Below are 72,089 nucleotides of genomic sequence, written 5' to 3'. Positions count from 1 at the left end.
TTAACTAAAAATATAACTTTTATTACAATGAGATGATTTGTTTCGTCATTTTTACGGTTTGATCGTATCTGTAAACCATTTACGAGCCACCAGTTACGAGTCACAAACATAGCAAAAATGTCTTTTACCAATTATTTCCAGTCAATACAATATTTTCGGATAAATAACGTCATATTTGAGTAATATATGATGTCAGAACATAAGATCGACCATTGTCTTGAACGTAGTTTCCAAAATAGAAAAAAAACGCGTTTTTTTATTATGTTTTAATGTGATTTTCATATTTATATCTGGATTATATTTGATTTTTTTGTATTTAAACACATTATATGAAAATAAGATAAAGAAACATGAAAGATTTAATAATGTTGATTAAATAATTGCCTATTATATCTTGTGTCCCGTAAATGGTAATTTTGTCCCGTAACTGGTTAAGTTTTGATGCAATCAACTGTATATTGAACGTTTACAACAGATTTTTTCATGTTTACATGTACATGCAAGGGATATTTTATGATAATACAATACAATTTTTCAATTATCATGTTACAAATTGACGTATTTATAGCAATAATAAGAAAAATGTAAATTACATGCTATTTCTTTTACTGGTTTAATTAAAACTCGAATTTGAGTTAACTGTCACAGATGTACTCATACAAATTTGGATTTAAGTCACAAATATACAATTGATTCATTAAAAATATACGAACATAACAAATAGTTAAAACTTTATTTTTCGCTAAAAATATTGTGTCAATGTCGTACTTAAGGCGGATCGAGTGATATACGTTTTGTTCACTTACCTAAGAACGCTAGTTGGTATTTGATTATTAATTTTAAACTCAAAGCAGCAAACTCGTTTAGAAGAAAAAATAAAGATATAAATAAATATATAAATAAATACACACACACATATATATATATATATATATATATATATATATATATATATATATATATATATATATATATATATATATATATATATATATATATATATTGTATTATAAGAGAAAATTATATTACTTTATCCAATTGTGCTGAGGTGAGGTAAGTCATCATCATCAGCATCATCATCATCATCATTATCAACAACATCATAATAATCATCATCATCAATCCCTGAACCGGTTTGGCCGTTGTGGGGAAATATGGGACGACGATACGGAAATCCTCCTCCAGTCAGGTCTCTTGTGTGCTGCTTTTGTTTGAAAGTCGGGTCCCAACATGTGCTTTAAAGATATTCAGTCACAGCAAGAGGGGTTAAGCCACTTTATTTCGACAATTAAATAATTTTTAGAGATAAAACCGCCTTGCGTGAATAAATAATCGTGAGTTGTGTTATACTTTACTATACACATGCGCAAATATAGTGTATTATAAGAGAAAATTATATAAGTTTATCAAATTGTACTAAGGTGGGGTAAGTCATCATCATCATCATCATCATCTGTGAAAAGGGTTATCCACTCTTTTACATCTTCCATCCAGTTTTTCTTCTGACGGCCTCGACGTCGACCTCCCTCTAGAGTGTCCTGGAGAACAGTCTTGCACAAAGAGTCGTGCTTGGTTACGTGTCCGAGCCAAGCCAGCTTTCGTCGTTTGACGGTGGACTGTAGGGGCTATTGTGGACCAACCCGTGTTGCAGTAATGTTCCGGCGTACTCGTTAGTCTTGTGCTCCATAAGAGAGATAAGTACAGGATCTACAAGTACCTCATATTCTCCATCCTACTCTACGACTGCGAGACCTTGGCGCTTCACGCGGCCACAGAACGCAATATACAGGCATTTGAACACAAATTTCTCCGAAAACTGATTAGGATATTTGGGGTAGATGATAAAAATGCTTGATGAACACTTTTATTTTATTGTTTTGAACTGGTAATTTAGCTGACTTAGGTAATATTAACCCTTTCAGTGCGTGAACCGAATTTTAAAGGCCTTTGCAAACAGTTTGGATCCAGATGAGACGCCACAGAACGTGGCGTCTCATCAGGATCCAAACTGTTTGCTATTCTGATAGTATTCTTTGGAAAAAAATCGAAGAAAATGCTAATTTTAGAAATTCAGCAGACGACATTTTTACAGACGACAAATTTCCCAGCATGCAAAGGGTTAAGATCGTGTAGACTTAATCATTTGATTTCTAATAGAAAGTTTGAAGATTTGTACATGAAACATGGACGTTATTGTTTTATTCTACTGTTGTCGATCATACACCTCACGTTTGTCACTGTATGTGATATAATATTCCCTGTCCTTGGTTTGTGCAAGTCTCATATGCTATATTCTTTTTATATATATTTTAAATAAACCAGTGTTTAAAATGAATTACATTTGTTAAGGCTTTTGCAATAAAACAAATTGCAATACCCTTTATAACCGCTTATTTTGCCTCAATATCAGTAAGAAGGTTTTAAGCGAGCGCTTTTTTGGTATTTATATTCGCTACGAGAGCTGTAATTGTGTGACCCAGCTAAACAATTTCGTAGCTAGAAAGGTCGAGATATTAGCGAATATTAATACGAATTAACCCTTATCACTTTCAAAATATATTTTATATTCGATATTCTTACGTAATTCACCCAGTCCTCTAAGCCGAAATGATCCGTCAAACAAAATTGTGTCTTTGTGTCGTATGAACGAATCTGCACTTAAGCTAAATTTAGGTTCACATCGTACATGCATGATCAGTTGTCAAACGAAAGTACTGTTGATATTCAAATGCATTATTTTTCTCTTTTCGGGATATTGTTTTAGTATGTTGATGCTGCATTAACAAATATAAGTGTATATGAAGTGAAAACACAAAAAATAAACAACGGTTGCGATAGAAACCTATGAACTGCTAGATGCCCATAATATCACTTCAAACGAAATATGAAACGTGGAACGCATACATTTGCTAAATTAATAAATCATAAATGTGGAAGCTTATACTGTTACAAAAGTGTATAGTAACCTGAATGTGTCGGTCGATGTTTATATAGACGGACTCTAGGGTTTGAGACTTTAGCAATGACAGTTACTTAAATTCATATTCAAATTTTAAAAACTGTAATGCAAGAAGAACATCGATTGTGCATTGGTTATTTACGTAATGCTATTTTGCACAGCAAAAAGATTTCGAATCCGATTGAATGTTTAAAAAACCAAAATCATCCCTAACATCTTTTTGTTTCAAGTTTATTTAAACTTTCAAAGGGAACACAATCGGTTTCTTTCGAATCATTCTAACTCAAAGTGGTAAATAGCGATTTAAGTGTTGTACTATTAAAAAAGAGATAGTTTGCGTCTTTAGCATTTTAATGAAAAGGAAAACGTTAACTTGAAGAATTTTGTTGATTTTATAAACTAAATATACTCTCACTGGTTTTATAACTAATTACATTACAACAAATGCACATGTTTATACCATGTATGCCTAGTGGACTCTCCCATCCTTCTAAATTGGATCAATTTACTTCCAAAATTAGGGATGTCTAGTATATTTATTTTCATATGTAGAATATTTCTTACAGAAATTCCTTCAAGCAAACAGCGCAGACCCTGACGAGACGCCGCATAATGTGGCGTCTCATATGGGTCTACGCTGTTTGCCAAGGCCTTTTTTCTAGACGCTAGGCATAAACGGGTTTATTGACCAGATATCAAATATCTGACATTTTTTCTAGCAGTTAGACCAGGCGATCAGACTGTTTATTTACACGACTTCTACTGCTTTTACTTACACAAACAAACAACGTTAGACAACATTGTTATATTTCAAGAAAATAAAACGATACATATATTGGTCACTATCAACGTCGTTCATTTAACCGTTTGTAACGTCACAACAGTAAGGAAAACAACGATATTTAAGTAATATTGCAAACAATGAATGAAAGTCGCCCTACCTTTTTACTCGTACAACGCCGTTGCCAAAAATAAACTTATACTAAACCCATGAAATGGGCTGACACACGTTCGTATATTTAACGTTGATTTTAAGTTTAACTCAATCGTTTAAAGCGAGTTTCGCCATTTTAGCCTTGTAGGACATTGTCTCTTAATGGCTTGTGTAAATACAAAAATTACGACATAAACAACAATAAACAAAAGTAGATTATTTTATATTAATCTTAATTTGGACACATAATGCGATCAGGTCAAGTTTCGTGTATGATTCAAGAGCACAATAAGAAAACAGATTGAAAAGAGGTTATTACAATGATCGTCGACACGTTCAAGTATTGTGTGATACACTTCTGTTTGCCGTTTTGCTATGACTAATTCACTTATTCCGCATACCGGGGGTACTGATCTCGAAATAAAACATCGATGAGCGATTTTCCTCTGCTTTATGGTGGAAAACCTCTTTTCATTCATTTGTGTGTTTAGTTGTTTGTTATACGCGTGTGTTGTATCTTATCAATCAGGCAATACGTTTCTTGCAATTAACCCATTAATTCCCAGTGGACTCTCCCATCCTTCTAAGTTGGATCCACGTATTTCCAAAATAGTGATAGTACTATTTTCTAATCTTATTATCAATTTCGAAAAGCAATCATTGCATGAAATTAAAACCAAAGCAAGTCGCTTTAATGTCTTTGATACTATCATGATCATGGTGACACATTTACGTCATCAACCGACATAAATTGCTTGTTTTTGCGAACAGTTAAAATCAAGGGCTCTTTTTCACTCACATATATAAACGCTGTTAAAGTAAATCCTCAGTACGAACAAAGTGACACTAACAACTTGTCAACGATATAAGCCATCGACAAGAATGAAGGTAAGTTTTAGTGTAGTTTTTTTTGTTGAAGCTTCTTAACGCACATAGGCTAAGTATTTATTATCATTTTAATTGTAACCGTCACACATGTATGCAAAAGTATTTAAACAAATTAAATAATACTTATTTAACGGCGGCTTTTGTTACTAAAACACATAATAAATAATGAAGTTTTGTTATTGTGCATGTGTAATGATATGTTCCTGAGTATTATATTTTGGCGTCTTACCTAGCAGTCCTATGTTCGTGAGTATTAACGTTTGGCGTCTTACTAAGCAGTCCTATGTTCCTGAGTATTAACGTTTGGCGTCTTACTTAGCAGTCATATGTTCCTGGGTATTTACGTTTGGCGTCTTACTAAGCATTCCTATGTTCCTGAGTATTAACGTTTGGCGTCTTACTTAGCAGTCCTATGTTCCTGAGTATTAACGTTTGGCGTCTTACTTAGCCGTCCTATGTTCCTGAGTATTAACGTTTGGCGTCTTACTTAGCCGTCCTATGTTCCTGAGTATTAACGTTTGGCGTCTTACTAAGCAGTCATATGTTCCTGAGTATTAACGTTTGGCGTCTTACTAAGCATTCCTATGTTCCTGAGTATTAACGTTTGGCGTCTTACTTAGCAGTCCTATGTTCCTGAGTATTAACGTTTGGCGTCTTACTTAGCAGTCATATGTTCCTGGGTATTTACGTTTGGCGTCTTACTAAGCATTCCTATGTTCCTGGGTAATAACGTTTGGCGTCTTACAAAGCAGTCCTATGTTCCTGAGTATTAACGTTTGGCGTCTTACTTAGCAGTCCTATGTTCCTGAGTATTAACGTTTGGCGTCTTACTTAGCCGTCCTATGTTCCTGAGTATTAACGTTTGGCGTCTTACTTAGCAGTCCTATGTTCCTGAGTATTAACGTTTGGCGTCTTACCGAGCAGTCATATGTTCCTGAGTATTAACGTTTGGCGTCTTACTAAGCAGTCCTATGTTCCTGAGTATTAACGTTTGGCGTCTTACTAAGCAGTCATATGTTCCTGAGTATTAACGTTTGACGTCTTACTTAGCAGTCCTATGTTCCTGAGTATTTACGTTTGGCGTCTTACTAAGCAGTCATATATTCCGGAGTATTAACGTTTGGCGTCTTACTAAGCAGTCCTATGTTCCTGAGTAATAACGTTTGGCGTCTTACTTAGCAGTCCTATATTCCTGAGTATTAACGTTTGGCGTCTTACTTAGCAGTCCTATGTTCCTGAGTATTAACGTTTGGCGTCTTACTAAAGCATACCTATGTTCCTGAGTATTAACGTTTGGCGTCTTACTAAGCAGTCCTATGTTCCTGAGTATTAACGTTTGGCGTCTTACTTAGCAGTCCTATGTTCCTGAGTATTAACGTTTGGCGTCTTACTTAGCAGTCATATGTTCCTGGGTATTAACGTTTGGCGTCTTACTTAGCAGTCCTATGTTCGTGAGTATTAACGTTTGGCGTCTTACTAAGCAGTAATATATTCCTGAGTATTAACGTTTGACATCTTACCTAGCAGTCATATGTTCCTGAGTATTAACGTTTGACGTCTTACTTAGCAGTCCTATGTTCCTGAGTATTAACGTTTGGCGTCTTACCTAGCAGTCCTATGTTCCTGGGTAATAACGTTTGGCGTCTTACTAAGCAGTCCTATGTTCCTGGGTAATAACGTTTGGCGTCTTACTTAGCAGTCATATATTCCTGAGTATTAACGTTTGGCGTCTTACTAAGCAGTCCTATATTCCTGAGTATTAACGTTTGGCGTCTTACTTAGCAGTCATATGTTCCTGAGTATTAACGTTTGGCGTCTTACTTAGCAGTCCTATGTTCCTGAGTATTAACGTTTGGCGTCTTACTTAGCAGTCCTATATGCCTGAGTATTCACGTTTGGCGTCTTACTAAGCAGTCCTATGTTCCTGGGTATTCACGTTTGGCGTCTTACTTAGCAGTCCTATGTTCCTGGGTATTCACGTTTGGCGTCTTACTTAGCAGTCATATGTTCCGGAGTATTCACGTTTGGCGTCTTACTTAGCAGTCATATATTCCTGAGTATTAACGTTTGGCGTCTTACTTAGCAGTCCTATATGCCTGAGTATTCACGTTTGGCGTCTTACTAAGCAGTCATATGTTCCGGAGTATTCACGTTTGGCGTCTTACTAAGCAGTCCTATGTTCCGGAGTATTAACGTTTGGCGTCTTACTTAGCAGTCATATATTCCTGAGTATTAACGTTTGGCGTCTTACTTAGCAGTCCTATATGCCTGAGTATTCACGTTTGGCGTCTTACTAAGCAGTCATATGTTCCGGAGTATTCACGTTTGGCGTCTTACTAAGCAGTCCTATGTTCCGGAGTATTCACGTTTGGCGTCTTACTAAGCAGTCCTATGTTCCGGAGTATTAACGTTTGGCGTCTTACCTAGCAGTCATATGTTCCGGAGTATTTACGTTTGGCGTCTTACTAAGCAGTCATATATTCCTGAGTATTTACGTTTGGCGTCTTACTTAGCAGTCCTATGTTCCTGAGTATTAACGTTTGGCGTCTTACTTAGCAGTCTTATGTTCCTGAGTATTTACGTTTGGCGTCTTACTAAGCAGTCATATGTTCCTGAGTATTAACGTTTGGCGTCTTACTTAGCAGTCATATATTCCTGCGTATTAACGTTTGGCGTCTTACTAAGCAGTGCTATGTTCCTGAGTATTAACGTTTGGCGTCTTACTAAGCAGTCCTATGTTCCTGAGTATTAACGTTTGACGTCTTACTAAGCAGTCCTATGTTCCTGAGTATTAACGTTTGGCGTCTTACTAAGCAGTCATATATTCCTGGGTATTAACGTTTGGCGTCTTACTAAGCAGTCCTATGTTCCTAAGTATTAACGTTTGGCGTCTTACTAAGCAGTCCTATGTTCCTGAGTATTAACGTTTGGCGTCTTACTAAGCAGTCATATATTCCTGAGTATTAACGTTTGGCGTCTTACTAAGCAGTACTATGTTCCGGAGTATTAACGTTTGACGTCTTACTTAGCAGTCATATGTTCCTGGGTATTAACGTTTGGCGTATTACTAAGCATTCCTATGTTCCTGCGTATTAACGTTTGGCGTCTTACTTAGCAGTCATATGTTCCTGAGTATTAACGTTTGGCGTCTTACTTAGCAGTCATATGTTCCTGGGTATTAACGTTTGGCGTCTTACTAAGCATTCCTATATTCCTGAGTATTAACGTTTGGCGTCTTACTTAGCAGTCATATGTTCCTGAGTATTAACGTTTGGCGTCTTACTTAGCAGTCATATGTTCCTGAGTATTAACGTTTGGCGTCTTACTTAGCAGTCATATGTTCCTGGGTATTAACGTTTGGCGTCTTACTAAGCATTCCTATATTCCGGAGTATTAACGTTTGACGTCTTACTTAGCAGTCATATGTTCCTGGGTATTAACGTTTGGCGTCTTACTAAGCATTCCTATATTCCTGAGTATTAACGTTTGGCGTCTTACTTAGCAGTCATATGTTCCTGAGTATTAACGTTTGGCGTCTTACTTAGCAGTCCTATGTTCCTGGGTATTCACGTTTGGCGTCTTACTTAGCAGTCATATGTTCCTGGGTATTAACGTTTGACGTCTTACTTAGCAGTCCTATGTTCCTGAGTATTTACGTTTGACGTCTTACTTAGCATTCCTATGTTCCTGCGTATTAACGTTTGGCGTCTTACTTAGCAGTCCTATGTTCCTGGGTATTCACGTTTGGCGTCTTACTAAGCATTCCTATGTTCCTGAGTATTAACGCTTGACGTCTTACTTAGCATTCCTATGTTCCTGAGTATTAACGTTTGGCGTCTTACTAAGCAGTCCTATGTTCCTGAGTATTAACGCTTGACGTCTTACTTAGCATTCCTATGTTCCTGAGTATTAACGTTTGGCGTCTTACTTAGCAGTCCTATGTTCCTGAGTATTAACGTTTGGCGTCTTACTTAGCAGTCATATGTTCCTGGGTATTAACGTTTGACGTCTTACTAAGCAGTCCTATGTTCCTGAGTATTAACGTTTGGCGTCTTACTTAGCAGTCATATGTTCCTGAGTATTAACGTTTGGCGTCTTACTAAGCAGTCTTATGTTCCTGAGTATTAACGTTTGACATCTTACTAAGCAGTCCTATGTTCCTGAGTATTAACGTTTGGCGTCTTACTAAGCAGTCCTATATGCCTGAGTATTCACGTTTGGCGTCTTACTAAGCAGTCATATGTTCCGGAGTATTCACGTTTGGCGTCTTACTAAGCAGTCCTATGTTCCGGAGTATTCACGTTTGGCGTCTTACTAAGCAGTCCTATGTTCCGGAGTATTAACGTTTGGCGTCTTACCTAGCAGTCATATGTTCCGGAGTATTTACGTTTGGCGTCTTACTAAGCAGTCATATATTCCTGAGTATTTACGTTTGGCGTCTTACTTAGCAGTCCTATGTTCCTGAGTATTAACGTTTGGCGTCTTACTTAGCAGTCTTATGTTCCTGAGTATTTACGTTTGGCGTCTTACTAAGCAGTCATATGTTCCTGAGTATTAACGTTTGGCGTCTTACTTAGCAGTCATATATTCCTGCGTATTAACGTTTGGCGTCTTACTAAGCAGTGCTATGTTCCTGAGTATTAACGTTTGGCGTCTTACTAAGCAGTCCTATGTTCCTGAGTATTAACGTTTGACGTCTTACTAAGCAGTCCTATGTTCCTGAGTATTAACGTTTGGCGTCTTACTAAGCAGTCATATATTCCTGGGTATTAACGTTTGGCGTCTTACTAAGCAGTCCTATGTTCCTGAGTATTAACGTTTGGCGTCTTACTAAGCAGTCCTATGTTCCTGAGTATTAACGTTTGGCGTCTTACTAAGCAGTCATATATTCCTGAGTATTAACGTTTGGCGTCTTACTAAGCAGTACTATGTTCCGGAGTATTAACGTTTGACGTCTTACTTAGCAGTCATATGTTCCTGGGTATTAACGTTTGGCGTATTACTAAGCATTCCTATGTTCCTGCGTATTAACGTTTGGCGTCTTACTTAGCAGTCATATGTTCCTGAGTATTAACGTTTGGCGTCTTACTTAGCAGTCATATGTTCCTGGGTATTAACGTTTGGCGTCTTACTAAGCATTCCTATATTCCTGAGTATTAACGTTTGGCGTCTTACTTAGCAGTCATATGTTCCTGAGTATTAACGTTTGGCGTCTTACTTAGCAGTCATATGTTCCTGAGTATTAACGTTTGGCGTCTTACTTAGCAGTCATATGTTCCTGGGTATTAACGTTTGGCGTCTTACTAAGCATTCCTATATTCCGGAGTATTAACGTTTGACGTCTTACTTAGCAGTCATATGTTCCTGGGTATTAACGTTTGGCGTCTTACTAAGCATTCCTATATTCCTGAGTATTAACGTTTGGCGTCTTACTTAGCAGTCATATGTTCCTGAGTATTAACGTTTGGCGTCTTACTTAGCAGTCCTATGTTCCTGGGTATTCACGTTTGGCGTCTTACTTAGCAGTCATATGTTCCTGGGTATTAACGTTTGACGTCTTACTTAGCAGTCCTATGTTCCTGAGTATTAACGTTTGGCGTCTTACTAAGCATTCCTATGTTCCTGAGTATTTACGTTTGACGTCTTACTTAGCATTCCTATGTTCCTGCGTATTAACGTTTGGCGTCTTACTTAGCAGTCCTATGTTCCTGGGTATTCACGTTTGGCGTCTTACTAAGCATTCCTATGTTCCTGAGTATTAACGCTTGACGTCTTACTTAGCATTCCTATGTTCCTGAGTATTAACGTTTGGCGTCTTACTAAGCAGTCCTATGTTCCTGAGTATTAACGCTTGACGTCTTACTTAGCATTCCTATGTTCCTGAGTATTAACGTTTGGCGTCTTACTTAGCAGTCCTATGTTCCTGAGTATTAACGTTTGGCGTCTTACTTAGCAGTCATATGTTCCTGGGTATTAACGTTTGACGTCTTACTAAGCAGTCCTATGTTCCTGAGTATTAACGTTTGGCGTCTTACTTAGCAGTCATATGTTCCTGAGTATTAACGTTTGGCGTCTTACTAAGCAGTCTTATGTTCCTGAGTATTAACGTTTGACATCTTACTAAGCAGTCCTATGTTCCTGAGTATTAACGTTTGGCGTCTTACTAAGCAGTCCTATATTCCTGAGTATTAACGTTTGGCGTCTTACTTAGCAGTCCTTTGTTCCTGAGTATTGACGTTTGGCGTCTTACCTAGCAGTCCTATGTTCCTGAGTATTAACGTTTGGCGTCTTACTAAGCAGTCATATATTCCTGAGTATTAACGTTTGGCGTCGTACTTAGCAGTCCTATGTTCCTGAGTATTAACGTTTGGCGTCTTACTAAGCAGTCCTATATTCCTGAGTATTAACGTTTGGCGTCTTACTTAGCAGTCATATGTTCCTGAGTATTAACGTTTGACATCTTACTAAGCAGTCATATATTCGTGAGTATTAACGTTTGGCGTCTTACTTAGCAGTCCTATATTCCGGAGTATTAACGTTTGGCGTCTTACTTAGCAGTCCTATGTTCCTGGGTATTAACGTTTGGCGTCTTACTTAGCAGTCTTATGTTCCTGGGTATTAACGTTTGGCGTCTTACTAAGCAGTCCTATATTCCGGAGTATTAACGTTTGGCGTCTTACTTAGCAGTCCTATGTTCCTGAGTATTAACGTTTGGCGTCTTACTTAGCAGTCATATGTTCCTGAGTATTAACGTTTGGCGTCTTACTTAGCAGTCATATGTTCATGAGTATTAACGTTTGGCGTCTTACTTAGCAGTCTTATGTTCCTGGGTAATAACGTTTGGCGTCTTACTAAGCAGTCCTATGTTCCTGAGTAATAACGTTTGGCGTCTTACTTAGCAGTCTTATGTTCCTGGGTAATAACGTTTGGCGTCTTACTTAGCAGTCATATGTTCCTGAGTATTAACGTTTGGCGTCTTACTTAGCAGTCCTATATTCCTGAGTATTAACGTTTGGCGTCTTACTTAGCAGTCATATATTCCTGAGTATTAACGTTTGGCGTCTTACTAAGCAGTCCTATGTTCCGGAGTATTAACGTTTGGCGTCTTACTAAGCAGTCTTATGTTTCTGGGTATTAACGTTTGGCGTCTTACCTAGCAGTCCTATATTCCTGAGTATTAACGTTTGGCGTCTTACTTAGCAGTCTTATGTTCCTGGGTAATAACGTTTGGCGTCTTACTTAGCAGTCATATGTTCCTGAGTATTAACGTTTGGCGTCTTACTTAGCAGTCCTATATTCCTGAGTATTAACGTTTGGCGTCTTACTTAGCAGTCATATATTCCTGAGTATTAACGTTTGGCGTCTTACTAAGCAGTCCTATGTTCCGGAGTATTAACGTTTGGCGTCTTACTAAGCAGTCTTATGTTTCTGGGTATTAACGTTTGGCGTCTTACCTAGCAGTCCTATATTCCTGAGTATTAACGTTTGGCGTCATACCTAGCAGTCATATGTTCCGGAGTATTAACGTTTGGCGTCTTACTAAGCAGTCCTATGTTCCTGGGTATTAACGTTTGGCGTCTTACTTAGCAGTCCTATGTTCCTGAGTATTAACGTTTGGCGTCTTACTTAGCAGTCCTATGTTCCTGAGTATTCACGTTTGGCGTCTTACTTAGCAGTCCTATATTCCGGAGTATTCACGTTTGGCGTCTTACTTAGCAGTCATATGTTCCTGAGTATTAACGTTTGACGTCTTACTTAGCAGTCATATGTTCCTGAGTAATAACGTTTGGCGTCTTACTTAGCAGTCCTATATTCCTGAGTATTAACGTTTGGCGTCTTACTTAGCAGTCCTATGTTCCTGAGTATTAACGTTTGGCGTCTTACTTAGCAGTCATATGTTCCTGAGTATTAACGTTTGGCGTCTTACTTAGCAGTCTTATGTTCCTGAGTAATAACGTTTGGCGTCTTACTTAGCAGTCCTATATTCCTGAGTATTAACGTTTGGCGTCTTACTTAGCAGTCCTATGTTCCTGAGTATTTACGTTTGGCGTCTTACTAAGCAGTCCTATATTCCTGAGTATTAACGTTTGGCGTCTTACTAAGCAGTCCTATGTTCCTGAGTATTCACGTTTGGCGTCTTACTAAGCAGTCCTATGTTCCAGAGTATTAACGTTTGGCGTCTTACTTAGCAGTCCTATATTCCTGAGTATTAACGTTTGGCGTCTTACTTAGCAGTCCTATGTTCCTGAGTATTCACGTTTGGCGTCTTACTAAGCAGTCATATGTTCCTGAGTATTAACGTTTGGCGTCTTTCTAAGCAGTCCTATGTTCGTGAGTATTCACGTTTGGCGTCTTACTAAGCAGTCCTATGTTCCTGAGTATTTACGTTTGACGTCTTACTTAGCAGTCCTATGTTCCTGAGTATTAACGTTTGGCGTCTTACTAAGCAGTCCTATATTCCGGAGTATTAACGTTTGGCGTCTTACTTAGCAGTCCTATGTTCCTGGGTATTCACGTTTGGCGTCTTACTTAGCAGTCATATGTTCCTGAGTAATAACGTTTGGCGTCTTACTTAGCAGTCCTATGTTCCTGGGTATTAACGTTTGACGTCTTACTAAGCAGTCCTATATTCCTGAGTATTAACGTTTGGCGTCTTACTAAGCAGTCCTATATTCCTGAGTAATAACGTTTGGCGTCTTACTTAGCAGTCCTATGTTCCTGGGTATTAACGTCTGGCGTCTTACTAAGCAGTCCTATGTTCCTGAGTATTTACGTTTGACGTCTTACTTAGCAGTCCTATGTTCCTGAGTATTAACGTTTCGCGTCTTACTAAGCAGTCCTATGTTCCTGAGTATTTACGTTTGGCGTCTTACTAAGCATTCCTATGTTCCTGAGTATTAACGTTTGGCGTCTTACTTAGCAGTCATATGTTCCTGAGTATTAACGTTTGGCGTCTTACTAAGCAGTCTTATGTTACGGAGTATTAACGTTTGGCGTCTTACTAAGCAGTCATATGTTCCTGCGTATTAACGTTTGGCGTCTTACTAAGCAGTCATATGTTCCTGAGTATTAACGTTTGGCGTCTTACTAAGCATTCCTATGTTCCTGAGTATTAACGTTTGGCGTCTTACTAAGCAGTCATATGTTCCTGAGTATTAACGTTTGGCGTCTTACCTAGCAGTCCTATATTCCTGAGTATTAACGTTTGGCGTCTTACTTAGCAGTCCTATGTTCCTGAGTATTGACGTTTGGCGTCTTACTAAGCAGTCCTATGTTCCTGAGTATTAACGTTTGGCGTCTTACTTAGCAGTCCTATATTCCTGAGTATTAACGTTTGGCGTCTTACTTAAGCATACCTATGTTCCTGAGTATTAACGTTTGGCGTCTTACTAAGCAGTCCTATGTTCCTGAGTATTAACGTTTGGCGTCTTACTAAGCAGTCTTATGTTCCTGAGTATTAACGTTTGGCGTCTTACTAAGCAGTCATATGTTCCTGAGTATTAACGTTTGGCGTCTTACTAAGCAGTCATATGTTCCTGAGTATTAACGTTTGGCGTCTTACTAAGCAGTCATATGTTCCTGAGTATTAACGTTTGGCGTCTTACTAAGCAGTCCTATGTTCCTGAGTATTAACGTTTGGCGTCTTACTAAGCAGTCATATATTCCGGAGTATTAACGTTTGGCGTCTTACTAAGCAGTCTTATGTTCCTGAGTATTAACGTTTGGCGTCTTACTAAGCAGTCCTATGTTCCGGAGTATTAACGTTTGGCGTCTTACTAAGCAGTCCTATGTTCCTGAGTATTAACGTTTGGCGTCTTACTTAGCAGTCCTATGTTCCTGAGTATTAACGTTTGGCGTCTTACTAAGCAGTCATATGTTCCTGCGTATTAACGTTTGGCGTCTTACTAAGCAGTCATATGTTCCTGCGTATTAACGTTTGGCGTCTTACTAAGCAGTCCTATGTTCCTGAGTATTTACGTTTGGCGTCTTACTTAGCAGTCCTATGTTCCTGGGTAATAACGTTTGGCGTCTTACTAAGCAGTCCTATATTCCGGAGTATTAACGTTTGGCGTCTTACTTAGCAGTCCTATGTTCCTGGGTATTAACGTTTGGCGTCTTACTTAGCAGTCCTATGTTCCTGGGTATTAACGTTTGACGTCTTACTAAGCAGTCCTATATTCCGGAGTATTAACGTTTGGCGTCTTACTTAGCAGTCCTATGTTCCTGAGTATTAACGTTTGGCGTCTTACTTAGCAGTCATATGTTCCGGAGTATTAACGTTTGGCGTCTTACTTAGCAGTCCTATGTTCCTGAGTATTAACGTTTGGCGTCTTACTTAGCATTCCTATGTTCGCGAGTATTAACGTTTGGCGTCTTACTAAGCAGTCCTATATTCCTGAGTATTAACGTTTGACATCTTACTAAGCAGTCCTATATTCCTGAGTATTAACGTTTGGCGTCTTACTTAGCAGTCATATGTTCCTGGGTATTAACGTTTGGCGTCTTACTAAGCATTCCTATGTTCCTGGGTAATAACGTTTGGCGTCTTACAAAGCAGTCCTATGTTCCTGAGTATTAACGTTTGGCGTCTTACTTAGCATTCCTATGTTCGTGAGTATTAACGTTTGGCGTCTTACTAAGCAGTCCTATATTCCTGAGTATTAACGTTTGACATCTTACTAAGCAGTCCTATATTCCTGAGTATTAACGTTTGGCGTCTTACTTAGCAGTCATATGTTCCTGGGTATTAACGTTTGGCGTCTTACTAAGCATTCCTATGTTCCTGGGTAATAACGTTTGGCGTCTTACAAAGCAGTCCTATGTTCCTGAGTATTAACGTTTGGCGTCTTACTTAGCAGTCCTATGTTCCTGAGTATTAACGTTTGGCGTCTTACTTAGCAGTCCTATGTTCCTGGGTAATAACGTTTGGCGTCTTACTTAGCAGTCCTATGTTCCTGGGTATTCACGTTTGGCGTCTTACTTAGCAGTCATATGTTCCTGGGTATTAACGTTTTGCGTCTTACTTAGCAGTCCTATGTTCCTGAGTATTTACGTTTGACATCTTACCTAGCAGTCCTATGTTCCTGAGTATTAACGTTTGGCGTCTTACTTAGCAGTCCTATGTTCCTGAGTATTGACGTTTGGCGTCTTACTAAGCAGTCCTATGTTCCTGAGTATTAACGTTTGGCGTCTTACTAAGCAGTCATATGTTCCTGAGTATTAACGTTTGGCGTCTTACTTAGCAGTCCTATATTCCTGAGTATTAACGTTTGGCGTCTTACTTAGCAGTCCTATATTCCTGCGTATTAACGTTTGGCGTCTTACTAAGCAGTCCTATGTTCCTGAGTATTAACGTTTGGCGTCTTACTAAGCAGTCCTATGTTCCTGAGTATTAACGTTTGGCGTCTTACCTAGCAGTCCTATGTTCCTGGGTAATAACGTTTGGCGTCTTACTAAGCAGTCATATGTTCCTGAGTAATAACGTTTGGCGTCTTACTTAGCAGTCATATGTTCCTGAGTATTAACGTTTGGCGTCTTACTAAGCAGTCCTATATTCCTGAGTATTAACGTTTGGCGTCTTACTAAGCAGTCCTATGTTCCTGAGTATTAACGTTTGGCGTCTTACTACGCAGTACTATGTTCATGAGTATTAACGTTTGACGTCTTACTTAGCATTCCTATATTCCTGAGTATTAACGTTTGGCGTCTTACTAAGCAGTCCTATGTTCCTGAGTATTAACGTTTGGCGTCTTACTACGCAGTACTATGTTCCTGAGTATTAACGTTTGACGTCTTACTTAGCATTCCTATATTCCTGAGTATTAACGTTTGGCGTCTTACTTAGCAGTCCTATGTTCCTGAGTATTAACGTTTGGCGTCTTACTAAGCAGTCATATGTTCCTGAGTATTAACGTTTGGCGTCTTACTTAGCAGTCCTATGTTCCTGAGTATTAACGTTTGGCGTCTTACTAAGCATTCCTATGTTCCTGAGTATTAACGTTTGGCGTCTTACTTAGCAGTCATATGTTCCTGCGTATTAACGTTTGGCGTCTTACTAAGCAGTCCTATGTTCCTGGGTAATAACGTTTGGCGTCTTACCGAGCAGTCATATGTTCCTGAGTATTAACGTTTGGCGTCTTACTAAGCAGTCATATGTTCCTGAGTATTAACGTTTGACGTCTTACTAAGCATTCCTATGTTCCTGAGTATTAACGTTTGGCGTCTTACTTAGCAGTCCTATATTCCTGGGTAATAACGTTTTACGTCTTACTAAGCAGTCCTATGTTCCTGGGTATTAACGTTTGGCGTCTTACTAAGCATTCCTATGTTCCTGAGTATTAACGCTTGACGTCTTACTTAGCATTCCTATGTTCCTGAGTATTAACGTTTGGCGTCTTACCTAGCAGTCCTATGTTCCTGAGTATTAACGTTTGGCGTCTTACTTAGCAGTCCTATGTTCCTGAGTATTAACGTTTGGCGTCTTACTTAGCAGTCCTATGTTCCTGAGTATTAGCGTTTGGCGTCTTACCGAGCAGTCATATGTTCCTGAGTATTAACGTTTGACATCTTACTAAGCAGTCATATATTCGTGAGTATTAACGTTTGACGTCTTACTTAGCAGTCCTATGTTCCTGAGTATTAACGTTTGGCGTCTTACTTAGCAGTCCTATGTTCCTGAGTATTAACGTTTGGCGTCTTACTTAGCAGTCCTATGTTCCTGAGTATTAACGTTTGGCGTCTTACTTAGCAGTCCTATGTTCCTGAGTATTAACGTTTGGCGTCTTTCTAAGCAGTCCTATGTTCGTGAGTATTCACGTTTGGCGTCTTACTTAGCAGTCCTATGTTCCTGAGTAATAACGTTTGGCGTCTTACTAAGCAGTCCTATATTCCTGAGGATTAACGTTTGGCGTCTTTCTAAGCAGTCCTATGTTCGTGAGTATTCACGTTTGGCGTCTTACTTAGCAGTCCTATGTTCCTGAGTAATAACGTTTGGCGTCTTACTAAGCAGTCCTATGTTCCTGGGTATTAACGTTTGGCGTCTTACCTAGCATTCCTATGTTCCTGGGTATTCACGTTTGGCGTCTTACTTAGCAGTCATATGTTCCTGAGTATTAACGTTTGGCGTCTTACTAAGCAGTCCTATATGCCTGAGTATTAACGTTTGGCGTCTTACTAAGCAGTCATATGTTCCGGAGTATTCACGTTTGGCGTCTTACTAAGCAGTCCTATGTTCCTGAGTATTAACGTTTGGCGTCTTACTTAGCAGTCATATGTTCCTGAGTATTAACGTTTGGCGTCTTACTAAGCAGTCCTATGTTCCTGAGTATTAACGTTTGGCGTCTTACTTAGCAGTCCTATGTTCCGGAGTAATAACGTTTGGCGTCTTACTTAGCAGTCATATATTCCGGAGTATTCACGTTTGACATCTTACTTAGCAGTCATATGTTCCTGGGTATTAACGTTTGGCGTCTTACTAAGCAGTCATATGTTCCTGGGTATTAACGTTTGGCATCTTACTTAGCAGTCCTATATTCCTGAGTATTAACGTTTGGCGTCTTACTAAGCAGTCATATGTTCCTGAGTATTAACGTTTGGCGTCTTACTTAGCAGTCCTATATTCCTGAGTATTAACGTTTGGCGTCGTACTTAGCAGTCCTATGTTCCTGAGTATTAACGTTTGGCGTCTTACTAAGCAGTCATATATTCCGGAGTATTAACGTTTGGCGTCTTACTAAGCAGTCATATGTTCCTGGGTATTAACGTTTGGCGTCTTACTTAGCAGTCCTATATTCCTGAGTATTAACGTTTGGCGTCTTACTTAGCAGTCCTATATTCCTGAGTATTAACGTTTGGCGTCTTACTAAGCAGTCATATATTCGTGAGTATTCACGTTTGGCGTCTTACTTAGCAGTCCTATGTTCCTGAGTATTAACGTTTGGCGTCTTACTAAGCAGTCATATGTTCCTGAGTATTAACGTTTGGCGTCTTACTTAGCAGTCCTATGTTCCTGAGTATTAACGTTTGGCGTCTTACTAAGCAGTCCTATGTTCCTGAGTATTAACGTTTGGCGTCTTACTAAGCAGTCCTATGTTCCTGAGTATTAACGTTTGGCGTCTTACTTAGCAGTCCTATGTTCCGGAGTAATAACGTTTGGCGTTTTACTAAGCAGTCCTTTATTCCGGAGTATTAACGTTTGGCGTCTTACTTAGCAGTCCTATATTCCTGAGTATTAACGTTTTACGTCTTACTAAGCAGTCCTCAGTGTAGAAGTGTTGACTTAACGTTATTTTATTGAATTACTGTTTTCAAAGTGTAACCAAAATTATTGTTATCAAAGTACTTATTTTATAATTTTGAAAATTCATTAAAATAACAACTAACTACTCTATGCTTAAAACAATTTACAAGTATTGTCAAATAGACCGTACCAATATTATGGAATGCAATAACATATAATATTAGGCACACTTACTCATAATATTATGAATAAAGTTTGCATCCAGGCCTGTGGATAATAATGTGCTAACATTACGCAAAGCAAGTAAAATATACAGATTGCAAGGTCATTTTATTATTGTCTCGGTAAATATTTTTCTAAAGAGTGAATTGTTCTTTCATTAGTTAAGCTAGCCTTTGACCGGCTCAATACTCGTATGATTTTTTAAACTATATAAACATGCAATGCTCATTGAACATATTGCTACAGTAAACATTGTGAATGATTGCTCGGCAATCTTAATATAAACTCGAAGTCGCAATTACCCGCCATTTTTCTCATCGAAATATAATTCGTGTTCTGAACTATGCTAATTTGAATTATTTTAGATGAACAAATTGCAAATACTACTAATTGTGGCAGCTCTCATATGCAGCATTGATGCTCGGAGCTTGTGGAACAAAATCAAAGATACGGCAAATAACGCAGGAAATGCTGTTAAAGATACGGCAAACGACGCCGGAAAAGTTGTCAAAGATACGGCAAACGACGCCGGAAAAGTTGTCAAAGATACAGCAAACGAAGCCGGAAAAGCTGTCAAAGATACAACAAATGACGCCGGAAAAGCTGTCAAAGATACAGCAAACGACGCCGGAAAAGCTGTCAAAGATACAGCAAATGACGCCGGAAAAGCTGTCAAAGATACAACAAATGACGCCGGAAAAGCTGTCAAAGATACAGCAAACGACGCCGGAAAAGCTGTCAAAGATACAGCAAACGAATCCGGAAAAGCTGTCAAAGATACAACAAATGACGCCGGAAAAGCTGTCAAAGATACAGCAAACGACGCCGGAAAAACTGTCAAAGATACAATAAACGACGCAGGAAAAACAATTACAGACACGGCAAATGATGCAGGAAAAGGAGTAAAACATGCAGTTAAAGACGTAGTGAATATATTTGGTTAATTTGTTTTTAAGTAGACATGACACTTGTACGAAAAGTAGTACATAATAAAATATCGCTAAACACGTTTTTGGAGTATATATATATATATATATATATATATCATAAATATCATGTTGATAAGTATATAAAATGGACAAAGTAACGAAAACAAACAATACCAGTTTGAGTCAAACAACACAAATAAAATAATGTAAAGACGATTGTTAAGTTAATTTATTTCATGAATTCGGCTTGGACTAGACGTTTCCGTATTATTTCGGAAAGGATTATAAGAGACTCCCATTCGCTTGATTGAGTGCATAGTTGTTTCATTGATCTATAAACATATAAGGGATTGAATATAACTGATTTAAAATTAACGTTTTCAAAATATTATTAAATCTTTTTCCCAGAATATGCTATCCTATTTATAGCTGAGCTTCTTTTACCTTTATCAACAATAATCAGCGAGGTATGCCGATTAGAACAATAATTGCGATAAAATATCGCGCAAAACAGTACGTCGACTTCTTCGTGGTTTTTCTCTGAAATGACGTCAGCGCCAAATGGGTCGAAATCGCTTGTATAATAATAATTAATAAAAGAAATAGCCGACAACAACTGATTTAGCATTTCCCGGGTACGGTAGAAGAATCGAGCTATCTCAATCGGACTGGCTCGGTCTTTTACAAATGTCGCCATTGTGAAGAATTTTTGTATGGTATGATAGCTTAGACGAGCCGCTTCGCAGCATCGTCAAAAACAATGTAACAAAAAAAAGAGTGTCTATAGTACGGAAGCGTATATGGTACACCCCAATAATATGGTCATGCCGGATTAATTTATATCCACTAACTGTAAAATAACATTGTATGTCGACCTAGTTTTGTAGCTTTTTTTCCGCTTTAAAGGCTGCATTTGATACGATCAATTGGTCATTATTGTGGTATAAGCTAGGCTTTACAGTATAAGTGGGAAATACTTAAATATTATCAAAAATATGTACAACAACGCCAAATCACGTGTCATGTGTAATGGCGACAGATCAAACTGTTTTTCATGCACAGTAGGATAAGGCAAAGAGAAAAATTTATCGCCCATACTATTTCTTTCTTTTTGAATGACCTACGTTCTTTTTTCGACAATGGTAGATACGTAGATGGATTTAAATTTTATATCCATTAACATTACAACGATATGTTATTTAAAAAATGTATTATTATACGCTGTTTTTGAAGCAGAGACAGCTAACGATCTACAAAAATGTTTAAATGTTTCATTTGCAGAAAGTCTATTGTTATCTAAAGTCCAGTTAAGGCGGAAAGTGTCGTCCCTGATAAGCCCGTGCGAACTTTACACACATGCATTAAACCCTCTTTTCATAGAGCAAGACTTCAATTGCTTCCCATTCAGATTCAGTGAGTGTTCAAAGCGGAAAATATACAGGCAAATCAAGTCAGCTATCTGCGGATATGGCAATTATCTGTCCTGTGATTTAAACACACACATGCGTAGATTTTATGCTATTTCTAGGAACTGAACCAACATCCGGGTTTGAAGAGTAACGCAGTACTGTGTGTTTGTATACTTTCCAAAGAGTTTAAATTTAAACTAACAAGGTTGATTTTCTGAGTTATTGACGTTTATATGGTGTTCCGTAAGTGCCGATCGTTGTTCGCATTGTGAACGATCGCAAGATTACAATATTGAAAGCTTTGAACAGAATAATTTGCAAAGTCATAAAATAGTTAAAGTAAAAGGAAGAATGTTCATTGTCATAAATGGCAACTCAGCTAAACTTTCAGTTGTTAAAATATCTTAATTTTTTTAAATATTGTTTTATTATATCTATAAATGTTTTCTTGGCAAAGCAAACTAAGAAGAAACGACAGCATATTAACAAAACGACAGTTAAAACGATTATACGTTATCTCATCAAATAAATAATACAAATACGTATGAATATAATGAATAGAAAAATATAGTACATAATATTATTAAGATTATAATGAATACACACATGTGAAAAACTGAATCAATACCATTAATATCGTGAACATTATATTGAGTCACTTCTGAATATGTATATTTACAATGTTTCTTCAATATTTGACTATAAATGAGCTCCTTAATGACAAGATGGGTCTAATGCTCTTGCAAAATGCTCCAGACCATCCTTTGCATTGCGTAAGACCACGAAACATTGCGTGACTGTACGATTAAGGCCAGTTTTTGCATGTTTCCACGACGCGGTTCAAGGTGTGTCTCAAAAGACTTTTTTTAAAGCAAAAAATCTAGTGTACTATGGCTTATTTGATATGAAAACTCTTTTCATATTCCTCGTAAGTGAAAAGAAAAGGTTGTACTTTTAACGACCAAAGCCGTCTGCGTCCTTTCATTAATGATATTAATGTATATCTAACCATACGCATTCGTAACAGTCAAACATTATTATTGATAAGAGATATTCGAGCTGAGTATGTCATTAGCAGAATATATCACATATACCCCACAAAACGCGCAGCTATTCTTCAAATCTCAATAAAAGCAATTCAACTGACATGCATCCTTTCATTTGATACACCATCAAGAAATCCTACCCATGACTCTTGCTATATGAATTAAAGGGACCTTTACACGTTTTGTTAAACTGACAAAAATAAAAAAAACCAACTGCTTCAGATTCGCAAACTTTCGTTGTAGTCATGATATTTGTGAGGAAACACTGAACATTTACCATGCTTTAAAATATCCATTATATGCATCTTTCGACGATTTAAAAACCTGAAAATTATAAAGCGTTCAACGTGGGACGATTAAATAACTTGGAGAGTTCTGTTGTTGTCGTTATATATCTTCGAACTTTTACTCCAGGGGTCAGTGGTTTTAGCCCAGATGAGGGTACTCTTTTTTTCTTTCTTGAATTTTCATCTTGTTTTTTTTTTACTTGAGCTTTTTAGATCCTTTGTTTACATTTATCAATATAAAGAATTTTTGGCAAACTTCAATACGTGCCAAAATCTGTGAAAAGGTCCCTTTAAAATCGAGGAGAAAAATGATGACCATGAAAATTTTGTTGTTATTTAAAGCAGAGTATATATGAATCGTTGGTAAATAAATAGTTTGTACTTTACAACTTTTATGTGGCGTTCTAGTACCGATATCAGCCCTTTGCATTCTGGGAAATTTGTCGTCTGATAAAATGTCGTCTGCTGAATTTCTAAAATAAGCATTTTCTTCGATATGTTTTTAAAGAATACAATTAGAATAGCAAATAGTTTGGATCCTGATGAGACGCCACGTTCTGTGGCGTCTCATCTGGATCCAAACTGTTTGCAAAGGCCTTCAAAATTCGGTTCCAGCACTGAACGAGTTGGACTTTCTTGTATTGTTTAATTGGTATGATAATTCTGAGGGGTAACTGAATGGAATGTTACATTACTAGACATTATTTCAGTCCGTATTATTTTCATGTTTTATTTTCTGTCAACTTTAAGTAAAATTTATCCATTTACTCCTGTTTAAGAACATTATTAATATGCCAAACAAAATATACGCATATGTATAAACATATTTTAGGGCTTTGCTTGCAACCAAATGCTCTTCAAAGGAAATTAAAACTTTACAATGTAAATAATTATATTATAGGGTTTTCAAGACCGGAAAATGTCACTTTTACGTACTTCACCATCCTCAAATACACACACTCAATATCGGTAATTACCAGGAAAATAAATGCGATGCGGTACTGGATTGAACACAGAACAAAGAAAACAGCCAAGATGCATAGATCATTGGGATTTTTTCTCTTCGTTGTTTATTACGGTACGATTTGTTGAATATTCTGATTATTAAAAACAATACATTATCATTTAACATTTATAAAATACAGAGCAATCAACTTAGGGGGCCTTTTGTGACGAACTTTTATAGCAACGGATGTTCGATTGTGAACGGCTTGAAGCCAAAATATGAAGTTTGTTCTTTATCTATTAACTCAAATATCACATTCACATTATGTTACCACTCGGCTTTAAACGTAAGCATACTATTATTCTCATTTGTATAGTTTTGATGAAATCACAATTTTCTATTTAAGCAGTTTTTTATCGTAAATTATACACAAGATACATACACAGGTCACACATTAGAACAAGTTATTGTATGCGGTTCGCTGGTTTATAGAGAAATATCAGTGAATTAAAACTGATAATTCACAGAATCTCAGCTTGAATATTAAAGGGGCCTTTTCACAGATTTTGGCATTTTTTAACATATTCATTAAATGCTTTATATCGATAAATGTAAACATTGGATCGTAAAAGCTCCAGTAAAAAATCAAGAATAAAATTAAAAAAAGGAAAAGAACATTGCCCGGACCAGGTTTCGAACCAGTGACCCCTGGAGTCCTGCCAGAGTCCTGAAGTAAAAACGCTTTAGCCTACTGAGCTATTCCGCCGAATACATATACTTGAAGTATTTTATACCTTATATAAGCAATCTTCGTAGTTTCACAAAATTTAACGACAAAAACAGAACTCTCCAAATTATTCAATCGTTTCGCGTTGCAACGCTTTATAATTTTTAGGTTTTTAAATCGTCAAAAGATGCATATAATGGCTATATTAGACCATGGTAAATGTTCAGTATTACTGTTTCCTAACAAATATCATAACTAAAACGAAAATTTGCGAATCTGAAACAACTTTTTTCAATTTTGTCAATTTACCAAAGCGTGAAAAGCGGGTATATACGATCTTGTCAAATATTTATTTATTAATATAAAATGTGTAAAAACTTATTATACATATATTTCAATATAAACTAAAATAAAAGTTAAGAAGAACATGTGTCGAAAAATACTAAATAAGCCAGATATTTAATTCTGAAATCGAAAAAGGCTGTACAGCCGAATTCGCCAGCATGTATATCATGCATGTACGATGTGAATCTAAATTTAGTTTAACGGTTCATTTGAAATTCCTGCAGCGATATCGATTCATACGACACACGAACACTTACTAAAAAGACGAATGCATCGGTTATTGTAGGAAAATAATTACGAATTATCTTCGTCACAATCGGCTCGGGACGCTAATTTGTATTTGCTGTATTTTATGAAATTCGTCTTAAATGTATCATTTTTCTTGCATATTGTGTGTTATTATAACATATTTTTATCAATATTTTACAATTCAGCACATATAAAAATCGTATATACCCGCTTTAACAGGGGAAATTATTGATAATGTTTTCTTTTATTCTGTAAAACGACGTCGTGTTCATAACGTTACTAGGTCAATTATTTAAATAATATATAATAATATATATAATATATATAATAAAAAAATATTATTGGTAAGCATTCAAATAAAATGAAAATGTGTTGTACTTGATTGAATATTGATTTTAGTCATTCGAGATCATATATTTTTTCATATATTTGCTACTTCACTCGTGAAATATTATGTTCTATAATCACTCGAGAACTAATATCGAGTGTCCACCAAATTCGTCAAATTTCCTTCAATAAATGCATCACAACAGTTTTCATTAAGGTGGACGTATATATGCCGTACAATTTGGCATTCATTGTAAAGTTTAAAGTTTAAACACAGAGTATGTATACAAAGTTATATACTCGGTTCGAGTTTATCTCGCCAGCTATGCGAGAAAGAGGGCATCGCTTAATAAATCGCTTAAAACAAACATTTAATCATGATGCAGGATCACGTGACTTTGTGGGGTTTCCCATGAAACGTTAATGGATGTATACATGCCGGTGAGTGGTGCTTTTTTAAAATTACTTTTTAGAACAAATTTTCTTAAGAATTAATACTAGTGCATAAAAGACAGATTTTTTTGTTGCTTGTGACAATTTGAAATACAAAAGAATTACTTTATTTTATGAGCCTGTGTACTAGTTCAAAAGTTCGGTATCTGCTGCATTCATTATACGCGTTTAGGATTCACGCAGCGTGACATTTTGTCAACGATTTCAGACGTATTCAATGCTTTATTCTTATACCTATATAAGATATGACACAAACTGCAATACAAACTGTCTTGTATGCACTAAAGTTCTTTTGCAAATGTATTTCAATAACTTGAGACATTTGCAAAATAAAGTTCTTAACGGCGTGTTAACATTCTGTTCAGCCCGTGTGCAAAACCCGGGAAACCCCGTTTATTCTGCACCCCGGTACTATTATATCAACTACATCTGCGTTATGTCGTTTGCAAGGCTTATATATGCTCGCCTTTTATCTCTTAGCGTCAGGTCTCACCGACAAGCCTGCGGCTAACTGCACACTTACCGTGACTTTTCAAGGACTGGAGATACCTGACGGGGGCTTCGTACGAGCCACTAGCGGTCGGCTTAATCAGGTAAGATATGTCGAAAGGGACTGCGTACGAGGAATAAGTGGTTGGAATAGATAGGAAATATCGGACGGAAATTGCGTACGAGTCGCGAGAGGTTGGCTACTTAATGAAGTTAAAGTTCCGTATGAGGGTTCCATGAGAGTCACTGAATTATTATGGAAATTCAAGATGAGGACTACGTGCAGGCAAAGAGTTGTCTTCTCAACCAGCATGATATACCGGAAGTCGGCTGAACCAGATTAGAAAAGGCGGACGGCGTCTTTATTTTAGGAACGAGGTGTTGGCTCTGCCATTTAGAGAATGACGTCTGCTTCAAACAAGCTTTGAGTCTTTGACTAAAACAGACAGCAAACACAGGAAGATATGGCAACATACGAGCTACGAGTGTTTGACTCAAACAGATATCAAATTTATACAGGAAGATATGGCTATATACGAGCTACAAGTGATTGACTCAAACAGATAGCAAATTTATACAGGAAGATATGGCTATATACGAGCTACAAGTGATTGACTCAAACAGGAAGCAAGTACATGAAGATATGGCTACATTCGTGGCACGAGTGTTTGACTCAAACAGGTAGCAAATACAGGAAGATATGGCTTCACACGAGGTACGAGTAATTCACTCAAACACGAAGCAAATACAGGACGATATGGCTATATACGAGCTACGAGTGTTCGACTCAATCAGGTAGCAAAAATAGGACGATATGGCTACATATGAGCTACGAGCGTTTGACTCTAACAGGTTGCTTATACAGGACGGTATGGCAATGCCTATGCTAATGAGTACTCGTATTTCTTTGCCAACAATGCTCGTTCACAGCTTTATGTATTATATTATATATTGTATTACCGTCATATTATATACCGATATCCGAAGTATACTTTTATGCCTATAGCACTAGGGACAGTTCTTTTACTTATCGATATTTCAGGTGTTCAGTGCCATATTGCTTTGGATTCACCACGCTGTTTTTGTCGATAGTATAGGTGTACTGAAAATACAATCCTTTAATTTGAAATGAAAATGCCTTGTCGTTCGTCTATATTTAAGTGCACTCTAAAGCCTATTGCATTGAGTACAACCTTCTCCTTTTTCGATATCTTATTATACTGCAAAATCTTTTTTATTGGGCACAGACTTTTCAATTGACGTAAGTTGATTGTGCTGCAATGTCTATATAAACGGGCACAGCCTCTTCAATTGTCGATAGTTCATTGTGCTGCAATGTATTCTTTATTGGGTACAGCCTTTTCATTTGAAGATAGTTCATTGTGCTGCAATGTATATTTCATTGGGTACAGCCGTTTCATTTGTCGATATTTCAGGTGTATTGTAGAGCCTATTGTACTGGACCTGGGGACTCGCCTACATTGCAGTTCTACAGAAATGAAAACCGGATTTCGACGCTTGCTTCCAAGAGGTTGTGCTACATTATACGCATAAATCAGATCCATATATCTGGATAAAACTATCATCCGATTCATTGAATTGATCGTCGTTGTACACTCATACATGCCGCATTGTTTAATCGCGCGTTTTCAAAGTAGTTTTGGAATATTGACTATCCTCAATCATATCATATGATATAAAATTCATAATTAAGTAAAGCGCACCATAAGCATCGAAAAAGTAAATGTCGAGTTGGAATTGTAACTTCATATCAGCAGTTGACCTTTTAGTTTATACGCATGCATAACATTGGCATCATTGGTCTTTAATACCGGTCTACATTGACAGTCAATACAATTTATACTTTGTAATTATAAGGATAGTATTGCTCGTCAACATTAAACTGACTGTTGTGAAATATATGTGCATAAATTACACGAAAATGTCTTTGATCAAGAACAACACAATGGTAGTATATTGGGGATATTACTGTATGCAATAAACATGAATAATATAAGTCAATAAATGTACTCATATTAACGGTACTTTAATATATGCATACACACTACTCAGTGCCAGAAAAACTTTGGCGATCAATCAATAAGTCCCCTTTATTTTAGGATATACAGCGTCAGAACAACGTTCGACAGGAACGCCATCCTTAACGTGCAAGACATGATTGAGGCCGACGCGGGTGTCTACTACTGTAAGGGGTTGATAAATGGGCGCAGCCAGCAACGTTACTTTTCTCTTGTCTTTGGTAGGCATCAACTTATGGTTGCACACAAATGTACTCAAGTGCACATTTATTGTAGTTTAGTGCTTGTGCGGGGTGAAGTCGAGAACTATTTCAGTTGCACGACTTCTCCCAAGTTTCCAAAAGTAAATATATTCTCAATTATCAATTAGTACCATCTTTTGTAAAGGGCTGGTTTAAGGAAATCATTAATAATTTCCCTAGCCAAAGTTAAGGAACAGTATACCCTTCTGCACAATAAAACCCTACATAATCTGCCTTGCAGGTAGATCGCCATTACCATTATAAGGTACTGAACGGCTCCCCGCCAGTTAAAGCGTGCCGAATTACAGTTATTCCATTATTAATTCCACAAAACACACGTTCAAGAGCACATCATCTTAAAAGACTCATTCATCTCAAGCATTATTACTATTTTTTTTGCACAAATTTTAATTGGCTAAAGCAAAACTGAAACACACCAATTATCTTTCGGCAAAACGACAGTAAATATAAATAAGAGGACCATGATGGGTCTGAAACGCTCATCTCAGCTTAAGACACAGCAATTGTCGACAACCTGACATTGTGACAAAATTTTGAGACAACTTGTCCAAGATTCAAACATGGCCTCGATACTGTTAATATACATCTTCATACCAAGTATCTTCAAAATTAAACCCATAAATGTGGCCTTTACAGTGATAACAATTTTGGAGTTACCTATTTTGTGGACACACATGACCCATTTTCTAACTTAGTTTAAACCTATTTATTTTAGCTCGATTGCATCGAAAGCCCCAGGCTTATTGAAACGCTCTCGAGTCTAGAAATTTTCTAACCTGACCCAGATATTGTAAATTTCAACATTCCGACAACCTTCATCAAGATTATCACATTTTGTTTTGTAGTCTCTCTAGAAATGTTTCCCGGTGTACACACGTGTTTCATTGAAAATCCTAAAAGTGGACTAACTAATATTTTATGATGAAGTAATTTCTTAGAAGGCTGTGATGATTTCTCATACGTACATCATAACATAACAAAAAAAAACGAACAATTAAAAGTCCTTTACACTAAGCTGTTTTTAAATGACGCGCACAGTTGATTACTTTGGAAGATATATATTTTGGTGAAGCCGTAGACATACCCAAAATGAAGTAGTAAAATAGGTTCTGAAGATCAATCGACGATAACGAGTGTAACTCGCCATTGAGTCCATTTTTCCCTTGTGTCGTACATTTTTATCTCTGTAGTTTTTATAAATGAGTGTTGTTTTATATGATTTTCGACTGTGTATTAAACGCTTTTCTCTTGATACCCAAAACTTATAACATTTCTTATATTTTTTTTCACGATGAAATTTGATATGTAACAGTATACACAACATCCGGTGAAGGTTCTTTCAGAATTTTAAATTATCGATCATCTTATACAATCGGCATGCTGGCCTGGTGCATTTCACAGCGTTCCCATAAAGAATTGCTATTGAGAACATTGCCATTTTTTTGTAATTATGGAAGGTTGTTTTCAGTGGTTTGTAATTTCTTTTAAATTTAGAAGTCAATTATGTGTTACAAATCAATTAGCCATTGAGACAAACGCAATTCGCCGTTATAGCGACCATTAGTTAATCTACTTGCAGAGTCATACAGAGCAGAATTTACATATTGTTTCCATCTAACATGACTCTATATAAAAAAGAATCCATTAATTCACAAACAAAAAGAACAACATAATGTTGTATCGTTTTATTTGTGTACATTTAACAATTTTAATGATTGGAAGATTACAATCACTCACACTTAGCGCATAAAAAATCAAAACACAACGGTACTTTAATAAAGATTTGCATTATCGAGTCTTGGATTATTGAATACGATTGGGTAAAATAAGGCATTGGTTCAATTTTATCGTACAAAATAAATAAAAGAATCAATAACTTCCGCTAATCACACAGTAGGTCCCATTAGGCATACATGACTGTAGCATGTGGTATTCTTCTTTAAAAGTTATCTTCACTACTATGTTAACAGATCCTCAACTTGGATCCAAACAGTGCGAGGTATCGTGCACGGACGGCACGTGTATTGTTCAGACGCAGCTCTGTGACGGAAGTAACAATTGTGAGGATGGGAAGGATGAGTTCAACTGCTTAGACTCAGGTACTCGTTCATTAATGTCCAGGCAAAGGTTTGACGTTTTCCGAAAACGACCTGACATTTTTTGCAAACACTCCACTTGTTCGACGCAAAAGAAACTTGCAAAAAGTGATTTGATTCGTTAATTGACCGCAAGTTGATGTTCACGGTAAAACACGACACAAATTGAATCGCGAGATTTAGTATAGTTTTCTCCCCTCCCCCTCTCTCTCTCTCTTCCTTTCTCTCTATCCCTCTCTCTCTGTCTCTCTCTTTTTCCCTCTCTCTCTCCCTCTCTTTCTTTCTCTCTCTCTCTCGCCCTCACTCTTTCTTTCGCCCTCTCTCTCTTTCTCTTTCTCTCTCTTTTTCCTTTTCTCTCCCTCTTCCACTCTTTCTAACTCTGAATTAACTTCAAAAACTTTAAAGGAAAGAAATTCCTATTTCTATCCACCATTTTATGACAAAACTACACGTTTAAACATAAAATGATTACAGCCGGGATCAAAGCCAAAACGGGAAGCGATAATCCAATATTAAACACATATTTAAGTATACTAGTGCCTTAAGTGTCGCAGATCTACTTAAACGATACGGGAATCAGTATTAAAATTAAGTGTACAAATGAATATGGTCCATATAGAAAATTATATATAAAATTATTATGGAAGCAATGTATCTTCATAAAATGGTCAAATGAATAGATAACAAATACATTTAATTGCCATTATACAAATTAGCTCTACTGCTTACAACCTCTAAAGAATGAAAATGACGACATTGGAGTACACTAATACACACTCACAGCACAAAGCGAACTGCCATCTTATAATGTTACATGTATATAAAAGGTAAAGCTATAGTAAATCCATATTTATTTGTAGAATTGTCATTGCATTGACTTAAACTGCTATCATATTGATGTTGTCAGTCAAGGGACTCATTTTGATCCTATACTAAATATTTCTTATAAATAGTGTTCCTTTATAGTATATATTTATAGCAAAAGCTAACAAAACAAATACATTGCTTGTTAGAGGTACATGTATAAACTATCGTTAACAGTTCATGTTCACATGTCAATTTCTTTATTACGTTTGACCTTAACTTTGAAATATTGTGCATGGGCAATAATAAAGAAAAGTTATCAACCAACTTTGTGAAATAATTACTAAATATAGTGTTTACTTTAATGAGTTTGATACGGAGGCACACATTGGTCTGGTTGTGTTATGATTGTGTGTGTCTTTATTGCGTCAACATTTGGTTATAGTCTATCAGCCAGATGGGTTAGGGTGTACCACTCAGGGGTCAAAACAACACCTATTTTACTTGATTGTATTCTCAATATAAAGAAACAAAATGAGTGATAACCATCTCAGTTGGGCAGCTATAAGTTATTATTGAGCTGTTTCTATGGCAACCGTCAGGCTTTGACTAAATAGCTAGTTTAGCTAGTATAATTCTCAAATATTTCTTCAAAATTAGTTCAAGAAAAAAAGTTTGGTGTTAAAATGAAGATTATGATTATTACCTAGTATGATCTTCCCTTAAATATGCAAATTAGTACATTTCCATATCTATGAATATTAATGAGATTGCAAGAAAAGTTCCTAAAAACTAGCGAGCCTCCAAAATAGTAGGGTCAATATATGAAAGAAAAAAAAATACCTTCAACTACCAGAAATTATACAAAAGGTATTTGAACTGAACCTGGTAGGGTAGAAGCTTCTTTAAAACATATTAAAAGTTTACCACAATCGGACCTCCGGAAAGTTGTTTTTTCAAGATGGCCGCCAAGATGGCCGCCAATACCTATTAATGATCACAACTATGTAACTATTCAATCAAATTTGATGAATTTGGTGTCTATTCTTAAGTTTCAAGGGGCAACAAACACATAAAGATCATCAGACATTGTTTAAGTGTACAATAGTACTCACAAATCCAACATGGCGTCGAAAATGGCCGCCAAGATGGCCGCCAAAACCTATAAATGATCATAACTTTGTTAATATCCACTCAAACTTGATTATTTTGATGGCTATGTATGGGTTTCAAGGGGCAAAGAACACGTTTGGATCATCATACATAGTATAAGTTTATTATATTTCACCCAAATCCAAAGTGGCGTCCAAAATGGCCGCCAAGATACCCACCAAATCCTATTAATGATAATAACTATGTAACTATCCACTACTCACTCAACTTTAATGGATTTGGTGTCTATACATACGTTTCAAGGGGCAAAGAACACACAAAGATCATCAGACATTGTTTGAGTTAACAATAGTACACACAAATTCAACATGGCGTCTAAAATGACCGCAATGAAGGCCGCAAAACCTATTAATGATCATAACTATGTAAATATCCACTCAAATTTGATTATTTTGATGGATATAATTAGGTTTCAAGGGGCAAAGAACACATAAACATTATCAGACATTGTTTAAGTTTACTTTATTACACACAAATCCAACATAGCGCCCAAAATGGCCGCCAAGATGGCCATCAAAACCTATTAATGATCATAACTATGTAACTATCCACTCAGATTAGATGATTGTGTTGTCTATACCGAGGTTTCGAGGGGTAAAGAACACATTTCGATTGTCAGACATAGTTTAAGTTTACTATGTAACACAGAAATCTCACATGGCGTCCAATGACACAATACGAAGGACCGCAAGTCCATTACTTTTGACGTGATTCTTGTTATGTGAAACGCCATAGTTTGGACCTGCCGCAATTTCTGGATTTTGACAAGAGGATCGATATTTTTCAGCTTCAGGCAACACTGAATTGGCAGAGAATGATGCGTATCTTGCTGTCCGTAAGTCTTTTATTAATTGTGATTTAAAACTCGAATGATTTTCAACGCAATTATTCAGGAAAGGGCGTACATCAGTTCGTTTCGTATTTAGAAGGGTGTCTATTTTTATTGTAGCCGATTTTGTTTGTGTTTGTTGAATCAATTCAAAATGGAATTGCCTGTTAAAAAATACGTTTTCTACTTATGTCGCTATTACACCAAAGTGAATGCCATCTATTGAAACCAACGGCGTTATGGGTGGATTCTATTTAGCGATCCAACTTGTGTCATACACGCACGTTGCAGTCATAATAGTTACCAACTGTATGAAAAAGAAACATAACTTGACATCTATATTATATATACGACAGGGATAACTTTGAATGTATTGCTTCAAATTTTCATTTTAGAGTTTACCTGTGTCAAGTTGTTGATTCGAACATAGAGAATACTAGGTTAGCGTTGAATACAGAGAAGTTTATGTTGCGAGGCTTAGAACGCCGGGAGCGCGAGCCTTGGCAGATTTCTGCATACAAACATAATTATGTTTAAACTTGCACACTGTTATTTGTCTATTATAAATGCCCTTATTGTGTACAAGAAAATAATTTAATATATAAATACACAAAGAATGGAAAACATTCCATTACACAACAGATAAATCAGTGGATAATACCCGTGTACAAAATGGGACGTTCCGAATTCCAGTGTAGTGCTATTTTTACCATCTTATACTTTACACAGCTCTATGCCTAACGTGAATAAAATCGGATAGCAAATATTGCAGATTATTTATGCATTGTGCGATATTTGTATGGCTTATTGTACATTCTTAAATGTCAAAAGTATACGTATGGATTATAAACAATGCACATTACACGAAATAAGGAAATGTGATTTATTGACAATTCAAATACCGTATGTCGATATACAGTACATGTACATGTGAAATAAGTCGCGTTTATAATAAATCGTCAATTTTTTGGGGGGAAAATGACGCAATAAGTGTCATTTTATGACGCCATCAATCAGCTGATTCATTATACGGATGGCGAAAAATTATGTCATATGATTTAAAGGTTGAAGGTCGTATAATTTTGAAGCTAAAGTTTTCTCGACTTTATTAATTATGAAAAATCATTCAGTGGTAAAGTAAAAAGTAGTCCGTGCACGTGGCAGGTATATCCCACAGTGTTGAATACAGGCTAGTATATTCCATAAGGTGTTATAACGTCAATGTCGCGTTGAAAATGGGATAAAAGACACGAAATGTTTGTTTACAAGAAGTGTGTTTTTTATTTCTGGACCCTCTCTTTAATTGAAAACAAACACACAAATTACTACTGTTACTTTTTATTAGACGAAGATTCAAACACAGATACTAATAATTTACAAAAAATAACTCCAAACACGTTCACAATTAATACAGAACTCTTGTTTTTTGTCTAGTTATAGTATCGTTAACGCGTATTTAAACAAAGTGTTTTGCATTTAGCAATCGCAGTTAGAATATTTATTTGCACTGAAATTTAGCATTGAACCATATTTAGCTCTCTTTTTCATTTCAGGCTTCCATATGTTTTAAACAGTCGTAAAAATCACAGTTAGCTGCATTTTAGTCAGGTTATTGTTATGTGAGAGTATAAAGAGCGCTTACATATGTTTGTTAATATTGTAATTCCCCGTTTTTATTACAAATGTATTCGTAATCATATCGATGACAAATCTTTTCAAATGATTGTTTTCTTAAGCTTAAGAATCGATCGTAGTCATGGTTTATCCGAATCGACATGGTGTATATGGACAAAGCATTTGAATTTAAAGTCGTATTGTCATCTATCACGTGAATCAGATTGTAATCTCAGCGTATTATAGCAAATTATTAAAAGTTTAAAGACATCTCAACAAAGAACACTCTTGAAATCACAAAAAAACGTTCTTTATAGAAGAGGCTTTTGACGAATTTTTATTGGCTGAATGTCACCGAAACAGAACATTTATCATTCGGTAACAAAACGTACTACAACAGACACCACACAAAGGTTGATTACAAAACTTACATTGAGCATTTCGTTATCCGGTCCTCTAACAATGACCACAAAGCGTTAACTACTGAACGGCTCCCCGCCAGTTAAAGCGTGCCGAATTACAGTTTTTCCATTATTAATTCCACAAAACACACGTTCAAGACCAAATCATCTTAAAAGACTCATTCATATTGAGCATTATTACAATTTTTTGGGCAAATTTTAATTGGCTAAAGCAAAACTGAAACAGACCAATTATCTTTCGGCAAAACGACAATAAAAATAAACAAGAGGACCTTGATGGGTCTGAAACGCTCATCTCAGTTTAAGACACAGCAATTGTCATCAACCTGACATTGTGACAAAGTTTTGAGACAACTTGTCCAAGATTCAAACATGGCCTCTATACTGTAAATATACATCTTTATAGCAAGTATCTTCAAAATTAAATCCATAAATGTGGCCTTTACAGTGAAAACAGTTTTGGAGTTACCTATTTTTTGGACACACATGCCCCATTTTCTAACTTAGTTTAAACCTATTTATTTTAGCTCGATTGCATCGAAAGCCTCATGCATATTTAAACGCTCTCGAGTCTAGAAATTTTCTAACTTGACCCAGATATTGTAAATTTCAACATTCCGACAACCTTCATCAAGATTATCACATTTTGTTTTGTATTCTCTCTAGAAATGTTTTCCGGTGTACACACGCGTTTCATTGAAAACTCTAAAAGTGGACTAACTAATATTTAATGATGAAGTAATTTCTTAGAAGGCTGTGATGATATCTCATACGTACACCATAACATAACAAAAACAAACGAACAGTTAAAAGTCCTTTACACTAAGCTGTTTTGATATTTCGCGCACAGTTGATTGCTTTGGAAGATATATATTTTGGTGAAGCCGTAGACATACCCAAATAAGTAGTAAAATAGGTTCTGAAGATCAATCGACGATAACGACTGTAACTCGCCATTGAGTCGATTTTTCCCTTGTGTCGTACATTTTTATCTTTGTAGTTTTTTAAATAAGTGTTGTCTATATGATTTTCGACTGTGTATTTAACGCCTTTCCATTGGTACCCAAAACTAATAACATTTCTTATATTTTTTCACGATGAAATTTGATATGTAACAGTATACACAACATCCGGTGAAGGTTCTTTCAGAATTTTAAATTATTGATCATCTTATACAATCGGCATTCTGGCCTGGTGCATTTCACAGCGTTCCCATAAAGAATTGCTATTGAGAACATTGCCATTTTTTTTGTAATTATGGAAGGTTATTTTTAGTGGTTTGTAATTTCTTTTAAATTTAGAAGTCAATTATGTGTTACAAATCAATTAGCCATTGAGACAAACGCAATTCGCCGTTATAGCGACCATTAGTTTATCTACTTGCAGAGTCATACAGAGCAGAATTGACATATTGTTTCCAGTAAACATAACTCAATATAAAAAAGAATCCATTAATTCACAAACAAAAAGAACAACATTATGTTGTATCGTTTTATTTGTGTACATTTCTATATCGCCCCCAGTGCTTCAACTGGTACCGTTGTTGTTAAGGTCGGATGGACACCTCAAGAGACCATGCCATTTTGCCTCTTTAAAAACAATATATTTTTGTCAACATGTTTACAAAAATTGCACTTTTAAATTCAACACAGAACTGAAACTATGTGTTTATAAGGTCTTGACAAAATGAATGAAGCCGTGTTTTAAACCAAACTTCTTAATTATTATCATTGGATTCTATTCTACAGTATCATACTTACAAAATGATTGCGTCATCTATGTCGAACATATCTGCTTAGTCGAATATATATTTGATATGGCGTATGTTGCATCCAATAAATCTAGTTTTACTAAAATCTTGTCCATCAAAATTGATGTGTTCAGTAGTGATATAGGGCGCCAATGTTTCAGATTATCGGGATCACCTGTTTGTCAATTATGAGAAAATGCACTTGTCTGTGATCTTGATAATACACCGCGCGCATTACATTTTAATATGCACTGAAAAAGAAGTGGTGATATTTTTTTTTCTAAGACGATAAGTAAAATTCGCTTTTGTCCGTCTATATCGGTGTCTTTGGTTTAGTTTCATAGATAATCGTCATTGTTTGACTATGTATTTGCAAAAGACGATTAAAAAAAGAAAGATTCTATCTCTTTACTATCAGCAGTGCAAGATTAACAATGGGTTTTATAGAATTCATCTTTTTTTTCAAACTTTCATCCAAATTGAATATTGATTTGTTTTAAGTGCGCAAGGATGCAGTTAGTTTTAATTTTATGTTTACTATACCTAAACTATTGAGTTTAGGGTAAAGCAATTGTCGACAACCTGACAGTGTGCCATAGTTTTTCATATCACTAGACCCAGATTCAAACACGTCCTTGGAATTGTTAGTTTAAACATTCTAACACTGTATCTTTAAGTAAGATTTATCCATACCAGTGGCGCTTAAAGTGGTCACAAGTTTTTTACCTACTGACATAGTTTATCGACAAACATGACCCAGATAATAACTCGACATCTACCTCGTCATTTAAACATTCCAACAACTTTCATAAACAAGAGGCCCATGAGGGCCTGAATCGCTCTAATGCTATAAATACTGTGCAAGTTTGGAAAGAATAATATGGAAACGGTGTACTTAATCGCGCAAACAAGTAGAATTTTTTCAAATTCAAGGGAAGATTATTGTGTACTTATTTCTCCGATACTGCTCATATTCAATAGGGTTCAAGTCCTCATTGATATAAAGATACTGTGCAAATTTGGAAATTATTGGATGACAACTGTGGAATTAATTGCGTTAACAAGCGGGATTTCAAAATTTTCTCATATTCAAGGGGAAGTCATTCTGGACTTATTGCTTCGATATTGCTCTTTTTAAAAAAGGAATTGAGTCCTCATTGATACAAAGACAATGCGCAAGTTTGCCAAGAATTGGATGAAAATTATGGACTTAATCACATAAAAAACTGAATTTTCATTTTTTTTCTCAAATTCAAGGGGACATAATTCTGGACTTCGATAATGCTCATTTTCAATAGGGTTTGACTCATCATTCAGATAAAGACACTGTGCAAGTTGGGAAATGATTGGATGAAAACTGTGGACTTTTTTGCGTAGACAAGCCTTATTTCACAATTTTCTGGATAATTCTGGACTTTTTACTCTGATGTAACCCATTTTCAAAAGAGTTTGAGTCCTTATTTATATAAAGGCACTGACCAAGTTTGAAAAGAATCGGATGAAAACTGTGGACTTTATCGCGTAAACAAGAAAACGTCTAACGCACGCACGCACGGACGGACGGACGACGGAAACCACGCCATGACATAGGCTCTTAAGGCCTTCGGCCAGTAGAACTAAAAACAAATAAACTCCAGAAACTCGGTCACAAAGTAATTCATATTTTTATCCATAATTTTATAATAGAACTACAATTATAAACATTATATGTATGAATCTGTGATCGTCATACCGGGGCGGTCAATTTAAATGATTGGAAGATTACAATCACTCACACTTAGCGCATAAAAAATCAAAACACACCGGTACTTTAATAAAGATTTGCATTATCGAGTCATGAATTATTGAATACGATTGGGCAAAATAAGGCATTGGTTCAATTTTATCGTACAAAATAAATAAAAGAATCAATAACTTCCGCCAATCACACAGTAGGTCCCATTAGGCATACATGACTGTAGCAAGTGGTATTCTTCTTTAAAAGTTATCTTCACTACTATGTTAACAGGTCCTCAACTTGGATCCAAACAGTGCGAGGTATCGTGCACGGACGGCACGTGTATTGTTCAGACGCAGCTCTGTGACGGAAGTAACAATTGTGAGGATGGGAAGGATGAGTTCAACTGCTCAGACTCAGGTACTCGTTTATTAATGTCCACCCAAAGATTTGACGTTTTCCGAAATTTTTGCAAACACTTCACTTGTTCGACGCTCTCTCTCTTCCTTTCTCTCTATCCCTCTCTCTCTGTCTCTCTCTCTCTCTCTCTCTCTCTCTCTCTCTCTCTCTCTCTCTCTCTCTCTCTCTCTCTCTCTCTCTCTCTCTCTCTCTCTCTCTCTCTCTCTCTCTCTCTCTCTCTCTCTCTCTCTAACTCTGAATTAACTTCAAAAACTTTAAAGGAAAGAAAATCCTATTTCTATCCACCATTTTCTGACAAAACTGCACATTTAAACATAAAATGATTACAAACGAGATAAAAGCCAAAACGGGAAGCGATAATCCAATATTAAACACACATTTAAGTATACTAGTGCCTTAAGTGTCGCAGATCTACTTAAACGATAAGGGAATCAGTTTAAAAAAAAGAGTACAAATGAATATGGTCCATATAGAAAATTATATATAAAATTATTATGGAAGCAATGTATCTTTATAAAATTGTCAAATGAACAGATAACAAATACGTTTAATTGCCATTATACAAATTAGCTCTACTGCTTACAACCTTTAAAGAATGAAATATGACGACATTGGAGTACACAAATACACACTCACAGCACAAAGCGAACTTCCACCTTATTATGTTACATGTATATAAAAGGTAAAGCTATAGTAAATCCATATTTATTTGTAGAATTGTCATTGCATTGACTTTAACTGCGATCATATTGATGTTGTAAGTCAAGGGACCCATTTAGATCCTATACTAAATATTTCTTATAAATAGTGTTCCTTTATAGTATACATTTATAGCAAAAGCTAACAAAACAAATACATTGCTTGTGAGAGGTAAATGTATAAACTATCGTTAACAGTTCATGATCACATGTCAATTTCTTTATTACGTTTGACCTTTACAATAAAATATTGTGCATGGGCAATAATAAAGAAAAGTTATCAACCAACTTTGTGAAATAATTACTAAATATAGTGTTTACTTTAATGAGTTTGATACGGAGGCACATATTGCTCTGGTTGTGTTATGATTGTGTGTGTCTTTATTGCGTCAACATTTTGTTAACAATCATATGACATATACTTTTACGTGAATGACTCGTCGGTGGTTCAAGCCTCTACAACCTTTACATCTATAGGTAGTAAGGGCTTATTATAATTTATGATATTATTTAAGATCAATAAGCCAAAACTGGATGAAACAAGTAACTTTGGTACAGGACCATATAAACTAGCGAGGCATGTTATTGTTATGCGCATGGGGGGGGGGGGGGTAAAGGGTTTGGGTAAGGTTTAGGGTTAGGGGTCGGGTTTGGGTTAGGGTTAGCCTTAACCCATACCTTAACCCTAACCCTAATTCGACCCTAACCCTAACCTAACCATAACCCAGGGTTATCTCCCCTATTCCATGCCTCGCTCGTTGTAATTGTCCTCTTCCTTATGCAATACAAGTAAACCTCACCACTGTTTTTTCAGGTCCTCAAACAAAACCTGCAGCTTGCGCGATATCGTGTAGGGACGGTATTTGCATTTTGCAGAGACAGCTCTGTGACGGAAATGACGATTGTGGGGACAGATCGGACGAGTTCAACTGCACAGTCTCAGGTATGCGTTTATCATGGCAGGTAGTATTGGTTAATGGTTTTCTATTTTTTGTTGCCATAATTCAAAGTTAACATATTTTTTTATTTGAATGATGTATAGTATACGGTATGAGGCATCATATAATGTTTAACACAATTTACGAAACAAATATATATCGCGACATTACTATATGTTGTCCATGTAGTCGGTATTAACTTATTAAGGCATGTATTCTTTAATCGAATGTACATAAGAATTTTATAGATGCGAAATGCAACAATTGTGCCTTATAACAAACGTATGATTGTGTCATGTTAGGCAAAAGTAAAGATCCAGTACCAGTAGCAGCAATTGGAGGAGGAGTTGCAGCTGCTGTCGTGGTATTTGCTCTCGTTCTGGGGTCAATAATATTAATTAAACGAAGGTAAGATATCGTGGAGCCATGCAAAATTGAAAAGTCCGCAAGTTATAATCATACTTTCACGCACTACTAACGTTCCTCTGTATGACGCTGACATTATACATCCCCGCATGTGTGAGTATTAATTCGTTTCGTAATTATGTTCTTGATAGGTGTAAAATAACAAGCTTTTTCTTGCGATTATGTTTCAGAAATCGATCTCAATTATACGATAATGTTGTCAGAAAATCAAATGCAGATTGCCCTGAACATACATACGATGACTTACAGAACAAGAGCTTTCGTCTGACGGAATCGCTAGAACGGACTGCCAATGAAGAACACACATATGCAACAAGTATTTAGATACATAAGTACACAAGTGGTATCATGCTGTTATTTGCATACACTAACAATATCGTTCAATAACACATGTGCTGTTTTACATAAATATTTATGATGAGTTCAACTGCACAGTCTCAGATACGCGTTTTTTATTTCATGCTGTTTTGATTGATGTTGTTATTGTTGTTGTTGCCATTTGTTTATTTGGGCAAATCTGCTTATGGAAAATTTTGCCTAACAGTAAACTCTTTTACACCTGGTTTAAAAAAACTTGTGTATGGCATATTTTAAACGTCGATTGATAAAACTCAACATTGCATGCTTTTAAACAGCCTGAGTTGATGAATGCCCGGACGGGATTTGCGTGGATCAGTCCCCGGTGTTTGATTGGGTTAAAGTCTGAGATAACGGAACTGAACTTACCCCAAAACGGTACGAGCTCGTCACATCTTTATTTCGACCTTTTACTCGAATTGTAAGTCCTGCTGGTTGAAAAGTCGGTATCAATGTATTGTATCAGCGTGTAAAGTCCTGTTGAAAACATACAACGATGAGATAAATAAATAAAAGCTATCAAAGTGTAACATGTTTGACCAGTCAAAAGAATTGACGTCGCTCAAATAGCAGCTAAATGCAAAATATACGGATATCGACATCCTTAAACAAAACAACACGTCTTCAAAACAAGCTAACGAGGTCAGTATGAATGAGCTTGTACATTACGATCGCCGGAACAGTGTCCGTATATCTGGCGTCCAATATGACGAGGACAACTAAACGTCTATTCTAGTTCCTGAACAAATCGTGAAAGAATGAACCAACATCTAGATATCCGGCTTGAATGACATGACATCGATGCTGCTGAAAGGCTCGGAAAGCCCACGCCACAAAAAATAGAGCGGCGATAGTTAAGTTTGTGCGACGACAAATGAAATTGATATCATGAAGCGCGCAAAACGTCTGGTGGGCTCAGGAATGTTCGTCAATGAGGTTTTAACAAAACTAAACGCCGAGTTGCTAGCATCCGTATATCTTAAAGAGCAGGGCTGTGTTGGAAAGGCTTGATTTTATAATGGCAATCCGTTTGCATGTACACTTTAACGAATATGAAAAATGACGTAGCGATCCGTAGCCAAAGAAGGAAACCACCAAAAAGAAGCATCTACTCGTTCCAGACTCCGATCGCTAAAATAGATTTGCATTCACTATGTAAAACGCTTGACAACATGTATGTGTATAATTATAAATTAGCAGAATCAAATGAATGCATTCTCATATAGAATATAGTAAGACTGGAAGTTAGATTTCATTGCTAACCTGACACAGTGTTTCTGCTGTCACCCTTAATGGACACGCACTGATTATAAAATATCAGAGTACATATTATATAATTTTTGACATGGTAATTCAATTATAAATAAAAGATAAATACAAACAAAACGCCAAGCAATATTGCAGCCTTTTTCTTGCAAATATAAATCTGATACTGACCGTTATTCATGGATGTATTAAAGTGCTGTTGCTAAGAATCAATTTAATTACGTACTCGAAGCAATTTTAATCCGTTGATGTGTTCTCGCTAAGTATAATGGTATTGACTCGTTAAACTCATACAAAGCGTGCCAGAAAAAATATTGGGAACAGTGCTTGCGTTAAATATAAAATTCTTATGGCTTTCACGAGTGCCGGCTGTATGATGTCGAGCTTTACACAACAATTCCAAATGTGTATTGTTTATTTCAGTTTTCATTGTTGTTTTAGACTTCTATATCGGTTCATACCATCAAATTGTCAAATAAATAACAACGATGTTTAGTTTTTATTCTGAGTACTTTTAAACAATTGTCATGTGTATGCACATTTTTATTGTTTTGGAGAGTGTTTCAAATCACCTGACACAAAGTTTATAGTACATATATATACATATAGTTGTTTTTTGGAAAGCATTTTATATTTACTTAACATATTGTTCAAGCTAAAAAGAAAACATGTACATGTATTTTGTATAAAGTGCTTAGGTTTAAATTTCATGTTGCTATTTAGCTCAGTCTTTTTTTTGTTTGAACTTGTTCACAATAAACGCTTATTAACTTATTTTGAACTTTTACCACGCTTTTGAAACATAGAAATAATTACATAAGTGTGCTGTTAGTAATATTTTTCTGGTCTGATCCGGTACAAATAACCTTTGTTGTGCTATAAAAAATATTCTGAAATGAATAATACACAATTCATTTAATAAACCATAGATCAAGTTTCTTTGCATATTACATTGCTTTGAAACATATACAATAAAGGTTTGCAACAAGTGCTGTTTCAAAAGGCAATATAAAACACATTTATTTTCTAATCAATGATATGTCATGTTATTTTATAATCGAAGATATTTCAAGAGTGTCTGTCTAAAAGGCAAAATGTGTGTTATGTATGGGTGTAAGAAAATATTTTTTGAATGTTTGACTTATTATAGACCTATATGTGTATGTTATTTTAAGAAGGCCTCGTTGTAAAAAAGTATTGATTCATCTGCATAATATGTATAACGTGTCATTGTCTTATTATAACCTTCTGTAAATAAAGCTTTATTATTATTATTATTATTATTATTATAATAAATGTTTTAATATGTATTGAAAATACTTTACAATGTACCTTTGTTTCTAGTATGATAAAACGTATATGTATAAAAGGCACCGTAACTTATATAGTAACGTTTTTCTAAGAATTGCAGTTGATAGTTCATATCCGAATGTGTCTTCATTCCTTTCTAATGAGTTCTATCTTATAATTAATCATTTTGAATTCTTTGTTTTTGTAATATATGTTTTCTATGGTTGGTTTTATAATAACTATGTTGATTCCCAGAAGTATCACTATACTTAATTATAAATACAATTTAAATGTATGGGATGTGGACTTTTGCATAATTAAACTTACTTTAACCAAATTACAAGCAATCTAAACATGTTTTCTTTAAACTTTTCAGATGCGAAAATCGAAAAACTAGAACATTTGTAATATGACCTAAATATACAGATCTCTCATTTAAAAGGAAGTATGATAGGATCATTATGTTAGTGGACTTGACAAGGTCAAATGCCATCTAGATATTTTATACTGGAAAAATAATGCCATAACAAAAAACAATTTATATAAACTAAAAACTGAAGACAATAGTGGAATTATTGTCTAAACATGTACCCTTTATATAATAGCATCTTATTATCACTCTCTCTATAAGCCAAACATGATTAATATTTAAATGGAATAATTTTTACAAAATTAAACCAGTTTGGGTCGAATTTAGTTGAACTTTAGAGAAAGCTTCATCATTCGTAGTTATTCGGTCTTACCCAAATGTCACGTAACATTATAAATGCCATGTTTACAAATGAAATTCGTACATACATGTTTACTTGTATTTGTTAAAGAATCTGATATTAATGCTATGTTTTGTATAAACAAACGAGGACAATAATCTAGGTATGTGGTTTGTATGAACAAATTTGGACAATGAGTTTGGATTTCCTTACTATGTATATGTATTTTGTACATGAATGAGCTTTCGATTGTACAGAAGTGAATCAGCTTATTTTGTTGAAACTCAGTTTTTTTCTACAACTACTTTTTGTGAAATTTAAATACAATTATTTGTTCATTAACCTTGTATGTGCCTTTATAAAAAATGCGATGAGATCTGATATATTCTCTCTAAGTCATATGACTCATGCATTACACTTTCTGTCACTCTATATACACTATCAATTGTTTGATTTGTTACGTCGTCATTAAAAGTTATCTCCAACGTATACAGATATATAGATGTTTAAAACTGTATAAACGGCTTCAAACAACTCAGTGCACCTGTAAAATGTTTGTATGGGCGTAGTGACCATTTTGTAAAAAAAATCATGACGAACAAAGGCATGACCTTACAATGGGGAATATTCCTCAACGAAGTTTCTTCTTTCACCAAAAAAGAGAGTTGTGAAATCACTTTAAAACAAAACATTTACTGTATTTATGAATGCATGGCTGAAAGAAATCGCGAGCAGAATGATTATGCTTGGCTTATGCGATAATGCGATAATAGCTCTGCATTTGTACTATAAATGTATCAACCAAATAAAGTTAAATTTTGTCATTGTTCACAGTAAGGTCGGTCATTTGTAAAGGTATGTGTTCATCTTGAATATTGCTTTAAATGTTTTGCCAATTATTGTGATTGTGCATAACAGAACGAACTACCTACGGAAAATACAACACAACTGCCGTTAAACTTTCTTAATATATCAATTTCAGTATCGATTTAATGAACATTTGGTTTGGCAATTATCCTCGCTTTACTAAATATCATGACGTTAGTTTAATCGGTATTCAATACATACCTCCATCTCAAAATAACATTTAGATTATGTTTATAATACATATAGTTATTTGCAAAAATATCATCTGCGTACAACACAAACATTTTGAAATCATCTGCATGTATACTATAAATACCATTTCAGAAAAGACTGATTTTCTTAAGCGTTTAAAAACAGTGTTAAATTAATTACACTGCAACTAAAATAATATTAAAAATTATGTGAGAGTTTAAAAAAAGCGATTCGGATATCCACAGCCTAAGCAATTTGATAATAATTGTTTCCTTCGCTTTGATATGCTACATATCAACAGTAGGATGATATGGGGGATAATATCAACTTACATTTATTAAGTTATATTAATAGTCATAAAATTGTAATGTTGTAGTTATACTAAATAATCTAAGTATTACATTAATCAATGCACGCAACATTTCTTTATCAATCGTCTAAATACTTAGGACATTAAGTGTGTAATAATCAAGTATAGAGGATATTTTACACATTTCAAAACATCATTGCCTCTCTAAAACTATTGCGTATAAAAATGAATATTTATAAGATTTAACTAAACTCGTCTGGCGTATGTTGAAGTTATATCAGTATATAGTTTAGCTAATGTTGTGAGGTGTCTAACACGGAGTGATATTCGAATGAAAATATTAATTCAGTTCATATATTTGGTATTTCATACCAACAATGACATAACACAATACACTAAAAGTTTCTATCATTCCTTCTTCGTCGACAAAGTAAGTATCATAATGGGAATGTTTTGTATGCTCACCTGATAATATAGTATGACTACACTTGTATTATCCATCTTTCCTTTCTCATCGACAAAGTAAGTTATATACCGGGCCTGTTTTGTCTGATCATTGTTACATTGTATTATGTCAACCGGAACCTTTCGGCAAGCGCGAAAGATGGTAGGCGCGCTTGATGACCAAAGTGTTGAACATGAGCTTAAGATTGTTCACCCACATTCAATCATTTAAAGCATATTGGATAGAGCTAAAGCAATATCTGATGCTACATTTATGGGTAAAAGGGTGTTTGACGTCTCGTTCTTTCGCAAACAGTTATCAAGTATATCCGATCTGTGGGTCTGCATCAAATGCTTGTTTCCATATACACGCCTTTTTTGAAAATTCTGTTCGGGGTTCGTGGCAAGCTTGCTAGCGATAGCATAGCAAACGCCAACTTGCCTATCCTTGCTGCCAAAAAGTTTTGTCTTGTTAGAAAACATTTCCTTTGTATAAGGTTTTCAATCAAGCGCTGAGACAAACCTGGCTGGCGTATGTCCTGAATGTGTTTAACAATTGCATCCGTTAAGGGTTTTTATAACTGTATCCTTACCGAAACCAAACTATCCTGCACAAGTGTCGCATTCAGAGATAGTGTGAACTGAGAGTAATTCGGTCTCTTTGGTCAGTTTTGCGAATATTTTGTACCACACCTATTGTCAGTGATTTCTCCATGATTATCAATAAGAATAGTTTCAGGACAACATTCAAATGTAACGACAAAACAAATACGTCTCTATCGTTAGCTACCAGAGAAAGGCCGAAGTGTTCTGCTTCTACAGCATCATCCATTTGCCTTATTATAAAAAAGGCAGTTTCTTGACGGTTTTTAAGGAAGCTAGGTTGATTATGACACCATTATATATTTAGAAGCGCATTATTATATTTTATAACAACTAACTTTTGGTTTGGGACACAAGATTAAAAATTCTGTATCTGTACTATTCCTTTGTTTGTCCTCAGTGACACATTCCGTGCTGGATATGGCAAGGTTAGTTTGTACTTTCTTAAAACATTTTATTGTCTACCTGACTTCGCCATACTTTTGGTTTTGAACTCCATGTATCGGTCAAAAACTGAACATAAATCCCATTTCTTCAGTTTTTGTCTAATATTAGACTTAGATTTGACGATGTAGTCGTTTATCTTTGCGTCTTTTATGACAGCATATTTATCGTTTACTTAACATTTAATCTGGTTATCAATTTTCCGATCAGACACTTATACTTTTAATTGTGTTTCTGTTCCGTTGTTTCAGTAAACACATCCGCAGGTACTGGAGCCAATTCGTGACTTAATATATGCGTTTATGACAACTTAACTAGAACTAACTTGTGAGCCAATCACTCGAAAAAAGCCGATTGACGTCATACACTGTGATGTCTGCAATCCTTATGTACTTTCTAGACACACCATAGGTTTTAACCTTTGCAGATATTGAACCATACAAATTATCCGGGCATGAGTTTGAAATGCTGGAATTTTAGTTCATCCAATATCTATTGCTTGATCAACATAAGCAGACTTTGGTGCGATTGTTCCAGGAACAATGTGCAATATACTAGATATATGCTTGATTGGATTACACGGATCAATACATAATGTCAACTTTCTCCGACAACTTGCTTTATCTTTCGCATCTGCACTTATCGTCGCCCGCTTTCTTCTTTGTGTTCTTTATTTGCGTCCGCAAAACTGGCCCTGCTCATTTCTTTCAGATATTCTTCCACCCTGCTGCAAATATGAAATCTCAAAATCCTATCTTTGAGAGTATCAGGTTTAAGTTTTACACCTTTAATCCACTTCTTACTATCATGGTCATATCTCAAATGTTGGTGCTATGAACAACGCGATTGTCCGAGGACATCATTCACAAAATGTATTTAAATAATATAAACATGTATTGTTATGAATATGTATACTTAATCACTGCCTGCTATGGAACTAATAGAATAATAAGTAATGTTATTCTTTGATATTTGACAATAAAGACTTCTCAAACATTTTTGATATTGATGTACATGTACTTTGTGTTTAACTGAGCACAGTCCTTCCAATGAGGACTAACACACAGACAACGATATCCTTCCACACTGCTGTCTGGGGACACAGTTTGTTTTTTATTAATTTGCTTTTTTTTATATATCAAAATAAGTGTTTAATGACAATCCTCGCCAAAATATTGGGGTCTGCAGCCAGTCGACCGAAACAGTTGACGCAATACACAACTTAGTTTTTTTCCTGTCGTTGCGGGTATATGGTGTTACGGAAAAGACGGCAAGGGATTAATCGACATCAATACATTAATTAATGGACTACGGATCCGTTTGACTGTAATTTTGTCGCCGAATTTTTATTATTATTGAATCTGATCTTGTCGAGTTTTTGATACATCGACCGAAACAGGTGAGTTGAGGTTAATGAAATGTCTTATGCAAAATTATTGCTTGTGAACGTGTTGTCTTATAATTACTAATCACGTATTAAAATTGTTGTTTCATTGGAATTGTAGCTTTAAAGAGTATGCTATTTTTCCTATGTTTTTTTGAACATATGCGAAACAATAACCAAAGTCGATGCGAACGTTACATACATTAACCGAATATGATAACATTTTTAAAGGCGATGATTTTTGGATGAAGTCTTTGTGATTAAGTCCATTTCACTCTATTGTACTTTCTCCACTCCTCTCTTTCTCTCTATAAGGTGTAGTCTCGCGTTTTAGACCTTTAAAACACAAAGGTCGAAACTTTAAGAACTTTATAAGAGATTTAACCTATTATTCTTTTGCCAATTTGAATGATGATCTCGCGTAATCGCGCCGTTATTTTGAATCGTGTTTTCGTGTTTTCGCGTTTGCGTGCATATATCGACCAATTACATTAACAAAGAATACTTATGTCAACATTGTTTGTTTCTTTATTTCCATTCAAATAAAGTCGAAGTTTATAAACCCACAATCAGTTTTCACAGTGTGTGTTTACAAACTGGACAAATATTGTTTTCAGGAAACCTACAATTCACGAAAAGAACGTTAGTCAAAAGAAGTAAATATAATGTATTTATCAAAATGGTTTTCCACTTGCGTTCGATTGATTATGTGGTTTCATCATTCTTAGTTATTGTTGACATACATCTTCATAAACTGGAAAACGGCACTTGAACACCAATATCATAACGATGACATCGACATATTTTGTAAAATATAAAATTATTAATGTGTATGCACACTGTGTATAAATCAATCTGCTTCATGCGAACATTATTTTGTAGGAAAGATACTTTCGAAATTCCTACAGAACTATAATACAATAGATATGCATTATACTTTAAAAAAAATAGTCATCACATTTATTCATGTTTATTATATTCAATCAAGTATTAAGTGTTCAAAAGTAAATTTGGAATTTGAAAACTAAATATGCAGGGCAGTAATGGTCGAAAAGCAATCTTGTAAAGATGGAACGTAGATCTCGTCAGTGTAAACAATAACCTCTTACACAATAGCACAATCAAAATGTCGCAGTGGTGTAGTCGATATGTTGTCCGCCTGGCGAACGGGTGGTTACAGATTTGAACCCCCCGTGGGAGCGTTTTAAAGATATCCACCATAGACAAATACTCGTTCTAGTTCAAGAGACGGATTCGAGAGCATTTTATATAAGCCTTAGGATTTATATGCAATCGAGCTAAAATAACTAGGATTAAACTAATAGCACAATCATAACATTATAAATACCCATTTTATGATAAAATTGCAGCTATCTTTGACTTTGTTCACGAATGCGTAGCTAATTGACAAATTAACATGCAATACTCGTAAAGTGTTGTTCAAACTCATTCTGTGTTACCATTTACGAAATTTAAATTAGAAAGGCAAAATTCCAATGATCGTGAAACTATAAAAACTAATGACTTTAACTAATCAAGTCAAAGCATGGTCTTTGATATGTTTGTATGTTTCGTGACGATCGAAAACTTGAGCAAGTATGGTCTCAACGTACTCAAACAATAGTCAATGAAACACCGGTTATAGGTACTTTGTTAATAATCTATGAGATGGACATCCACTCTCAGCTGGGTTGGCCATCTTCTGATCATATAATACAGGATCAGTAAATAATCAATTATTAAACCAACGAGACTCACCGGGATAAAGCATTATATTTGAAATAGTCCGGATTTTGCCATGAAATAATGCAAATGTTTAGAACCTTAAAGTGCATATGTATTCACGTAAAAAACATTTTATCTTTATATGCAATATATATTCAACAAAATACAACTATGTTTAAGACACACGTTTAACAATTTTAAATAATGTTCAATCAAACAAATGCACTATTTACTGCCAATAATGAATAATGTACTAGTGCGTTCTCTTGGTATGGATATACAATTACCAATAACATTAGCACACACTTATTGGTATGACTTCTACATTAATTGGAAGCACTTTACACATGATTCATCTCATACAACTTCCTTGTGCGGTATTCCTGGAGCATCTGGTTTCTAGAAAGAAACTTTTCATTTGAGCCTCCCTCTGGGGAAACGGGGTTTAAGACATGTTCGTACGGTGTCGTTCCAGATTAACAAACGAGTCTTAAGGCATGTTCGTACGGTGTAGTTCCCGATTAACAAACGGGACTTAAGGCATGTGCGTACGGTGTCGTTCCAGATTAACAAACGAGGCTTAAGGCATGTTCGTACGGTGTAGTTCCCGATTAACAAACGGGGCTTAAGGCATGTGCGTACGGTGTCGTTCCAGATTAACAAACGGGGCTTAAGGCATGTTCTTACGGTGTCGTTCCAGATTAACAAACGGGGCTTAAGGCATGTGCGTACGGTGTCGTTCCAGATTAACAAACGGGGCTTAAGGCATGTGCGTACGGTGTCGTTACAGATTAACAAACGGGGCTAAATGCATGTGCGTACGGTGTCGTTCCAGATTAACAAACGGGGCTTAAGGCATGTGCGTACGGTGTCGTTCCAGATTAGCAAGTGCAGTCCGGACATTGATTTTTTAGTAAAATAGAATCCGATTCAACAAAACAAACAATAAGATACCAATATGTTATATCTTTTATACACACAAAAAAACAATACAAACAGAAAATGAACATATTTAACAAATAATAAGCGCAAGCACTTATAACTTTATTATTCACACATCAAACGTCAAAATTCATATGCATTACCGCAAAAAATGCAGCGTCGTAATGATTATTTTTTACAATTTCTTATAAAATGTGGGACGTTGAGGTATGATAACCAGAAAAACCGATTACTGCCTGATCGTTTCATAATATATAAGGATCGGCACCATAAAATTACGGCTCGGCAAGCCTCGCCATTTATTTTATTCTAAGCCTCGCCTGATATATTGCATAACCATTAGGCTGTAATCTGTTATTCTCTATGTTTTTAAAAAAACAAAAACAAATTAAAACAAAATAAAAATATTTGGGTTTCAACGTTAAACCACTTCCAACCCTGCTTTTCTAAATTAAAATAAACGTCTATTCACCTGCTGAATAGACATATTTATGATGTCACAAATATTTGCACTAAAACAATTCTTGAATTGAATTCTTGTTTTGGTTATTTGAACGTTCGTTGATAAACTCTACAGTTTAAAGCTATATTTACGCAAATCAATAGTATTTAAGATTAATCACTTTCGAGCTAAAAATGTATTTCAGGCCATTTTAGAAATATTTGCATAATGGCGATCATCAACTTAAATTATTGCTTATATCTTTTCCCAAACGTTGCCTTATCAACAAAAAACGACCCACAATTACAAAACAAAAAAGCGCACATTCGAAGTGCACATTCGAAGAAAAGTACCACTGTTTTGAACTGTGAAGAAATGGTCAAGTTATTGGATCATACTTTTTATTATTGTTGTTGCATCATTTAATTTAGTTTTAATGATAAATGTGAAATAATGAAGGTCTCTGCAATGGGCGAGATGTACCCTGCTTGATCTTTGGCAAGAGTTTACATGTGACTATCGCTATCATATTTTAATCTTCAACCGAGCGTTCGATAATATTTTGTCTTTTTCTCTTCCTTCCAAACATAGTTTTTGCAAATTGTCCATGCCATTAGATAATCACACATGTTTGTGTCGTCTTTCCCGATTTCTCTTCGTCCTAACCATCCACGGTGTTTTCAATTCGTTTCGTCTCGACCTAGTCCACTTCGTCTGAGCCACACATAATGCTGTCAGGTCGTTTCGATTCGACCGATTTCACCTCGTCTGAACCATACATGATGCTGTCAGGACGTTTCAATTCGACTGATTTCACTTCGTCTGAACCGTTAATTGTGTTATTTATGTCGGCAGCTGGTTGATGAAATATAAATGCAAATTGTAAGCGTTTAATAATACATTTTTCTTTTAGTTGCAATTGTTTTCCAGCTACAGTGCATGCAAGAAGAAGTCGAATAAATATATGTATATATACCTATATGTATATAATTAGACACCAAAAGCGAGTGAAATATATATATATATATATATATATATATATATATATATATATATATATATATATATATATATATATATATATATATATATATATATATATATATATATATATGTATAATTTTTTTTTATTAAATAAGACTTACAAGTCACGTTGGTTGAATTTATCATTGCTTGCATTTGTAATCCTTTAGGCGTTCTCGACGCATTTCTTCTGAAATTATAAGTAATACATCATTTGTTGTTAAATTAGGTTCTGTAAAAAGGCGCATGTTTTTCAGAGTAGTACACCCATACCAGACCGTATTGAATTGTCAAATGGTAAATACCGCGTGTATGCCTTAATTCTTTTAACAAATTAATTTTTTTCTTTTGATGATGTTTTATATTAAAGCCACACACCTTGAAATGAATTACAAGTTAATCAATACATATAGATGCAATTTTAAAGTGTGTCATTAAATATATAGCCTAGTAAGCAAGTATTGTATTATTTTTTTTAATTTCAAAACAGAAAGTAGGATTTCTATACGTAAACGTCCATTTCGAAAAACGTGATTAATTTAAGATTTAAAGCGCAAAAAGACGGATTTCTATCTAGTAACCACCATATATATACTAATTGTCATCGATAAATTAAATATATAGCCTAGTTAGCAAGTAATTCATTATTTTTCAAATGGTTCCGCTTTTAAAACCGAAAGAAGGATTTCTAGACGTATACGTCCGTTCGACAAACGCGATTATTTTTAAGTTTAAACAAGCAAATAGGACATATTTCTAACCACCATATATATACGATATGGCATAGATAAAATATATTTCTTATTTATACTTAAATTAACCATGCCAAATAAGGTGTGTGGCTTTAAATAACATTGATTACATTTTGTAAAAATAAAACGTTTAATCGAAGAAATGTCATCAGTGACAAAATAAGTTGCATTCTTTCTAAATAGAATTTGTATGCTGCGCCTTAATAATTTAAACCTTTAAAAATATTCCATGCGTATAAATAAAACACATCTAATTTGGCCATGCTCTGTGAAAAGGGGGTAAAAAATGTGCGCAAAGTCGCGTTCGGTATTAGCCTGTGCAGTCCGCACAGGCTAATCAGGGACGATACTTACTGTCGAAATTGGATTTTTGCTAATAAGAGACTTTCTAAAAACAGAAAATATTATAAAAGCGGAAAGTGTCGTCCCTGATGAGCCTGTGCGGACTGCACATGCTAATCTGGGACGACACTTAACGCACATGCATTAAACCTCCTTTTAGGGAGCACGGCTCAATTAAAGCATTGATTGAGTCCACCCACCTTCTGTTTCGATGGACGATGAATACCGCGGCAACAACTACAACCACTCCAACTACTCCGCCAATGATTCCAACTAGTGTATGTACGGGAAATGGTTTTGGAGCACCACTTTTCTCATTAGTTGCATCGTTAGAGGTTGGTGGATCTAGTTTACATAAACAAGAAATAAGTCCCGGATCTGGCAGCTTGAAACGTTAATTTGTTTGAATGTTAAATTACCCAACCATCGGGAAATAGGTCATAATTGTTCGATAGAGCAATGTTATTGGTTCATGAGTAGAGCGTTCATAACAATCTAACCATTTTGGTGAACGGTGAAATAATAGACCATTTTACGACATACTATAATATCTAAATATGTATTTACCATATTACTACGTAGTATACAAGTTATTCTTTGTTATTGTTTACATACACACTATATTGTTTCGGATTAAATAAATATGATGCCGTATACGGACAAGCGTAGCAAAACGTATTAACTAACTTTTACACACATCCATTTTATTATTTATTGTCAGTATTTGAATCGGAGAATAAAAGCCGCAAACAGTAATATGGACGCGTTGATTTTAATTTACATGTATCTATAGATTTTATCATTGATCAGCAAATATAGTAGTATACGTTCAATAAATTGTTTGAAATATATTATGTGTGAATGTTTTACAATGTTACACTCATATTTACAGAATATGATCAGAAACCAACGTTTAAGCAATGTTTGTAAACATGTGCGAAAATACAATACACAACAATAATTCCATAACAGAAGACATAACATTACATTTACAATCGAGATAACGCTCCGTTCGTGATCCCTGTACCAATTCTTTCCCGGTAAAAATTAAACAAAATCATATCAATACATTACCAGGTTTACGCTTCAAAACATCTACGTCATGTCTGTGTCCCTCAGAAGATCCTTCAATGCAGACGCCGTCGTCTTGGTAACATGTATTATTTACACAATAATCGCACACATCTAAACATGTGCGCCCATAGAATCCATCCAGACATCCCTGCAACATTCACAACAACAAACAACACGCGTTTATTACCTAAACACTTTTTCTGGTTACGGTGTTTTGTTCAGAAATCCTCGTTTATCTATTTCCGAAATAAAGAGCTATATTTATTAAGTATAGACAATACTCTATCCAGGTTGTTTTTACGTTGCTAAAATAAATTATCTGCATTTATTACAAACCTATTATTTGCTAACTCTATACTGTCATAAAAAAAAAACAACGATCTAAGCGCAAAATTTAAGTAACATCACGTATGTATGTTAAAATAACATCAATACTCAATCGACGAATATTTCGCAAAATATATGGTAAAATAAAGTTAACCCTCATAAAACATCAGTGTCCCCTATAGCATTTGCCAAACTTTCAACGCTAAATGTGGTATGGCTTCATGGAAGTCCATCACGCGATCGGTTGTAAATGTTTTGATATCATAGCCGGAACTCTTTGGCTATTGACATTAAGAATATTGATTTATTGTGTATTAACTTTTTTCGAAATATCGTATGAAATATTGGCTGATATTTAGGGGTTCATAGGCTTTTAAAGGTTAACTTAAAAGTGCGTGTTGAAAGAATAACGACAAGTTTCTGAAATTTTCCGAATTTTTTTCGAAACAACAATTTTTCAGCTTTTTGTGAGACATTAAAATACAAAAGAACTCTCTACTCCAGTTAGCAAAGACAAACAATCAGCACATAGTAACAAGCTGAAAGTGCATTTTTATCATTTGGAATTGACAAATTTTGTAGCTTTATAAACATTAAACAAATGAATACTTCGGAATGTTTCTGTTTTTTTCCCGTTAAGCTTGTGTACAGCACGTCAATTACTTATATTAACTTCAAATTGCATTTCGCATTGTAACAATATGGATTGTCTGATACATGATACAACATGAGTTATAATCAGTATGTGAACTTGTTTTTCATTATTTCTGTTTATGTATTATAATCTTGTTATTATACGCATACTGTTAAGATCCGATTCCATAATATGTTAGCAAGTATCTTTGAAGACATAAGTGTAACCGGTCAGTGTAAAGGTATCATGCAGACATTGATATATACCGCCAGGCACGTTCCATCTTCAAAGTGACACGACGGCATATCAGCAATTTTTCTGCAATTTTTCGGGCACATCATATCGCAGTGAGAGCCATAAAAACTGTGTGCACATCCTTGAGAACACGAGCCGTTGAATACGTCACATACTCTTCCAGTCGCATTGAAGCATGTATTCGGACACGTCATATTGCAATTAGTCCCATAAACGCTATCGACACATCCGTTCAAACACGAGCCATTGAAGACGTCACATACTCTTCCAGTCGCATTGAAGCATGTATTCGGACACGTCATATTGCAAAAAGGCCCATAGTAACTGTTGTTAGCACAGCCGTTGGAACATGAGCCATCTATTCCGTCACATATTCTGCCATTCGCCTTATTACATGTATAAGGACACGTCAAATTACAAAAAGGTCCATAGTTATTGCTGTCAGCACAGCCATTGACACACGAGCCATTGAATACGTCACACCTTCTGTCTATGTCAAAAATCATCTTATTGCATGTTTTCGGACATGTCATGTTACAAAAAGGCCCAAAGAAGGTGTTGTTAGCACAGCCGTTTGAACACGAGCCGTTGAAAATGTCACACTTTCTTCCTATGCCTAAATTCACCCCTTTGCATGTTTTGGGACACGTCAAATTACAAAAAGGCCCATAGTAACTCTTGTTAGCACAGCCGTTGGAACATGAGCCATCTATTACGTCACATACTCTGCCATTCGCCGTATTACATGTATTAGGACACGTCAAATTGCAAAAAGGCCCATAGTGACTGTTGTTCAAACAGCCATGGGAACACGAGCCATTGAAGACGTCGCAAACTCTATGAAATAATGAAAAAAAAATTGTTTTGCATGTACTCGGACATGTCATTTCACAAAAAGGCCCATAGGTATTGCTGTGAGCACAGCCGTGGGAGCACGAGCCATTGATGACGTTGCAAACTCGTCGAACAAATTGAACAAATGGTATGTTGCATGCATCCGGACATGTACTATTACAGGAAGATCCATAGTGATGAGCATCGCATTTGCCGTAGCCATAATTGTAGTCATTACCGTTAAGAAAATTTTCTGTAAGAAACATACAACACACTGAAAGTAGTTATATAATCATTTAAAACAAAATGCATGTGATATAATCATAGTACATTAATATTTTCTCGAAAAGTCAAATTCAATATTGCGTAACAGTCTAAAGAAAATTATACTTCGCTGTTCATTAAGTGCATGAAACTGAAAATGTTCCAACAAATCAAATAAGTTATCAAACATTCAAACTTATTTTCAATAACAACATCAAAACTTGTATTTCACTGCAAGTAAAGAAAGCCGCCTACACGTTTTACTTAATAATTTCATTTTGCTATCAACTAGTTGTAGAATTAAGAGTAATTACATACAGCAGATGCAAACCAAATATTTTATAATATAATTTTGAATATCTTTATATTATCTTATAAAACACCCTAACGACTGGATTAAATTATATAAAACAAAAAATAATTTAGTTCGAGGCCTATTCCAGTCGTTGCCACTATGTTTAAGCAACTTTATATTTTGATAATATTAGTGAAATAGCATATGTATGAATATCAGTATTTTGTTGGGGAAGATTTTGGTTTGCTGATGAAACATCTAGGCAAGTAATGTAGGAAGGTAGGAACCTAAAGACGCATCTCTTTCTAATGCATTATGGGACTTCATTGATGCATTATGGGACTTCATTGATGCATTATGGGACTTCATTGATGCATTATGGGACTTCATTGATGCATTATGGGACTTCATTGATGCATTATGGGACTTCATTGATGCATTATGGGATTTTATTGATGCACTATGGGACTTCATTGATGCATTATGGGACTTCATTGATGCATGATGGGTCTTAATTGATACATCATGGGACTTCATATATATATATATATATATATATATATATATATATATATATATATATATATATATATATATAATATATGGGAAGTAATTAAAGGAAATATACGTAACACAAGAATTAGATACACATCATTTAAACAAAAAGAAACACACAAACTTGAAACTGAAACCATCAAAACCATTGAAACACTTGAAAAACAATTGCATCAAACAAACACAAATGACTCCACCGACATTGAAAATGAAATAACATTAAAAAAACAAATATTAGATGGAATCTATCATACACATCTCAATGGAATAATACTAAGAGCGCGGGCACAGCATGTTGAACACAATGAAAAGAATACAAAATATTTCGCAAACATTAAAAAACGTAGAAGTGAACAAAAAACTGTACACAAATTAGTAGTCAATGGCAAAGATATAACAAACAGAACTCAAATACTAGAAGAACAACGTTTATTTTTCGAAACCCTCTATAAACGAAAAAATGTTAAACATAACACTCTTTTTAAAAATACACATCACGCTTTAAACCAGGAAGAAAAAGAACTGTGCGACGGATTGCTTAATGAATATGAATGTTGATTAGCCCTAAAAGAAATGCAAAATAACAAAAGCCCAGGATCTGATGGCATCACAATCGAATTTTATAAAATATTCTGGAATGATATAAAAACTCATCTAATTAATTCACTTAGCTATTCATTTAACAACGAAAACCTAACTACGCTACAAAAACAAGGTATTTTATCACTTATTCCAAAACCTGGAAAAAACTTAGAATCCTTATCAAACTGGCGCCCGATTAGTTAACTAAACAATGATTATAAAATTGCAACTAAAAGTATAGCAAACAGGATTAAAAAAATATTACCATCAATCATTTCAAAATCTCAATCTGGTTTCATAAAAGGACGTTACATTGGTGAAAACGTTCGTCTTATCCAAGAATGCATAAACTATTTCAACAATTCAAATAATCCTGGTCTAATATTCTTTGCAGACTTTGAAAAGGCATTCGATTCGCTTGATCATTCATTTATGTTCTCTTGCTTAGAAAGTATGAACTTTGGTGAAAGTCTCATTCAATGGGTCAAACTATTCTATACCGTTATTAACAGTATAATCATCAACAATGGCTTCTTTTCAAACAGTTTTAACATCGAACGAGGGGTTCGACAAGGATGCCCACTCTCATCATCGCTTTTTATACGCCCGTCTATGACGGGACGTATTATGGTATACCCCGCGTCCGTCCGTCCGTCTGTTAATGTCGTACGCTACGTCAAATATCCTTTGACAGATTTTCTTCAAATTTTAACACAATCTTAATATTGATAAACCCTGATCCCCTTTCGTTTTTGACGGAATTCTGAATTGTCGTTCCAGAGTTATGGGACTTTGTTCGTCAAAATTTCGTGATTTCATTGAATGTCCTACTGTAGCTCAAATATCCTTCGATGGATTTTTTTCAAATTTCAACGCAATCTTAATATTGATAAACCCTGATCCCCTTTCGTTTTTGACGGAATTCTGAATTGTCGTTCCAGAGTTATGGGACTTTGTTCGTCAAAATTTCGTGATTTCCATGCTCATGTACTTATAAAATAAACCATGTATTCAAATACAAATAAACTGAAGTAAAAAAATGATTCAAAGGGTTATTTATTACCTTACTACTTCATTGGCGAACGACGGGCGTATCATGCGCTCATGGCGCAGCTTTTATTATTATTTGCATCGAGTATCTATCACATCACATCCAATCAAATAAACACATAAAAGGCATATCACTAGAACCTGACGAAGAAATAAAACAATCCCTATTTGCTGATGATGCAACTTATTTTTTAAATAACAATTACGATTCTTTCCATAACCTAATAGAGTCGCTAACCCTTTACGGAATGACATCGGGTCTTAAACTAAACAAAAGTAAATGTACTGTGCTACGAGTAGGCAAATTAAAACAAAGTAATGTTCAATATAAAAAAGAAATGAAATTTAATTGGACATCCGATGAAGCCACAACGTTAGGTATTACATTCACAAATAATGAAAAGGATACAGTTCTTAAAAACATAATACCTAAATTACAGAATTTTAAAAACTGCTTAAAATCATGGCATCATCGTAAACTTACACTAATCGGAAAAAACACAGTATGTAAAACGTTTGCACTTCCTAAATTAATATATGTATTAACAGTTCTCCCAAATCCACCAAGTGATGTTATTAGCGATATAAAATCAGCAATATTCAATTTCATATGGGACGGTAAGCCTGATAAAATAAAAAGAACTCAGTTAATTCAATCTGCAGAAAATGGAGGTATCCAATTAACGAACATTGATTCATTCTTGAATGCAATCAAATGCAGCTGGGTTAAACGATACCTAGATAATACCAATACGAGTAAATGGAAATTATTTTACCAGAAAATCCTAAAAAAATATGGTGACTCCTTACTCTTTGAATGTATCATCAGCAATACTATCTTACATGAAATTGCAAACGAAAACATAGTTCTGTCTGATGGTCTATCAGCGTGGAGTGATGTCACTCATAACTTAAAGACCCAAACTAGCAGTAAAACAATTTTATGGAACAATAAAGACATAACTTCAAACAATAAGACGTTTTTCTATAAAGACTGGTTTGAACGAAGCATTAAATATGTCGACCAATTATATGACTACAGAATTAAGGATTTCTACTCTTTTGATATGCTACATATACGGAATACCTTCAAATAATTTTTTGAAGTACTACACATTAATCAAAAGCATACCCATACAAATTAAATCTGAAACCAATACAAATAATACACCATGTACTCAAACAACATTTGTAGAAAACATACTTGGAAGAAAAAACTAAACAAATAAAATATTTTACACACTACAAATTAAAAATACTACAGAAAACTCCAAAATCCAAAATAAATGGCAAGTCCTTTTTGGAGAAAATGAACTTAATTGGAAACACATATTTACCATGCCATATAAAGCAACTATTGAAAGCACACTGAGAAATTTTCAATATAAATACATCCATAGAATTATAGCTACAAATAAATATCTCTTCAAATGTAAATTATCAAACTCAAATCTGTGTGACTTCTGCAGTGAAAACATTGAAACTATAGAACATCTTTTTGGGAGTGCAAACACATCCAGCCTATTTGGAATCAATTAATATCTTTTCTTGAACAACATCAACTAAACGTTAAACTATCTCTCTTAAATGTAAGTTTCGGAATTAACTCATTGAAATCAATAGACTGTAATAATATTGTGAATTTTATGGTTATATTGATGAAATATTTTATCTTAAACATGAAGTACAAAAAACAAGTACCAAATTTTAATTGTTTTGTCCATAGTCTTAAACTAAAAATTCAGATTGAGAAAGAAATAGCCCTCAGCAATGACACATTACAAATCTTTGAACAAAAATGGAATCGGATTAAATTCTCATAATGTTTTGTCCACTTATATACATTTCACTCTAATGTTAGTTGATCTCTCTAAAATAGTTTTGTTTATTTTTTTTATCCTTATTTTTTTTTCAACCAGACAAGATCATTGTAAATATACAACAAAACACACAAGTCCAGTATATTTTCTTTCAACTTTATACAATTCATCATATTTCATAACTATTCCTCTGTTGTTCTTTTCTTTTCTCTCTAAAAAATAAATATGTATTAGCATATCTTGTATAACATTTCTGAAATATATTGCTTTGTACAATCACTTAGTTGTATAATCATATACATGTTTACATTGTATGTATGATATTGATTTTTTTGTTAAATAATATATATATATATATATATATATATATATATATATATATATATATATATATATATATATATATATATATATATATATATATATATATATATATATATATATATATATATGGTAAAGGTCTTTTTTTATTATAGTGTCACCCCTATTGAAAGGGACCGCCAATTTGGCTTATGAGACACCTTTGCTTGTATACCATGTACCTCCAAACTTCTATCACTATGCCAGGCGCCAGGCGGATAGAAGTCGGTAACCATTCATGTTTAACGCTCGCGGCTCACGAGCCGGCCATATCGGAACAAGTCCCATGACAAACATCCATCCTTCGACAAACGCTCCCCATGGGGCTCGAAACTTCGACCTCCCGATCCCGAGGCGGACGCCTTATCCACTAGGCCACGGCGATCGGTATATATGTATATATATTTATATATATCCGCAAGAGTAAATCAACGAACTATCAAAACATGGTTTGGTAAGTGCTTCCTCTTAGCCCTACATACTTACACGAAGTTACACATGAATTGCTACAGTACTCCACAGTACTCTCTTACTCTCTACTCTCTTTAAATAAGACCTGGTATTTCGGGTTTACACACGAGAAATAAGCCATTAGCAAAAACTCAAACATATTGAAGACACATTTATGGTGTTTTACCTCTGCACTTTCCCACAAATATGTCTATCAACTTTAAATCCGTTCAATATGGTTTGCGTTATTCTCCGCACAATAACTTGTGTGAATTGGCGCTGTGTGTGATGGTAAACACTTTTTCCGTATTGTTCGCATGAGACGATTTCAGTAAACATTTGCACAAAACGTTATTCAAAATGTGCATCATTTAATCACTTAACTCATTTGAAGACGCTTAGTCATAGATATGTGTTTGATAAACAAACGTTTTCAGCGCGACATGTATGCTTTTATACTTAGAAGTGAACGTTAAACAATATGACCACAAAAGCAAACGCATTTTAATGCACTGACATGGACATACACACATTTCTAGTTTTTTAAATTAATATTAAACCATAGTTTATATTGTTTGCAAGAATTACTTAATTGACTCTATTGAAGCGTGTGCACATTCAGCCAAATATAATTCTTAATCGTCAAAATCATACCTCTGTGTATAATATGGAATAGCACAGTAAACATCTGAAAGAGAGTCGTTGTACTCTGCACTCCGTCTCAAAGCCACATGTCAAAAGACAAATTATCGTTTGAGTCACTTCAATCCATTTTGCGCTTTACTGCGCACAAAAAATGAGGCGGAAGTACAGATAGACGGACGATGCGATCACTAATTGTTTCAAAACCGGGCAGGCAGGCATAGTACATATGTTAATAAGTATTTAAACAGTATACATATTTTGCTTACCACTAGCTGAAGGAGCCACCAGTAGAATGCAGATCATATGTACAACAGGAACTGGTGTCCACATAGCTTGTATTTAGTATTCCTTTGAATAACTTTGAATAACAATCGCATCTGTTTACGTCCACAAAAGGTTGTTTTATTTCAAACAACCAATGTTAAAAAATACTTCAATATTTTGTACCAGATCCATTAAAATTTACAAAATGTCCGTTAGTCATATAAAGTTTTGACACGTATTTTATTCAGATGTAAGCTTTCCACTTAGATATGATTGTCTGAAGAACAAGTGGGGAAAGCGTTCTTTTCTATATGATTTCTTTGTTTAAATGTAATACTTCGAACACTTATAAAACGGATATGGACACTTTTGATTCGAAGAAAATTGAAATGCTTTTGTTAAGAAGAAACAAGTGTATACATGTAATGTGCCTATTGAAATTACATGTCTACATGTATTTGTTTGACAAAACACTTCCTAAATTTGCGGAAGGAAAATATTTCCGATTGTTTGTAGAAATAGTAATGACGCATACACTGCTTGCCGCCTTTTTTACTTGTCGCTGTACGCGTCCGCAAAGTTTGGGGATTTTTTAAAAATATTAACCCATTTATGCCTAGTGGACTCTCCGTTCCTTCTAAATTGGATCAATTTATTTCCCAAATTAGGGATGTCTTGAATATTGATTTCTATATTTAAAATATTTCTTTAAGAAATATCCTTAAGCAAACAGCGCAGACCCTTATGAGACGCCCTCATCTGGGTCAACGCTGTTTGCCAAGATCTTTTTTCTAGACACTAGGCATAAATTGGTTAATGACGAAACAAAAGCTGCTATTTGCACTCAAAGGCCATTACTATTCAGGTTTCTAAACATCCCCGGTATTCCGTTAAAATACAATTTTTGCAAAAACATAATTCGGTGATCTTGCCACAAATCAAGTCTTGAGTGACCGCACGAACGAGTTAATTTCAATGTGTGTTTGCTCTTAGCTTATGTTAAATGATCTGTCCTGTTTAAATATGCGTGTGTATCTGATTTGATCGTTTTCTGATATGAATGTTAGTTTTTAATGTAGTGACAAATGGTCGTATAATTACATTTTGTTTTGAATACATTACATTGACCACTACAATAGTGGAACATATATTCGGATCTGTCTCCTCTTTTCTGTCTTGTTCACATTTAAGTGTCATTTTATGGAATACCATAAAACAATCTATGCTTGTTGTGTACATGTCATTCATTTTATGCTTTCTTGTATTTTATATGGAATTGGGAAATTAATGATTTCAAATGGGCAGCACACTGTTTCAAAACGTTTAATATGACAGCATATTCATCAATAATTTTCAACATTTACTCATAATCGTTTTACCACCCATGTGGTTCTTCCAGTGCCACTGTTTCAGTAAACAGTAGGTACTTCAGTAGGTACTTGAGCCGATTCATGGCATACTATATGATTTTATGACAACTTACCTAGAACTAATTTGTGAGACAATCACTCTAAAAATTCAGATTGATGTCATTCACTTTGATGTCTGCAACCCTTATGTGCTTTCTAGACACATCTTGGGTTTTAACCTTTACAGATATTGAACCACAAAAAGCTGAGATAGCGTGCATATAAGCTATTTGTCTAATGTATTCTATTTCATCAGCCTAACCTACCTAACAGTACCTAAGTTATTGAAGGATCTACATTTTTCTAACAGTGCACAATTATTTATGTTACCATAGCGACGATAACTTAATTTGGAAGAAGAGCCCGAAATAACATTCATATTCCTCATACGGACTTCATCCTCATAACGAATATCGCCAATCTAGCTAAAGTACATTTTGATTTGTCGTATATCCATAGTTTCGGACATTTTTTTATCATTCATGTAATAAAAGCGAACACAGTTTTTATTTGATGCGATGCCTAAAATAATGTTCGTAGCTTAATAACTGTTGTGTTTTCTCAGAATTTAGATTTGTACGAACGAACCGGCGGTAAACCTTTCGTCCTCGAAATTCAACAATGAAAGTATTTGCATGACAAGTTTTGCTTATGTTACGAGTTTGGCTATCATCCGGAATTTAATGTTTGTAGACATTCCTGTTTGAAACAGTTTACAAATTATATAAAAAACGATATATGATATTATATGTGTTTTGAACAATAGCATGGTCAGATAAAACAGCATGCTCCTGTCGGGTTAATGTTGTCGGAGTAAGATCAGGATCACCATAAGTTGGTTTAACCTACCCTAATAGTTCAGACACGATGCAGTTTTAATTACTTCCTTCACTAAGCCAAACAAAGTTTGATATGATGAAAAAAATGAAATAACTATCTTCATACAGAGTTTCATCAACTAAGCTAAAGTACATTCTGAGAAGGCGCAGACTCAAGATTTTAGTTTTCCCTTTTATCTGTAACGGTCGCAATCACAATTTTTGTCCGACGAAATAACTGAATGTATTGGGTAAATTCCCCATATTCACATAATCACTTTCGTCAGTTTAGTTTATTTCTTTTGAGTTATATCAGTAGCCAGACTTTTCGGAAAAAACGGACGGAGGTACAGAAGGATAGACAAAAACTGATTAAGATGAAAAATTCCCATATGGCCCTTTATTCACAAACCAATTTTCATCAACATAACTTGCAAAATAAGAGTCAATACAGAACACAGAGAATAGTTATAAACTATATATGTAATCATATAAACTGTAGCCACAGCAACCACAAACCAAGTTGTATCAACCTAGTTTCAGTACTTTTTGAGTTATCATATGGACCAGAGTTATCATATGAACCAGATTCTATCGTACACACGGAAAGACAGGTGTGAGGAGCGAACGGCATGACGAACACACGCACGGACTTGGGGTCAACCTTTTTGTCCCGTCCGGTTACAGCGATAGAAAAAAAGTAAATACTGATAATACAACTCTACGATATTTTGGTAATTTAACATACACGTGATCAAGCGTCTAATACTTGTCCATTTTTTACTTCATCGATGCAATAACTGCTTTCGGATAGATGTTTTTTTTATGAAATACTGTTCAATGTTGATTTGTTAACCCGTTGTTTATATGAAAATAAAGCTCAATTGTTTTTCTTTGATGTTCAATGAGTTCTTATTCGTAGATATTAAACCACTTTGTTCAAAAATAAATGTAATACTACGAATATACACAATAATGAAGCAAACAGTATTTCGAATCAACATACTTCAATCGTCTTAATGAGAGGAAAATGTATCTTCAAGCACTTAATATATAGAAGAGTAGATAAGTATCAACCATTAGAAATACAATAATGCTTTAGTCGGCAAGATTATAAAATGATAATTATGGTTTCATTTTGCCACTGAACCAGTTTTAATGACATCTAAGCAATAGTGACGTCAGCGTGATGGCTTTCATTACTGCATATGTCAACATGGTTTTTATACAACAAGTGTCACATTCAATTTTGAACTTTGAAGTAAAAAGTATGCATGTTGCTTTTTACGAACCCGAATATAGATGAATATTACCAATATTTCAGGGATACGATTTGTAACATATGAATATAAAACTCCATGCTATTGATTATTGTATTGTATTCGAATAAGCATCAATACTTAAGCAATCGCTACATAAAATTAATGTGAATTTGCCTGAACCCTGAAATGTGATACGTGTATACATTCGAAATAACAAATTTGGAATCTGAAAACATTTTTAACGACGCATTGCTTTTGGACTGACTGAGCTTATTGTTAATACCAATTAAAGCGGGTCTCCTTATTTTAATCGTCATACATTTATGGATTCTGTCAAATATATGTTTAAATTATAAGACATATCTGTCAACAACGGGGGACAATCAGATCGGTCTTTTGCAGTGCATCAACATAGTAACTTCCCTTTGGTATTTTGATCAACACATGTTAACCATTACAAACAATTTTAAAACGTTCTAGAAATATAACTTATTTGTCTTTAATTAATATCGAATGATAAACATTTATGTAGTTACTTTGTTCTGATTGTAAAGGACAATTCATGACGTTAAAAATGTCAATTAGTGGTCAGGTAACAAGCAGTTTTATATAAATAGATGATTTTCAGTAAGATTGATATGTTTTAATATCAGTTTACAAATCATCAACTGCGATGCGACACTAGTCAGTTAAATTTAAAGATAAGATGGCCAATCAGACATCCTGCAAGTTTTCATTATCAGAGCTTAGTGTTTATAATCGGTTTGAACTTAAAGTATATTTAGCAATTGTAATAAATTGTAAAGAATGGCGTACACTAAATTACCTTATTTATTATATCGGTAACACACAATAAATAGTCAGAATGAATTAATTGTGTACCCCAAAACAATATCCGTGCTCAAAAACGCACACACACAGACATATGGCTGAATCACAAACATGTGGTCTTTGTTAGCGGTCACCAAGCCGTACGGACAGATGGGGTTTAGTACGGCCTCTCCAGCTTCTCCGGCTACCCCCCCCCCCCCCAAATAAAAAAAAAATCTGCACCACCCACAGCACTAGACAACGCCCAAAATTAGCAATAGTTCCACATTCACCAAACTATAGCAGGTCTTGTAATTGTATTTGGTACGAGTGATACTGGTATACCCCTAGTGCAGCCTTAGACGCGGAAAGACCTCATCAACTTCGAATAACAATCAATGAACAGTTCACTGCCCGGCATCGTTGAACTTATTTAAAAGAAAACGAAGGTAAATCATTGATTGTGTTCTAGTGACATTCGAGCCTTGAAGTAGAATTCCTTTCCCTAAATAGCTCGGGTGGCTTTAAGTTTTTACCTTTGAAAAAAATCCAAGTCAATGTTCTGGTTCAAACCGTAGGGTATTAGGTTACAATACCGACCCGGATTCGTACATTAAGATACTTGACTTTCTACCCAGAGTCTCGTCTACTTAACGTTGTCTTTATGATTTGCTTACTTGACTCGGGAGTAATTTTCTTTAGCATATTAGCTCGAAGTCTATACGCGTTTAAGAGCAGGTCTGAGGTCAAAGCTTATAGTTTACATTTTTGTAAATAGTCCTCAAGGACAATTTTTTAATAACTTTTGATTAAAATAAGTTAATTGTTTCAAACAATCTATTTATTAATTTCTCGTCGTAAAGCGATATACCTTGATGGACATTTATCGTTCGGATTGTTTTTGTTTTGTTTTTCATTGAAAATATTGCCTGTAGCTACAACCTTTTACCCAAAACTAGAGCAGTACGCTACACTGTACTGAATGTTTAAACTGTTGAAGTACTCATGCATGTAACTGTCAATGAACATCGATAAAGTGTAACAGGTTTCGATAAACGAGCCGTAAACAGTAGAACTTGTTAAAGTGATATCATCACTTAAGTCTTTATGCCCGACTAAAGCAGAATTCCTCACAATGCTTAGTCAAAACAGTTTTGCTTGGAAAAGATTCAATTTAATGTTACCTATTGATACGTGTAAAAATTATTGTTAGACTTCATTCATTAACGGCGCGAACCTTACACATATTTTTTTTTCAAAAGTCGTTTAAAAATTATAAGAGATTAAACAACAATAAGAATGTCACATTTCTAACTTTTGAAACCGAGTTAAAACAAAGCAAGCAAATTCATTGAATTGATATCCCCCGCCAATATGCTTCTGGACACAAAAGTGTTATATTTGACACTCACCTAAAACAGCATTTTTAATATACAAAGGGCCATAACTCCGTTATCAACAGATGGCAAATTCATTGAATGGATATCCCCCGCCAATGTTCTTCTGGACACAAAAGTGTTATATTTGACACTCAGCTAAAAAAACATTGTTTAAGATACACAGAGCCATAACTCCGTTATCAATAGATAGTGTACAATGGCATTTGGTGTGCATCATCCTCTTATCTATATATATACTCATACCAAGTTTCAATGAAATCCTCCAAAGCACTTCCAAGATATGGCTCCGGGCACACAAAAGTGCCGGACGGACGAACGGACGGAAAGACGGACGGACGGAAAGACGGACGGACGGACAACGCCAAATCAATATCCCTCCGCCTACTGCGGGGATAATTAATGTATGCCCATTCTGATCATAGCTATTTCATAACGTATAACTACTTCTGTGTGTAAACCCACGTATAGCATCTAACTATAAATCGTGGAACAGGTTGCGACTATCGAGCGGTACAAATACTTGTTTCTATGTTAAAGTGTAAACAACACTTTAGGCTAGTTGGTGAAAAATGATGCCCTTGGAAAATGTTTATTTATTGTTACTGATAAATAATTGTTAACAAAATTCGTAGATATAATGCAAAATACGAATGGCACATCAGTGTATTATATATTCACTCATTTAAAATTGTCGAAACAGAACGGCACTTTGGAGTTTTAATCTTAATTTCTGAAATGGAGTCTAAACAAAACAACGTAATTTGTTCTTGAGCTAATGGCTTATTGGTTAACAAGTTCCACAGAAGGCCAATCATGATTTATCCAAAACAATAGCGCCCATTTATCAATTGATTTTTCGCTTTACACATATCGAGTAAACAATCACCAAAGCGATTTGAAGTAGAATCTCGAGAAGAACGAGGCATGGGAGTATCGACGGTAATTACTTCATCGACACCTATATTCCGATCATATTGAATACAATCCGGTTTACTACCGGTTCTACAATTAAGGTCACCAGCTACAAAAATTGTCCCACGATCGTTGAAAGAAAGAATATCTTGCTCCAGTTGGATGAAAATATCTATATTATACATGTTATGGACAGGGGACGATTCGGGGGCAATATATGTAAAACAAATATATACATTATCATCCATATTAAAAAAGATCTTGTCGAGTTTAACCCAGATAATACAGTCGATTGTGTTTCTGACTAAAGTTACACCCTTTCTAATATAATTTTAATATAAACAATAAGGCCACCACTTGATCGTTTAGCGCGGCGATTTTGATATTTTCGGAAGGAATGAATAGGGTTAGAGTATCCAATAATATCAATGTTAGAGTTACTGTTAGTCCATGATTCACTAAGGCATATAATATCGTACTCACAGAGAAAGTTAACAAAATCGATAGACTGCTTGTTGTCGGATGTAAGTCCGTCTACGTTCCATGAAAGGCATTTAATAACACTCTCACTTTTGTCCTAACACGGTCCACGGTAGAGTTGTTTGTAAATGTACAGTTTATCCACATTGAGATACGCCTCCTTCCCGTCCTTCCGCGCCTGAAGCATTATTGGAACCAGTTGCCTGCGCTTTTCGACGACCTCTTTTGGGTATTGTTCTGAGATCCCAAAGTTTGTTCCCTTTAATTTCCTCGCAGCTCGTCGAACATTTTCCCGCACTGGATAGTCGCTGAATCTGGCGACAATCGGCCTTGTCTTGCTGGGATTGAATGGGCCTATACGATGGGCTCTTTGTAACCTGACCTCGCGTTCCTCAATATTAAGTTTTTCTTTAATAAATTTTAACACTTTTTGCTCACAGTTTTCCTCCTTTTCCTCGGGCAAGATATGGAATAAGAGATTGTCCCGCATACTGCGGCATTTGAGATCTTGTATTTCGTTTTTTAATTCGTTGACAATGTCTGAGTGTTCTTGGCCGTTTTGTTTATGTGTTTTCATAAAGTTTTCCACGTATTTGTGAGTGTTGTTTATATCTGACATTGTTTGGGTGTCACATTCACGGCTTTTTTCAAGATCACGCACTTTGATTTGGAGATCGTTGATCGTTTGTTCCATAGTTTGCAAACGGCAGTTTAAACTGTTAACAGTTGTTTGGATGAAATCTAGCGTGGCAAGTTTACAATCCATGCTATCCAGTCTTTTAATGAGCATAGCTGTCAGGTCATTATTAACAATACCTGGTGGAGCGGGCGTTGGCTGTCCGTTCATCGTGGCCATCG

At 35.2% G+C, this 72,089-nt stretch overlaps 2 protein-coding genes across 3 annotated transcripts; one reads left to right on the top strand and one right to left on the bottom strand.

Annotated features, from left to right (window-relative positions):
* The first annotated feature begins 23,923 nt into the window (after positions 1 to 23,923).
* On the top strand, positions 23,924 to 45,437 carry LOC127832104 (low-density lipoprotein receptor-related protein 2-like). Its single transcript, XM_052357333.1, has 10 exons — positions 23,924 to 23,991; positions 26,441 to 26,553; positions 27,886 to 27,980; positions 28,570 to 28,709; positions 30,722 to 30,850; positions 33,612 to 33,659; positions 39,448 to 39,576; positions 41,089 to 41,217; positions 41,515 to 41,620; positions 41,809 to 45,437. Exons 1-10 carry the CDS (start codon positions 23,949 to 23,951, stop codon positions 41,960 to 41,962), a joined length of 1,086 nt encoding a protein of 361 aa, XP_052213293.1. The 5' UTR covers positions 23,924 to 23,948; the 3' UTR covers positions 41,963 to 45,437.
* Positions 45,438 to 52,217: 6,780 nt separating this feature from the next.
* On the bottom strand, positions 52,218 to 64,417 carry LOC127832427 (multiple epidermal growth factor-like domains protein 10). Of its 2 annotated transcripts, XM_052357886.1 has the most exons (6): positions 64,143 to 64,417; positions 57,033 to 58,108; positions 55,806 to 55,953; positions 54,932 to 55,076; positions 53,760 to 53,827; positions 52,218 to 53,469 (listed from the first exon to the last, which is right to left on the bottom strand). In XM_052357886.1, the coding sequence occupies exons 1-6, from the start codon at positions 64,204 to 64,206 to the stop codon at positions 53,315 to 53,317; spliced, it is 1,656 nt and encodes a 551-aa protein (XP_052213846.1). In that variant the 5' UTR covers positions 64,207 to 64,417; the 3' UTR covers positions 52,218 to 53,314. The 2 variants fall into 2 exon arrangements, with proteins under 2 accessions (XP_052213846.1, XP_052213847.1); XM_052357887.1 differs by lacking the exon at positions 53,760 to 53,827.
* Positions 64,418 to 72,089: the final 7,672 nt, after the last annotated feature.

Source organism: Dreissena polymorpha, chromosome 5 (genome assembly GCF_020536995.1).
Source record: "Dreissena polymorpha isolate Duluth1 chromosome 5, UMN_Dpol_1.0, whole genome shotgun sequence".
NCBI lineage: Eukaryota > Metazoa > Mollusca > Bivalvia > Myida > Dreissenidae > Dreissena > Dreissena polymorpha.
Note: the sequence above shows the minus strand (reverse complement) of the source record. Positions and strands in the feature narration are given on the sequence as shown.

Coding starts and splice junctions, on each gene's coding strand:
- LOC127832104 (XM_052357333.1), top strand. CDS start 23,949: ATGCATAGATCATTGGGATTTTTTCTCTTCGTTGTTTATTACG. Junction 28,710..30,721: donor TTACTTTTCTCTTGTCTTTG/GTAGGCATCAAC, acceptor CTATGTTAACAG/ATCCTCAACTTGGATCCAAA. Junction 41,218..41,514: donor GTTCAACTGCACAGTCTCAG/GTATGCGTTTAT, acceptor GTGTCATGTTAG/GCAAAAGTAAAGATCCAGTA.
- LOC127832427 (XM_052357886.1), bottom strand. CDS start 64,206: ATGTGGACACCAGTTCCTGTTGTACATATGATCTGCATTCTACTGGTG. Junction 58,109..64,142: donor GGTGGCTCCTTCAGCTAGTG/GTAAGCAAAATA, acceptor TGTTTCTTACAG/AAAATTTTCTTAACGGTAAT. Junction 55,954..57,032: donor AAGATGGAACGTGCCTGGCG/GTATATATCAAT, acceptor TGAATGTTGCAG/GGATGTCTGGATGGATTCTA.